The following is a 69,915-nucleotide window of genomic DNA, read 5'->3' on the forward strand; positions in this document are numbered from 1 at the left end:
GCTCTGCCTGACTGGGTGCACATGTGTACTCCTGCATCCCAAAATGGAGTGTTGCAAGGTCAGAGTCTTGGACTATAAGAAGATGGCAGCAGGGATCATGCTTTTTGTTACTCTCTGCAAAAAGCATTGTGTGATGGCTTGGCACAATAATGAATGGAAGCCTGGTGGTTTATAGGCACAAGACAATGAATTTGCCATTTGCTAAGATTTCAAAGTAGTATAAAGATCGTGCTGTAGTTGTAAAGGCCGTTGCTTCTGTACTTAAATCATGTACTTGGAGACTAACCATGAGAATTATTGCTGAAAGCTGGGCACTTATCTCCTAGAAGCAACAGAGAAGGAGAGAGACTTGTGTGTATTGCTTGATCACAGGATCGCTCTGAGATTTCACTCTGATGCAGCTGGCAACAAGGCTAACCCAGTCATGGGATACTCGGGTGAGGTATTTCCAGTAGAGAGCGGGAAGTGCTAGTACCATTATACAAGGCACTGGTGAGACCTCATCTGGAATACTGTGTGCAATTTTGGTCTCCCATGTGTAAGATGAATTCAAACTGGACCAGATATGGAGAAGGGCTACTAGTATATCCAGAGAAATGGATAACCTCACTTAGGAGAGGAGACTGAAATACTTTCATTTAGCCTAACCAAAAGAAGGCTGAGGAGAGATAGATGACTGCTCTCTCTAAATGCATCAAAGGGATTACTGTCAGAGAGGAATTAACATAAACACCAACGTGGACACAAGAACAAATGGATATAAACTGGCTATAAGCAAGTCTAGGCTTTAGATTAGACAAAAGTTTCTCTATCAGAGTTGTGAGATTCTGGAGCAACCTTTGAAAGGGAGTGGGGGGGCGGTAAAAAGCGTAACTGGCGTCAAGACTGAGCTTAATAAGTTTATGGAGGGGAGGGGAGGATGAGACTGCCTACAATGGCACACGAGCGCTCTGTGACTGCGAGCTGCAAAGATCTGCAAGGGCTGGTTTAAAGGACACCAGATGGGGAGGGCTCTGAGTTACTATAGAAAATTCTTTCCCCAAGGTATCTAGCTGGTGGGTCTTGCCCACATGTTCAGGGTCTCACTGATCACCATTTTGGGGATTGGGAAGGAATTTCCCCCATGTCAGAGACCCTGTCGGTGGGGGTTTGCCGTCCTCTCCAGCACCGGTCACGGGTCACTTGCAGGTTTAAACTAATGTAAATGTGGGGATTCTGTTTAGTTTTGTCTTTATATCATTATTTGAGGACATCGCTAACTCAGACAGAGGTCATGGGTCTATTGCAGGAGTGGGTGGGTGAGGTTCTGTAGCCTGTAATGTGCAGGGGCTCAGACTACTCAGGAGCTCAGGTCCCTTCTGGCCTTAAAGTCTGTGACAGAAGAGAGGGGGTTCCCTGAAAGCTCAATAGTGGCAGCAGACAGCCAACTATAAGCAGTAACGCAACACTGGAGATACAAGTTGCATGCAGCTGGATGGGTGCCTGTGACTTTCCTTCTACCAGCTAAATGATGTGACAATGCAGTCAGCATAGACAATCCTGCACATGAAAGACTTGGTATCATCTTGGCACAGAAGTAAGACATATAATTGCCTTAGGGTACCAGAAACAATCCAAAGGGAGTGGTGCAAGCTACAATGTTTGAATGAGGATTGCCAGCACTGATCTGTGCCAGGATAGAACAATAGCAATAAGCTGTTTCCTCCAACAACTCAATGGTGTATTTAAATGATGCAAAACTGGGGGTCAATACTGGCTGATGGGCAGTTATGGGGGGGGGGGGCAGCAGTGTGCTTTCCAGGACTACAGTGATGGAAGGGGAAGGCTTAGCTAACCAAACTACCCTGGAGCCAATACAATAGGGTGGCAGCAGAAGAACAAGTTTCAGACACACGGGTGTAAGTTCTGTATTTCTGCTACTGCTCCCTATTAAAATCTTTAAACGGAAAAACCTGGCCATCCCTAATTCTAAAGGCAGGGTGAAGAAGAAGGGAGGCCTCAGTAGACTACTGAAAGGCCAGTTCTGAAGATGTATAAAATGTCATTGCGTGGGGTTTCTTCCAGACACTGAAGGTGAGGGATGATTTTCCCGTGACAGAAAAGGTCTGCTTCAAAGTCCATGGGAATCCTTCCATTGACTTCTGGAGCAGAGACACCAGACAGGAGAGAGTTGGAGGAGAGGATGAAACTTCTCCACTTAGGGGAAAAGTGCTGAGTATGATAGAAAAATGGCCAAATGTTTCTCCTGCTGAAGTAGGGAGACTTGGGCCTGGTCTACAGTACGCAGTTATTTCCGAATTAGGCGAGTTACCTCGAAATAAAACTGGTTCCATCCACACGACCAAACCAGTTTTTTCAATTTAAAGGGCTCTTTACTCCGATTTCTGTACTCCACCTTGGCAAGTGGAGTAACACTAAAACTGAGATCGCAGTTCCGGGTTAGAGGTACTGTGGACGCAATTTGACAATATTAGCCTCCAGGAGCTATCCCAGAATGCTCCCTTGTGACCGCTCCGGACAACTCTCTGAACTCCGATGTACGAGCCAGGTAGACAGTAAAAGCCCCTGGAACTTTTGAATTTCCTGTTTGGTCACCATCAGCACAGTCCACCAGCACAGGAGACCGTGCAGAGTCCACCATCTCAAGAGACCACGCAGTCCCGGATTCGCAGACAAGCTCCAGCTTGGTCTGAACGGGAGGTACTGGATCTCATTGCATGTTGGGGAGACGAATCTCTTCTGGCACAACTATGTTCCAAAAAAAGGAACGCAAATACGTACATTAAACTCTCCACTGCCATGACGAAAAGAGGCTACTCCAGGGACACAGAACAGTGTCGTACAAAAAAAATCAAGGAGCTGCAAGCTGAATTCTGTTGCCCGGCCGCATGTGATGGCTTACTCACACCAAAGTGGCAGGCACTTCAGTCTGAGAGGCAAAATGAGACCTTGTACAGAAAGAACACGTGCTGTGTATTATGAATTGCCTGTTTCACTGAGAAACAGCGTCCCCTTTGTTCTCTAAACTGTATCTTTTAAAATACTACCCTCCCTTTTTCTTCTCCTGCAGCAGGCGCAAATGTTTCAATACAGCCCCTATCTACTCCGTCCCAGAGGCTGGTCCAGATTAGAAGGTGGAAAAATGAACTCGGGACAACGATTGCTGAGCTCTTGCAGTCCTCCCGCATTGATAGGGCCCAGTTGAGTGTATGGAGGCAAACAATTGCAGAGTCGTGTAAAGCGTTACATGAATATGAAGAGAGGAAGGACGTGGGCGATGAGAGCAGGCAGGATGCTATGGTCAAGCTCATGGGGGAGCAAACTGATATGCTCCGCTGTATGGTGGATCTAATGCGGGAAAGGCAGCAAGACCATAGACTGCCACTGCAGCCCCTGGATAACCACCCTCCCTCCTCCCCAAGTTCGATAGCCTCCTCACCCAGATGCCCAAGAACATGGCGGGGGGGAGGCTGTGGGGACCAACACAGTCAACCCCAGAGGATTGCACAAGCAGCAGAAAGCTGGCATATCCTAAATTTTGATTTGGTTTCTGGACTAGTCCTTCCCTCCTCCTCGTCCACCCCCCTAACCCAATACCCCCCTCTAGCTTCTGATTTCTCTCAATGTTTTGTGCAACAACTAATACAGAACGGTTTTTAAACAATTGTGACTTTATTTCCTTTCATATATATAAAGGGGGGGGGGGGCAGGTAACTTTAAGAGAAACAACAACGTCTCTCACAGCGTACCCTGGCCAGTCATGAAACTGGCTTTCAAAGCTTCTCTGATCTGCAGCGCGCCCTGCTGCGCTCTTCTAATCGCCCTGTTGTCTGGCTGTGTGAAACTTGTCGCCAGGCAAGTTGCCTCAACCTCCCACCCCGCCATAAATGTCTCCCCCTTACTCTCACAGATATTGTGGAGCACACAACAAGCAGCAATTACAATTGGAATATTGGTTGTGCTGAGATCTAACCGAGTCAGTAAACTACACCAGCGTGCTTTCAAACGTCCAAATGCACATTCTGCCACCTTTCTGCACTTGCTCAGCCTAGAATTGAACTGCTCCTTACTACTGTCCAGGGTGCCTATGTACGGCTTCATGAGCCATGGCATTTAGGGGTAGTCTGGGTCCCCCAAGATAACTATAGGCATTTCAACATCCCCAACAGTAATTTTCGGTCTGGGAAGTAAGTTCCTTCCTGCAGCTGTTCAAACAGACCAAAGTTCCTGAAGATGCGAGCGTCATGCACCTTTCCAGGTCATCCCACACTGATGTCGGTGAAACTTTCCTTGTGATCCACCAGTGCTTGCAGCACCATGGAAAAGTACCCCTTGCGGTTTATGTACTGGCTGCCCTGATGTTCCAGGGCGAAGATGGGGATATGTGTTCCGTCTATTGCCCGCCGCACTTAGGGAATCCCAGCGCATTAAAGCCATCCACAATGGTCTGCACGTTTCCCAAAGTCACTCGCCTTGATAGCAGCTGGTCATTGATTGCATTGGCTACTTGCAGCACAGCAGCCCCCACAGTAGATTTCCCCACTCCAAACTGATTCCCGACTGACCGGTACCTGTTGGGCATTGCAAGCTTCCACAGGGCTATGGCCACTTGCTTCTCAACTGTGAGGACTGCTCTCATTTTGGTGTCTTTCCGCTTCAGGGCAGGGGACAGCAAGTCACAAAGTTCCATGAAAGTGGCCTTACGCATATGAAAGTTTCGCAGCCACTGGGAATCATCCCATATCTGCAATACTATGCGGTCCCACCAGTCTGTGCTTGTTTCCTGGGCCCAGAATCGGCATTCCACCGCATGAACCTGCCCCATTAGCACCATGATCTCCCAATCGCCACATGCCGTGCCATCTGTGTCCGTGTCCTCATCAGTATAGTAATCGTGCTGTCATCACTTCCTTGACCAGTCTTGCAGGTACTGCACATACTGCTGGATAATGCATGAGGTATTTACAATGGTCAAAATGCAGCAGAGATCTGATCGGGCTCCATGGCTATGGCGCTTGCATGGGTAATCCTGGAAAAGGGGTGCGAAACGCAGGAGAGCAGAGTGGCAGCGGAAGCTGTGCTGTTTGGGTCACGGTAGCCGAACAAAGACTGACAATGGTTGTCTTCTGTGGCTTTCACAGAGGTGGGAGCCCAGGACAGACAACATGGAGAAGCTTGCAAGCGTGGCAATAGCGGGAGAGCAGAGTTGGCGGCAGAAGCTGTGTTGCTCGATTCACAATGGCCGAGCAGAGTTGAGTTGGAGAGGTGGATTCATCGTAGCAGGAGAGCAGCGGTGCACCGTCTGCTGAAAGCAGTATGGCGTCTGCATGCCAAAAAGGGGCGAAACGATTGTCTGCCGTAGCTTTCTGGTGACACACACCCAGAAACACCCGCCAGAATGTTTTTGCCCCATCATGCTTAACTGGGAGCTTAACAGAGAATTCCAATGGGCGGCAGGGACTGTGGGAACTGCGGGATAGCTACCCACAGTGCACCGCTCTGACATTTGATGCCAGCCTTGGTACTGTGGACGCAATCTGCCAAATTCACCCGCTTTAGTAGGGACACAGAAGACCGAACGTATAAAATAGCTTCCGAAAATTCGAATAGAATAATTTTGAAATAATTTTGTACTGTAAACGTACTGAGGGGTAGCAGTGCCATGAGAAAAAGACAGACGGAGCCTAGGAAAACCACCAGGCAAGAGAAGCTCAAGAGGCCTAAGCCTATTGAGGTGTCCTTGCAGCGCATCCTCAGGTTTCACACAGCTCAGGCTGAGGCCTGCCTCGGTCTGTGGAGCTCCATACTTGGCCAGGTTAGGTTTCTTCAAGGCCTGGTATGAGGCCTCCCTAATTTATGACTAGTTTCACCCCTAACTTGCACTCTGCACAGGCCACTAGGGCTAACCCCCTTAATCTTATTTTAAAAGAGCTATAAAATCATTAACAATCATGGGCCTCAGTTCCACACCTCATCAGAACAATGGCACCTCCATCAGCCCCTGGCACCACGCCAGAGCCCTGTTCCAACACTGACTCAGACAGAACGCAGTGACTCCTAGTGAATTAACACCACTGTTTTCTGGACCTCCAGGGTTTTGCCCACAGATCCCCCTACTCAGCACTGAGGAGGCCTGATCCTTCCAAAGGTATGACATGTAATGTTAGGTCTCAGCAGCTGTCCCTTATGGGGTTGGTGATGGGATAAAGCACCAGGGTGACTAGGGGCCAGGACTACACCTGTACGGAGATGACGATGTCACCCGCATGAGGGGAGCTTGGGGATCTGTTGCTCTCTAGGGGCTGGTTCACATGGATGTTAATGAGTGTGCTACAGCCACTCCCTAGAGATGGTTAGTCCTTTTCGTTCAGAATCGCCTGGTTTTTGCTCTGAAGATCATGGAGTTTAAATCTCAGTGTGGGCCCAAGCAGGAGCAGTTAAAATTGCAAGCCAGAGATTGACATACAGGGCAAGGGGGTGCAGAGCAGTGGGACAGAAGACCAGACTAGCAGCATGTGTGTAGGTCAGAGTTAAGAGTACAAGCAGAGCTGTGGGGGAGGCGTGTTTGGCATCTGTTAGCATCAGGCTCAGGGGCCCGTTCTCCATCCCCCAGTCACAGGAGCAGTTTCTCTACACACCTTGCTTGCCCTGCCACAAAGATAAAGCATCTTTGAGTGAGTTTTACATTCCTCCCCCGATGCCCCCCCGCCCCAGTGTTCACAACACAACAGGGAAGTAGGGAAGAAGCAGAGACGGAGTTACCAACTCTCATCATGTTATTGTGAGTGATGCAATACTTTGTGCTTTTCTTAAAGCTCCAGCTCCTGGAGTCAGGTGAACATACCAGAACATCAGCTTTCCTTTTAAAAAAAGGGTTTCAAGCCTCATCTTTTTGTTTTATGTTTGTATGGCGCCTGGCCCAATGGGGTCCTGCTCCATGACCGGAGCTCTTAAGCACTGCAGGAATACAAATACATAATAACTGTAGAGACAGAGAAGCTTCAAAGCATGACCTCCGCAGATTCAAAAGCCAGAAAAGCATTTTAAAATAGCCACAAATTTGTTATTTTTAAAATCTCATGATTTTTAAGGGAAGCTCAGGAGTTTGGGGGGACTCATGATTTTTGAGCGCTCAGGGTTGGCGATATTCTCAGCAGTGAGAAGGGCAGAAAGAGTAAGGGAGATGAGACGGGGAGCCCCAACCCCAAAGAGCCAAAAATCAAGAGATTGCTGCAAAAATCATGAGATTTTTCACACAAAAAATACACTTGAGCGATTTTTTTCATAGGTTCATGGATTTTCAGGCCAGAAGGGACCCTTAGATCAACCAATCTGACCTCCAGCAGAGCACAGACCAGAGAATGTCACCCTGTTACCTCTGCATGGAGCCCGATAACTTGTGTCTAAGTAAAGCGTCTTCCAGACAGGCCGCCTGTGGGCTGGTCTACACTAGAAAGTTAGGTTGACCCAGGTGTGTCCCTCAGGGCTGTGAAAAATTCACCCTCCTGAGAGACGTAGTTAATCCAACCTCTCTCCCAGGGTAGATGCCATGAGCTCACTGGAAGAACTCTGCCATCGTCCTACCTCTCGGAGCGGTGGATTTACGACAGCGTTGCTGCAGTATGTTTCAGCACTACAGGGCAGCACTGCAGCTGTGTAGACATAGCCTGATTGAGACTCCATCACTTCCAGTGGTCGTCTGTTCCAAGGGTTAGTCACCCTTCAAAATGTGTGCCTTACGTCTACCTTAGATTTGGCCATGGACGGTGGGTGAACCACAGGCTTGGGGAGGCTAGCCCCTGGCCCGGCCCACCCTTCAGCCTGAGGCCCCACCCCAAAGCCCAGAATCCCTCCCTTCCACGGCTACCAGACCCCCCTTCCAATCCCGGGTTGCCCAAGCACCACCAGCCCCAAAGCGCCAGGGCACACACACCCACCCAGAGCACCAGACAGGCTGCCCCATCAGCCCCGCAGCACTGGGTGGGTGGGCTGCTCCCCAGCACCAGACCACTGGGTGGGCGTCGGGCAGCCCTCCTTTTCCCCCCAGCCCTGGAGAACTGGGTGGTGCGGCCCCAGCCACCCCAAGTCCTAGCCGCCCTAGCCCCAGCCCCAGCCCAGCAGGCTTCCCGGAAGAGGAGCAGGCTGCTTGCCTGGGCTGGGGCCAACTACCAGCAGCAGAAGGAGGGGGCCTTGGGCGGAGCATGGGCAGGGCCACGCGGGGCTCTTTGCGGAGGTACAGCCTCCCCAGGCTATTGTACGCATCGTCCATGGATTTGGCTGGCTCCAACTTCCAACCGCTGGATCTTGTTCTACCCTTCTCCACTCGATTAAAGAGCCCTTTAATAGCCAGTCTTTTCGCCCTATGAATGTACTTGGGCACTGTACTTGAGCTATTCTTGATCTCCTTTTCGATAACCTAAACTGACTGAGCACTGAGAATCTCTTGCTAGCCGGCACTTCTTCCAGCCGGCAAATTGCATTTGTGACTCTTCTCTGTATCCACTCCAGGTTTTCAATAACCTAATCCCACAGAACAAGAAAGAAAAAGGCCTCATTCAATACCATGGCCACCTACACACTGACTCGACCTTGTGCCTGCCCGCCCGCTTCGAATCCTAGAATATCAGGCTTGGAAGGGACCTCAAGAGGTCATCTAGTCCAACCCCCTGCTCAGAGCAGGACCAATCCCCAACTAAATCATCCGATCCCAGAAGGATACACTGACTAGACCCCTCGATTCCAGGCAACTTGGCCTTCTGATTTTTGGGGCACTTGGGGTGTGCTTGAGCCCTGTTTTTAAGCTTTTCTCTGCAACTGTGCGGGCAAGAAACTTATTTTTCTTTTGAATGCACACTGAGGTTCTCAGCTAGTTCCTTGTTTCCAGGAGATGGGGCTTGAAATAAAACATCAGTTACCATGGGACTTGCAATAAAATCCTGAGAGCTGGCAACACTGAAAAGGTAGCGTAACAGGAGGCTTCAATGGGAGGGGGGTCTTAGGGCTGAAGGGTTCGATGGTTATGTTTCCCTTTCACCCTGAGCTTTGCACTTTTCATCCGGCCCCTCCCCACCACCAGGCAGCTCCCCAGGTGCTGCCTCTCTGCTCATCTGATTCACACCCCGCCCCCTCCCCACCACTCACTCACCCTACAAAGCCCCGCTCCCACAGCCTCTCCCCTTATGAGAAGTGGCTGCTAGACAGGGCTTCTTTCTTAGCATCTTCAGCCATGGGGCTGGCCTGTAGGTATTTTGTGGGCTTAGTGCTGCTCTGGTCCCTAAGGATAGCCCTTGGGCAGGGGGACTTCCACAGGATCAGTTTCTCTGTCTTGCAACATGAGTATGACTGTGGAGACTATGGGATGCAGCTGCTGGTCTTTCCCAGCCAGGGCCGCACCGTCCGCTTCAAAGTTGTGGGTAAGTAGCTGCCTGGCTGCTTCATGAGAAAGCTAAGAAGCCTCCTGCTCGTCTGCCCTCTTAGACATGCAGGAGGGTTTTATGGGTCTCTTGTGGAAACCTCTTACTTCTACAGTATGTAATGAGAGCTTTAGGAAGGGAACAAGAAGGTCCTACTCTAGTGCTTTTTGGTGGCCTGGCTCTTGCCCTCAAATCTTGAGTACCCTGGTCTCCTGAAGTGAGAGTCTGTGGCTTCTGTCCCCTGGAGATAGCCCTGACCGTTGAATCCAGGTAGCAAAGTCTTTCCTCACAACAGCCTGCTGACCGTGACCCACAAAATAGCAGAGGGTAAAGAGGGAACCCTGCTGGGGGGAGACTGTAAAAGGACATACCAAAATGTGGCTGGGTATCCCAAGCTCTGGTGTAACTCGGCCCTTTGAGCTCCAGACGCCTGGATCCTGCGCCCTCTGTCGGCGATCACCTCCCTGTTGTCATGCCCAAGCATGGGATGGGATGGGATGGCCTGGCCTGGCTCGGCCACTCTCAGCCCTCCTTGTTAGGGGGCTTATTCCTTCACCCACTTAGTGCCCTGGTCCTTCTCGCATGAACAGAGAGCAACAATACCCGAAGTCCAAAGATGCAAACAATTCAAAGTTTATTGGGGGGAACTTCCAGCAAGCATGATTGCGTTTCCTTCCTTAGTGTCCTCCTTCCCAGCTCTGACACCACAGAGCCTTACACCTGTGTCCCTGTTCCCATTCCTGCCCATAGCCAAACATGATTCCAATTTCCGCACCCCTGTTCCCATCCCCTCCCACCCACGCCCACTCACTTCCTTATTGACTACAGATTATATAGTCAAACTTGAGTTCTGCTTAGCTATACCTTAACCAATCATTTTCCTGAAATGTAACTAACCAATCCTAACATATTGGTACATGATTATGTGCCCAATTATATCCCACCACCTTAATGAGTTTACACCCAGCAAAATTAATTATACAGCAGACAGAAACCATCACAGAACCAGACAGAGATTATACAGACAGACAAACAATAGGAAAGTGGGAACTATAAATGACAAAACAATACAGAAGTGAGGATTTCACATCCCAGCTATTGATGAGTGAGTGCTTGCCAGACAGGATGCTATCAAACTAAGTTTCCTTTTACATTTTCTAGGCACTTCCCTTTCTCTGGAGGTGATAGGAATACAATCCTGTCCTGATAGTGCCTAACAGCACAATAGCACCTTATTTCAATGTGACTAGTTTGGAATGTGAGGATGTGACCGTTCGCTTCCCAGCTTATGGCTGCCTCTGTTGCTTAGCCAAAGGCCTTAGCCTAAGAACAGGGCCTCAGACTGTCACAGTAAGAGAAGGCCCTTACACCAGCAGACAGTGATTTTGATTCTTTCTCTTATACCTCTAGAACTAGCCAAGTGATAAGAATACACCTAAATTCTGAGAGTATAGGCCTTTACAGACAGGCCTGAACATCTATATCCTAACACTCCTGGCTCTAGGTCAGACTTGGTAAATGACGGCCGTCCTGTATCTTTGGAGCTGCTTCCCACCATGCTAAACTCCACTAAACTGAAGGATGTGACAAACCACAGTCGCTGTTCCAAACATGGCTACTTGGCTAAGCTTCATCAAGGGCTTTAACTCTTCCTTACCCACGACCTGTATGACTCTCCACAGATGAGTTTGGGACACCCTTCGAAGTTACCAACTGCTCCATTTGTCTCCATTGGGTCACATCTGGCGAGCAAGGAGCGATGATCTTCTCAGCTGGCTACAATGGCCGTCATGTGCAGAAGAAGGTGAGGGGGGTTGGCACACCTCACCCCAGTGTACCTGAGCAACAACAGAAGCTGGAGATGGGTCCATACCTGCAGTCACAGCAGCCTGTGCAGCTGGGGGGCGCTGCGCTTAGCGCCTACAGAGTCTGTTAGGCCACAATACTGACTGATTGGTGTCTCTTCATTGCAGGATGGGCGTAACCACCTGCAAGTCCGAGTGGAGGAACTGCTGAGCGCCAGGGCCGTCGCTGCCACCTATGATGTGAACATGACCTGCCCCAAGCCCACTGAACGTGACTTAACCCCAGAGGAGACCATGCGCTACGTGCCCCAGCCGCAGCCGGGCCTGGTGCGCCCGGTGCCCCAGCCGCAGCCGGGCCTGGTGCGCCCGGTGCCCCAGCCGCAGCCGGGCCTGGTGCGCCCGGTGCCCCAGCCGCAGCCGGGCCTGGTGCGCCCGGTGCCCCAGCCGCAGCCGGGCCTGGTGCGCCCGGTGCCCCAGCCGCAGCCGGGCCTGGTGCGCCCGGTGCCCCAGCCGCAGCCGGGCCTGGTGCGCCCGGTGCCCCAGCCGCAGCCGGGCCTGGTGCGCCCGGTGCCCCAGCCGCAGCCGGGCCTGGTGCGCCCGGTGCCCCAGCCGCAGCCGGGCCTGGTGCGCCCGGTGCCCCAGCCGCAGCCGGGCCTGGTGCCCCAAATATATCCTCCACCAAGCAACATAGGTGTGTGGGGGTGTCTGTGACCTCTAACTGGTTTGAGTGCATGTGGGTCCCCTCTAATGGAAGGTTTCATGCTCCACTCCTGACTCCTGTGGTGGCCTTCAGAGGAGCTGAAACTAGTCTCTTGCTTGTGGCAAGAAGGGGAAGGGGTGGCTATTTGCCTTCTGGTTTTTCAAAGTTTAGGGGGAAGGCACTTGCTTCCAAAGTCTGTGAGCTTCTTTGGCTCAAAATCCAGTCACACATGCACCAATGTGTCCTTGCCATTGGCTGCTCAGAGGGGCTTCCCCTGTTCCTCCAGTATCCCAGGGTTTGGGATCTGATGTTGTATCCCTTCATATCTCACCCCCACATCTGCTTGCAATCTGTCTCCTTCACCCCCCCATGTGTCTCACACAGGCTCTTCACAGCTCTTAGTCCCTCCCTCTCCTAGAGTCCTGTCTAGGCCTCCCCCTAAACCAGAGTGGCATCCACTTTGCCTGTAGGTACAGCTTCAGTCTCATGAAAGAAATTCGCAGCCATGTTTATGAGGGACACTTTCCTCTGATCGGCTATGGGGAAATGGTGGCCAACCTGCTAGCTTCTGCCCCATCGTCCGTAAAGGGAGATGGTGACTTCAATAAAGGAAAAATTCATAGAGCAGGCGTCTGCTCACTATTTCATGAGATGGCTCGAGAAACCCACCTCAGAACTGCTAAGTGATAAATTACAGTTGACCACACTGCTGGCTGTGTTGAGGGGGCTGTAGGGTGCAGGTGGGGGCTCTCCTCTGACACAGCAGCAGATCAGGAGCCTGAATTTCAAAGTGACATGTTAAGCCTGCTATCAGAGAAGGGCAACATGCTACATCTGGAGGACAGGGATGGGGATCTGAGCACAATGCTGTCTGAGGTGGTATGTGGTTTGAGGTTATGGTTGTGGGGGGCAGGGTGAGCTGGGATGGAGGACCACTGTGGGAGCTCTTGCAGCCCTTTGGGGAAGGGGAGGAGGGTTGGACTGGTGTTGAGGTCAGCCACTTGTCCAGAGGTCACTACAGATCTTAAAAAGTCTCTGGGGAAGGGTCTCTTGTGATCTTTTTAGAGGCTCTCTAGCTCTCCTTAATCCACACCCTGCTGTTCTAGGGGCGCATCTCACAGAGGAGCAGTGCCGTGTGGTGGCTGGGAAGATGCCCTGTGCGGATGCCCCAGGCCAAGCTGCTTGCTTCCAGGCTGGCTGCTGTTATGATGAGACTGACCTCACCACTCCCTGCTACTTTGGCAACACAGGTGGGAGACCTGCCCTCATGTCAGGTTATGGAGCCTTTTGTCATCTCTGTCCTGGGAAGCTTGGTGACACACCGTACGTCTCAGATGAGTTTGGTCACCACCTACTAGCATGGTGAACTAGACTTGGATGCAATGTCTTTGTAACTCTCACCCTAGGCTGCAGCTGGCATCAGTTGTGTGCAAAGGGGTTCCTTCCTACATCACGGTCTCTCCTCAGTTGCCTAATGCCTGGCAGATCTTGAGAGCCAACACCAAATGTGTGGTGGCAGAGGAAGACCCATCAGACGGTACAGGCTGGTGCTCCATCATCAGATCGATGGATAACTCTGCTGGCTTGTGTCTCGTTCCTGCACAACATGAGCTGCAATCATGCTGTCTCAGACAAACCCACTTACCCCCATGGGGCTTCATTTGATAGATTCCAAAGCCAGAAGGGACCATTGTGATCACTAGTCTGATTTCCTGTATAACACAAGCTATAGGATTTCCCTGAAATAATTCCTCCAGCAGATCTCTTGGCAGACATCCAGTCTTGCCTTGTCAGTGATGGAGAATCCACCATGACCCTGGACAAACCATTCCAAGAGTTAACTACCCTCGCTCTCAGATCTACACCTTATTTAAATACTTAGACTGTAATCAAGTCAACCCTTAACCTTCTCTCTGTCTAAAGAGACAGAATTTGGTCACTACAAGGCCTGTTTTCTAATATTTCTCATGGCTCTTCTCCAATCTATCATCCTGAGTGTGGCATGGAACTCTTGCCCAATTCCTCTACCAGGAACATCTATACTTAATCCTGCTCCTTTGTGTTGCAGTCACTGTTCAGTGCCTCCTGGATGGTCACTTTGTTCTGGTGGTCTCCAGGGACATGTCTGATCACCCCATCATCCTGGAGAGTGTCCGGCTAGCCTATGCCCAGGCAGGGTGTGACCCCATCAGGATGACTGAGGCTTTTGTGATCTTCCGCTTCCCCCTCATGCAGTGCGGCACCACAGTCCAGGTGAGGGGACACCCACGGGAAGCCAGGGTGAGTGCTCTGCTCAGGGGTTTGGGGGTCTAACCTGCCCCATGTCTCCACTCTTCCAGGTGATCCATGACAAACTGATCTATGAGAACCAGCTGATCTCTGGCATCGACATCCGGACTGGGCCGGACGGCTCCATCACCCGGGACAGCACCTTCATGTAAGTTGGCCTGCTCTGTTGACTAGCAAGGAAGTGATGGTGAGCAGTCTTCTGGCCTCACGCTTCCACTGTGGAAGGGCTGATCCTTTCCCCTGGCAAAGATCTGATCCATCAATTTTCCAGCAGCCTCTCCTGACCACCAAAGGACTTAGGGGATGTTCTACAGGTATGGATTCCCTGCAGTCACAGACATCCCCTTTTCTGAGTGGGGCAATGCACCTGATCCCTAATGGGGCATGGGGCAAAATCTTGCTTTGTGAAGGGAAGGACACTCTGTGCAGCTGACTGTCCAAGAGTCAGGGTTTTACGTTGTCTGATCAAATGCCAACATTGGTCAGCCTCACCTCAGTCCCTGGAAAAATCCTGCAGCAGGTTGTCAAGGAATCCATTCTGAAGCACTCGGAGGAGAGGAAGGTGATCAGGACCAGCCAAAATGGATTCACCAAGGGCAAGTCGTGCCTGACCAACCTGATTGCTTTTTATGATGAGAACTGGCTCTGCGCATGTGGGGAAAGCGGTGGACATGATATACCTTGACTCTAACAAAGTTTGTTACAGTCTCCCACAGTGTTCTTGACAGCAAGTTAAAGAAGTAGGGGCTGGATGAATGAATTAAAGGTGGCTCGAAAGCTGGCTAGATCATCAAGGTCAACGGGTAGCAATCAACAGCTCTGTCTAGTTGGCAGCTGGTATCAAGCGGCATGCCCCAGGCGTCTGTCCTGGGGTTGGTTTTGTTCATTATCATTAATGATCTGGATGATGGGATGGCTTGCTGAGGGTGTAAGTTAATGGATAACACTAAGTTGGGGGGAGAGATGTAGAAAAATTGAAAATTGGGCTAAAAGAAATCTGAGCTTCAATAAGGACGAGTGCAGAGTCCTGCACTTAGGAGGGAAGAATCCCATTCACTGGTACAGGCTGGGGACCGACTGGCTAAGCAGCAGTTCTACAGACAAGGACCTGGGGATTACAGTGTACGAGCAGCTGGCTACGAATGAATAGTGGGCCCTTCTTGCCAAGAAAGCTACTGGTATATTGGGGTGCATTAGTAGGAGCATTGCCAGCAGATGGAGGGAAGTGACGATTCCCCTCTCACCAGCAGTGGTGAAGCCCATCTGGAGTACTGTGTCCAGTTTTGGGCCCTCACCAACAGAAAGGATGTGGAAAAATTGGGAGATTGCCCAGCAGAGGGCAACAAAAATGATTAGGGGGTTGGGGCACATAACTTACGAGGAGAGGCTGAGGGACCTGGGCTTATTTAGTCTGCAGAAGAGACAAGTGAGGGGGGATTTGATAGCAGCCTTCCCCTACCTGAAGGGGTTCCAAGGAGGATGGAGCTTGGCTGTTCTCGGTGATGGCGGATGACCGAACAAGGAGCAATGGTCTCAAGCTGCAGTGGTGGAAGTCTAGGATGGCTATTGGGGACGGGACTATCCCTCTAGGAGGGTGGTGAAGCACTGGAATGGGTTACCTAGGGAAGTGGCAGAATCTCCATCCTTAGAGGTTCTGAATACCTGGCTTGACCAAGCCCTGGCTGGGATGATTTAGTTGGGGTTGGTCCCGCTTTGAGCAGCAGGTTGGACTAGCTGACCACCTGAGGGCTCTTCCAATCCTAATCTTATGATTGTAAATGCCACTTGCTGTGCGATCTCCAATGACAAGTAGGCACAGCCAGCCTGACCCGAGAAGGGCTCCATGGGGCCACCCTGAGGGACTAATAACTCCCTACAGGGTTGGTAGAAAGAAAGCTTGATGTAGGGACTGTTGCCCCCTTACTAACATTCAGTGAGGTGTACTGGTTGGCTAGCTCCCAGTACTAAAAGGGGAAGGATCTCTGGGAAATCAGGACCCTGAGAGTGACAGTCCCCAGGAACAATGGGGAGAGGCCAGTGCTCCAGGTCAGCCTGACTGACAGGGTGGGCAGGCTAATCAGAGTCAGGAGGCCAGGGAGGTCCTGTCCTCCGTGTGAGCTGGATTTGCCTGGGTCACACAGTCAGGTCATGTGTTTCCTTTAACCTTTCCCATGTTTCCTTCTTTCTAAAATAGTTGATTAGATAACTTGCATTTGCTTTACCTTGTATGTAATGGTCATGGGTCAGAAGTGCCCAGTGCAGAGAGAGTACCCCGGAGTGGGGACACCCTAGCCCCAGTCCTAGGTGACCACAGCAGGGTTGGGGGTCGAGCCCCCCCCCCCCAAATCCTGGGCCTAGCCTTGTTGGGGTTATGAGGACTCTGCCAGACAGGAGAGTGGAGGGGAGCCCTGAAGGGCAGGGAGGCCACTGGATAAAGGAAGTGGGAGCGAGGACTCTGATCCTTTCGCTAGCCCACTTCACCGGGGTAGTGCAGAAGCCAGGAAAGTTCCCCACAAGAGCAGGACTATTCCCCTGCTTACATTGAGAATGCTGCCAAAAGAGATGTGAGGACAAGTAAGCAGGTGCTTCTAGCCTGTCTGAGAAGGCCCCCATGTGGCCGTGCTCAGACACTCCTGCTGAGTCCCTGAGTTGGAGGGAAGAACATCTGAGTTGCTAAAAGGGTTGATCCACTTGCATCCTTGGATGTCTCCCATCCAAGTACTGATAGGGCCTGATCCTGCTTGTCTCGAGCACTAATAAGGTCACTGCCAGACACCACGTGGCCTCAAGCTGAAGTCACAGAGCATCAGCCCCTGTCTCCTCCCTCTGCTCTCTCCTGTGCAGCCTCCATGCTCGCTGCATCTACAATGCCAGTGACTTTCTGCCAGTCCAGGTCGAGGTCTTCTTGCCCCCCACACCTGCTCCAGTCACCCAGGCAGGACCCCTCCGGCTTGAGCTGCGCATCGCCACAGGTAGGTGACCCCTCACTCCAGCACGGAGATCCCATCCCCCTGAAGGACGACAGGTGTCTCAGCTCTGCTCTCCTCCTACCCTCTCCCCCACAGACCCGAGCTACAGATCCTATCTCTCGGAGAGAGACTAACCTGTGGTGAAGGTGCTCAGGGACCCTGTCTACATGGAGGTTCGCATCCTGCACAGAACAGACCCGTCCCTGGTTCTGGTTCTGCACCAGTGCTGGGCCACCCCAAGCGCTAACCCCCTGCAGCAGCCGCAGTGGCCCATCCTGGTGGACGGGTGAGTGGCTGGGATGGAGGGGGAGCATGGCTTGGGGAGGAGGAAGGCGGTTTCCTTGGTCCACCCTTCTCTTATGTCTTGCTCCCAGGTGCTCGTTCCTGGGAGACAACTACAGAACCCAGCTTGTGCCCGTGGGCCCTGCCTCATCTGAGCTACCCTTCCCGACTCACCACCAGCGCTTCGTCCTCTCCACTTTTGCCTTTGTGGACTCCGCCTCCCAGGTGGCACTTGAGGGAGAGGTGAGAAGGGGCCCACATATAAAGCGGGTGAGGAGGGGGAAGTCGGAGTGCAGGGGCAGGAGCTCCTATTTTAGTCAGGTCCTGACCTCCTCAGTCTCTGCTGAGGCGCTGCACATGCAGAACCAAACCGATAGCTGTGGATCTACTTCCTGCCTCCTACCAGCACGGGCCAGTCACTCACTAACTCCATTCTCACTTGTGTGGATTTTAGGTGTACATTTACTGTAGCGCCTCAGCTTGCTACCCCTCCCGGCTGGAGCCCTGCAGGACCCTGTGCCCATCAGGAGCTGCTACAAGTAAGTCGGAGTGGTCTGAAATCCATGTGGGTTTCTACAAGCTCCCATCCCAAATACCAGAGGACTCATAGTGAACAGAGATCTGCCTGTCCTGCTATATCAGAGGTGGGCAAACTACCACCCACAGGACCATCCTGCCCAGCCCCTGAGTTCCCGGCCGGGGAGGCAAGCCCCCAGCCCCTCCTGTGCTGTCCCTCTCCCTCGCAGCCTCAGCACGCCTCCAGCACTCTGCTCCGGTAGGAGCTGTGAGCTCCCACTGCTCTGAGCAGCATCATAAGGGGGTTGGGATTGGAGAAGGGGCAGAGGGTGTCAGGGGGCAGTCGGGACAGGGGCTGGTTGGATTGGGCAGAGGTTCGGGGGGGCAGTCAGGGGGCATTGGATAGTCATTGGAGTCCAGCAGGGGCTGTCAGGGAGCGGGGGGTTGGATAGGGGTGTGGTCCCATTGGGCAGTTAGGGGCAGGGGTCCTGGGAGGGGGCAGTCAGGAGACAAGGAGTTGGGGGGCAGAGGGGGTTTCTGAGGTGGGCAGTCGGGGGGCAGGAATTGGGAGGGAGCCAGGCTCTTTGGGGAGGCACAGCCTTCCCTACCTGGCCCTCCATATAGTTTTACAGTGCTAATGTGGCCCTCAGGCCAAAAAGTTTGCCCAGCCCTGTGCTATACACTGACTGCAAGGCGTTCAGCCCAGCTCGTTATGTACCTCTACCATGTCCTGTAGCGCTAGCTAGGGTATGATGGGCTAAGACGAAGAGGTAAATGGCCTAATCTCCTACAACTGCCCTATGTAGGAGACAATACTAGAAATTGCCTCTGGAGAGTGGAGTGTCTGCTGCTCCTGATGAAATGGCCTTTCTTCCCAACTTCTCCCACACTTCAAATAAGCAATTCAGGAAGATCTAATACCTGGTACCACAACCTGTCAGGAGGCCTGTAAGGACTCATGGTTGAGTCCATGGTGACGCTGCATTTCATCACGATGGGCCCTCTGGTTGTGAGTGCGCTGGACAGACAGCTCCCTAACTCTCCATTCCATCTGCCAGGAGGCCGCCGGTTCCTGGATATCAACAATGGGACAGGAGAGCCCCAGGACCTGGTGAGTTCTCCTGGCCCTGTGATCTTCCAGGAGAGCCCTGAGCCGTGGAGAGAGCACGTCTATGAGAACAAGGGTGAGGTTTCTGTTAAACCCTAGTAGGACAACTGGCATCTTGCACAGTAACCTGGAATACAGCAAGTCAATGCTGTCTAGGGGGTTCTAATATAAATGTTCATGGGGGGAGGAGGGCTACATGCAGAAGTCACTCCTTGATGATCCATATGTAAGCTAATGCTGGCTGACACCATACCTGTGAGTGCTTCCTATGAGTGGGCCAATGGTGGGTTATATCCTTATCCTATGGACATTCATAGGATGTCTCAAAAACCAGCAAACTTGGGGGAAGCGGGGGGGACACTATGGCACCTCAGTGGTGACTTGTATGCCCTGAGCCTCTGTGGCACTCAATGCACTGGGGCTAGCATTGCCTCAGCCCTCTATTGGATGGCTATCAATGGGATGGTGGTGCTGGCTCACAGTCTAAAAAGTGAGTTGACAATTCAAGTATCTTTCTGATGAAGGCTGGCCTAAGCGGTAGGGGGAGCACCACTGGGGCAGGGAAGTCTAGGTGTCATCTCCACACTTTAGACCCTACAGAAATCTGGATTGTCTTAACCTCTCCTCCTCCTCCTCCTTCAGACCCTGTCTCCAGACTAGACCTGACCCTGGTGCTTCTGGCCATGCTTTCATTGGTGGCTGTGGCTTCTCTCGTTACTGTGACACTACTCCATAGGAGAAGCAGCTGGATGACAAGGTCCCAAATCTTCCATGGCAGATGACTGTAAAATAAGGGAGAGGAGCAGAAATAAAATCTCTGGAGTGCACTAATGTCTTGTGGTAGCGTGTGTCCCTCTGGGGGAGGGAACAGCAGTTGTTGAGGCCAGGGGTCTGCTACTAGCCTTGTAGCTCTTCCCCATTCAGCAGCAGAACAGACCTCTCTGCAGGGATAGACACCAGAATAGGATGTGGCATAGAGGACAGGAAGAAGACTGCAAGCTAGCACTAGACAAGGTAAATCAAATGGCTTTCTCTCACTCCTGGGGTCCTATCTGGGGGGAGGGGAAGCCACTCAGCCGAACTAGAGACTTTTTGATTAACTTTACTGTGAATAGCTGGATTCTAACTCCCCTGGGCACGCAATAAGAACTACTGGCGCTTGCCAGTCTCACATGAAGTCCATGTGAGCCAGCTGGGGGACAAGCCTAAGTCTGGTAACTAGAAACCCTTGTGTCTTCTGTGGGGGCTCTGGCCAGCCCCTAGCTGGCAGGAGGTGGAGAAGATTTCCCTATTGTGTTAGTGACTGGGAAACCTGATGCTTCAAGACCTTAAGCATCCTCCCTGACAGCTGGGATCTGCCCCATAACTGGTATCTCCTGCTTCTTGACCCTTAAGCTATATCTCTGGGGCACTCCAAAGCATGGCTGTAGTGCGCACACACAGACCCAAGTGAGCTAGCTTTCATCAAGCTAGTTGAAATAACGGTAGTGGAAGCATGGCCTATACGAGACTAGCTGGGACTCTGGGTCGTACTCCAGTGGGTAGCCTGTGCTGCTGTTGCTCTACTGCTTGATCTGGCTAGGCCAAAGCTACCTCGGCTACATCTACGCACTCGCCTCTGTCTACACGGCAATCTACCCTTCTCCATTTGCATTAGTTTCCTTCTATCTCGCCTGGGGAAACTACAGCCCTCCAGCTCCTCTCCAAATCCCCTTCCAACAGCTAAAATCCTCTCTCCCACTGCTCCTACCACATCAACACCCTCCACCTACTGTAGAACCCACAGGGACTGTCACACTAACTTGGTGTAACTGTTCTAATGCCTCTAGGGTAGCCTACTGTGGGACCGGATCCTGCAGACACTTAATGTGCATGTGGTAATGACTTCATGGGGACTTCACGCATGCATGGAGTTAAGCACGTGCTGAGGGCTGGCCAAGCAACACAAACGGTTCATTAAATGTCAATGTTCATCCTGCAGTAGGCAAAACCAATGCCTCAAAACCCTTCATGGAAATGCATGGGCACTTGCCTGAGATCTAGGAGACATGGGTTTGAGTCCCTGCTCTGCCTGACTGGGTGCACCTGTGTACTCCTGCATCCCAAAATGGAGTGTTGCAAGGTCAGAGTCTTGGACTGTAAGAAGATGGCAGCAGGGATCATGCTTTTTGTTACTTTCTGCAAAAAGCATTGTGTGATGGCTTGGCACAATAATGAATGGAAGCCTGGTGGTTTATAGGCACAAGGCAATGAATTTGCCATTTGCTAAAATTTCAAAGTAGCATAAAGATCGTGCTGTAGTTGTAAAGGCCTTTGCTTCTGTGCTTAAATCATGTACTTGAGGACTAACCATGAGAAGAGAATTATTGCTGAAAGCTGGGCACTATCTCCTAGAAGCAACAGAGAAGGCGAAAGACTTGGGTTTATTGCTTGATCACAGGATGACTCTGAGATTTCACTCTGATGCAGCTGGGAACAAGGCTCACCCAGTCATGGGATACTCGGGTGAGGTATTTCCAGTAGAGACCGGGAAGTGCTAGTACCATTATACAAGGCACTGGTGAGACCTCATCTGGAATACTGTGTGCGGTTCTGGTCTCCCATGTGTAAGATGAATTCAAACTGGACCAGATATGGAGAAGGGCTACTAGGATGTCCAGAGAAATGGATAACCCTGTTAGGATATAGATATTCAGGCCTGTCTGCAAAGGCCTGTACTTTAAGAATTTAGGTGTATTCTTATCACTAAGCTAGTTAGAGTGATTTTGATGCTCTCTTTTATACCTCTGTCTGCCAGTGTAAGGTCCTTCTCTTACTGTGACAATCTGAGGCCCTGTTCTTAGGCCAAGGCCTCTGGCAAAGCAGCCATAAGCTGGGAAGCAACCAGTCACATCCTCACATTCCAAACTAGTCACCTTGAAATAAGGTGCTATTGGGCCTAGCAAATGTAAAAGGAAACTTAGTTTGATAGCATCCTGCCTGGCAAGAACTATTGTTTGTCTGTATAATCTCTGTCTGGTTCTGTGATTGTTTCTGTCTGCTGTATAATTAATTTTGCTGGGGGTCAACTACTTAAGGTGGTGGGATATAATTGGTTGGCTAATCATGTACCAATATGTTAGGATTGGGTAGTTAAATTTAAGTAAAATGATTGGTTAAGGTATAGCTAAGCAGAACTCAAGTTTGACTATATAGTCTGCAGTCAGGCGGGGGGAATGGGAGTAAGGAAATTGGAATCATGTTTGGCTAAGGGCAGGAACGGGACACAGGTGTAAGGCTCTGTGGTGTCAGAGCTGGGAAGGAGGATACTAAGGAAGGGAACTGGAATCATGCTTACTGGAAGTTCCCCCCAATAAACATCCAATTGTTTGCACCTTTGGACTTTGGGTATTGTTGCTCGCTGTTCATGCGAGAAGGACCAGGGAAGTAAGTGGGTGAAGGAATAAGCCCCCTAACAAACCTCACTTAGGAGAGGAGACTGAAATACTTTCATTTAGCCTAACCAAAAGAAGGCTGAGGAGAGAGAGAGAGATGACTGCTCTCTCTAACTGCATCAGAGGGATACAGAGGAATTAACAAAAGCGGCAATGTAGACACAAGAACAAATGGATATAAACTGGCCATAAACAAGTTTAGGCTTTAGATTTGACAAAAGGTCCTCTTCATCAGAGGAGTGAGGTTCTGGAGCAACCTTTGAAAGGGAGTAGTTGGGGAGGGGGGGTAAAAAGCATAACTGGCCTCAAGACTGAGCTTCATCAGTTTATGAAGGGGATGGTAGGATGAGACTGCCTACAATGGCACACGGCTGATCTGTGACTGCTAGCTGCAAATCTCTCCAATGGCTGGTTACAGGACACTAGATGGGGAGGGATCTGAGTTACTCTAGAGAATTCTTTCCCCAAGGTATCTAGCTGGTGGGTCTTGCCCCCATGTTCAGGGTCTCACTGATCACCATTTTGGGGATTGGGAAGGAATTTCCCCCATGTCAGAGACCCTGTGGGTGGGAGTTTGCCGTCCTCTCCAGCACAGGTTACGGGTCACTTGCAGGTTTAAGCTAATGTAAACGTGGGGGTTCTTTTTAGTTTTGTCTTTATATCATTATTTGAGGACATCACTAACTCAGACAGAGGTCATGGGTGTATTGCAGGAGTGGGTGGGTGAGGTTCTGTAGCCTGTAATGCGCAGGAGGTCAGACTAGATGACCATGATGGTCCCTTCTGGCCTTAAAGTCTGTGACAGAAAAGAGGGGGTTCACTGAAAGCTCAACAATGGCAGCGGACAGCCAACTATAAGCAATAACGCAACACTGGAGCTACAAGTTGCATGCAACTGGATGTGTGCCTGTGTGCACATGAAAGACTTGGTATCATCTTGGCACAGAAGTAAGACACATGATTGCCTTAGGGTACCAGAAACAATCCACAGGGAGTGGTGTAAGCTACAATTTTTGCATTAGGATTGCCAGCACTGATCTGTACCAGGATAGAACAATAGTAATAAGCTATTTCCTCCAACAACCCAATGGTGTATTTAAATGATGCAAAACTGGGGGTCAGTACTGGCTGATGGGCAGTGATGGTTGGGGGCAGTGTGCTTTCCAGGACTGCAGTTAGCTAAGCCTTCCCTCTCCAACTTTTAAATTTCCTGTTTGGTCACCATCAGCACAGTCCACCATCTCAAGAGACCACGCAGTCCCGGATTCGCAGACGAGCTCCAGCTTGATCCGAACAGGAGGTACTGGATCTCATTGCATGTTAGGGAGACGAATCTCTTCTGGCACAACTATGTTCCAAAAAAAGGAACGCAAATACGTACATTAAACTCTCCACTGCCATGACGGAAAGAGGCTACTCCAGGGCCACAGAACAGTGTCGTACAAAAAAAATCAAGGAGCTGCAAGCTGAATTCTGCTGCCCGGCCGCATGTGATGGCTTACTCACACCAAAGTGGCAGGCACTTCAGTCTGAGAGGCAAAATGAGACCTTGTACAGAAAGAACACGTGCTGTGTATTATGAATTGCCTGTTTCACTGAGAAACAGCATCCCCTTTGTTCTCTAAACTGTATCTTTTAAAATACTACCCTCCCTTTTTCTTCTCCTGGAGCAGGTGCAAATGTTTCAATGCAGCCCCTATCTACTCCGTCCCAGAGGCTGGTCCAGATTAGAAGGTGGAAAAAATGAACTCGGGACAACAATTGCTGAGCTCTTGCAGTCCTCCCGCATTGATAGGGCCCAGTTGAATGTATGGAGGCAAACAAATGCAGAGTCGTGTAAAGCGTTACATGAATATGAAGAGAGGAAGGACGTGGGCGATGACCATAGCATCCTGTCTGCTCTCAAGCTCATGGGGGAGCAAACTGACATGCTCCGCTGTATAGTGGATCCAATGCGGGAAAGGCAGCAAGACCACAGCCTGCCGCTGCAGCCCCTGAATAACCGCCCTCCCTCCTCCCCAAGTTCGATAGCCTCCTCACCTAAACACCCAAGTACATGGCCAGGGGGAGGCTGCGAGGACCAACACAGTCAACCCCAGAGGATTGCACAAGCAGCAGAAAGCTGGCATATCCTAAATTTTGATTTGGTTTCTGGACTAGTCCTTCCCTCCTCCTCGTCCACCCCCCTAACCCAATACCCCCCTCTAGCTTCTGATTTCTCTCAATGTTTTGTGCAACACCTAATAAAGAACGGTTTTTAAACAATTGTGATTTTATTTCCTTTCATATATATATATATGGGGGGGGGGGGGTAGGTAACTTTAAGAGAAACAACAACTCCTCTCACAGTGTACCCGGGCCACTCATGAAACTGGCTTTCAAAGCTTCTCTGATCTGCAGCGGGCCCTGCTGCACTCTTCTAATCGCCCTGGTGTCTGGCTGTGTGAAACTGGCTGCCAGGCAAGTTGCCGCAACCTCCCACACCGCCATAAATGTCTCCCCCTTACTCTCACAGATATTGTGGAGCACACATCAAGCAGCAATTACAATTGGAATATTGGTTGTGCTGAGATCTAACCGAGTCACTAAACTGCACCAGCGTGCTTTCAAACGTCCAAATGCACATTCTACCACCTTTCTGCATTTGCTCAGCCTAGAGTTGAACTGCTCCTTACTATTGTTCAGGGTGCCTATGTACGGCTTCATGAGCCATGGCATTTAGGGGTAGTCTGGGTCCCCCAGGATAACTATAGGCATTTCAACATCCCCAATTAGTAATTTTCTGGTCTGGGAAGTAAGTTCCTTCCTGCAGCTGTTCAAACAGACCAGAGTTCCTCAAGATGTGAGCGTCATGCACCTTTCCAGGTCATCCCACATTGATGTCGGTGAAATGCAGCACCATGGAAAAGTACCCTTTGCAGTTTATGTACTGGCTGCCCCGGTGTTCCAGGGCCAAGATGGGGATATGTGTTCCATCTATTGCCCGCCGCAATTAGGGAATCCCAGTGCATTAAAGCCATCCACAATGGTCTGCACGTTTCCCAAAGTCACTCCCCTTGATGAGTGGGAGTGGCAGCTGGTCAATGATTGCGTTGGCTACTTGCAGTACAGCAGCCCCAACAGTAGATTTCCCCACTCCAAACTGATTCCCGACTGACCGGTAGCGGTTGGGCATTGCAAGCTTCCACAGGGCTATGTCCACTCGCTTGTCAACTGTGAGGGCTGCTCTCATTTTGGTGTCTTTCCGCTTCAGGGCAGGGGACAGCAAGTCACAAAGTACCATGAAAGTGGCCTTACGGATACGAAAGTTTCGCACCCACTGGGAATCTTTCCCATACCTGAAAGACTATGCGGTCCTACCAGTCTGTGCTTGTTTCCTGGGCCCAGAATCGGCATTCCACCGCATGAACCTGGCCCAACAGCACCATGATCTCCCAATCACCACATGCCGTACCGTCTGTGTCCATGTTCTCATCAGTATAGTAATTGCGCTGTCATCACTTCCTTGCCCAGTCTTGCAGGTACTGCACATACTGCTGCATAATGCATGAGGTATTTACAATGGTCAAAATGCAGCAGAGATCTGATCGGGCTCCATGGCTATGGCGCTTGCACGGGTAATCCTGGAAAAGGGGTGCGAAACGCAGGAGAGCAGAGTGGCAGCGGAAGCTGTGCTGTTTGGGTCACGGTAGCCGAACAAAGACTGACAATGGTTGTCTTCTGTGGCTTTCACAGAGGTGGGAGCCCAGGACAGACAACATGGAGAAGCTCCATGTCGTACAAAAAAAATCAAGGAGCTGCAAGCTGAATTCTGCTGCCCGGCCGCATGTGATGGCTTACTCACACCAAAGTGGCAGGCACTTCAGTCTGAGAGGCAAAATGAGACCTTGTACAGAAAGAACACGTGCTGTGTATTATGAATTGCCTGTTTCACTGAGAAACAGCATCCCCTTTGTTCTCTAAACTGTATCTTTTAAAATACTACCCTCCCTTTTTCTTCTCCTGCAGCAGGCGCAAATGTTTCAATGCAGCCCCTATCTACTCCGTCCCAGATTAGAAGGTGGAAAAATGAACTCGGGACAACGATTGCTGAGCTCTTGCAGTCCTCCCGCATTGATAGGGCCCAGTTGAGTGTATGGAGGCAAACAATTGCAGAGTCGTGTAAAGCGTTACATGAATATGAAGAGAGGAAGGACGTGGGCGATGAGAGCAGGCAGGATGCTATGGTCAAGCTCATGGGGGAGCAAACTGATATGCTCCGCTGTATGGTGGATCTAATGCGGGAAAGGCAGCAAGACCATAGACTGCCACTGCAGCCCCTGGATAACCGCCCTCCCTCCTCCCCAAGTTCGATAGCCTCCTCACCCAGATGCCCAAGAACATGGCGGGGGGGAGGGGGGGAGGCTGCGGGGACCAACACAATCAACCCTAGAGGATTGCACAAGCAGCAGAAAGCTGGCATATCCTAAATTTTGATTTGGTTTCTGGACTAGTCCTTCCCTCCTCCTCGTCCACCCCCCTAACCCAATACCCCCCTCTAGCTTCTGATTTCTCTCAATGTTTTGTGCAACAACTAATACAGAACGGTTTTTAAACAATTGTGACTTTATTTCCTTTCATATATATATATGGGGGGGGCAGGTAACTTTAAGAGAAACAACAACTCCTCTCACAGCGTACCCTGGCCAGTCATGAAACTGGCTTTCAAAGCTTCTCTGATCTGCAGCGCGCCCTGCTTCGCTCTTCTAATCGCCCTGTTGTCTGGCTGTGTGAAACTTGTCGCCAGGCAAGTTGCCTCAACCTCCCACCCCGCCATAAATGTCTCCCCCTTACTCTCACAGATATTGTGGAGCACACAACAAGCAGCAATTACAATTGGAATATTGGTTGTGCTGAGATCTAACCGAGTCAGTAAACTACACCAGCGTGCTTTCAAACGTCCAAATGCACATTCTGCCACCTTTCTGCACTTGCTCAGCCTAGAGTTGAACTGCTCCTTACTACTGTCCAGGGTGCCTATGTACGGCTTCATGAGCCATGGCATTTAGGGGTAGTCTGGGTCCCCCAAGATAACTATAGGCATTTCAACATCCCCAACAGTAATTTTCGGTCTGGGAAGTAAGTTCCTTCCTGCAGCTGTTCAAACAGACCAGAGTTCCTGAAGATGCGAGTGTCATGCACCTTTCCAGGTCATCCCACATTGATGTCAGTGAAACGTTCCTTGTGATCTACCACTGCTTGCAGCACCATGAAAAAGTACCCCTTGCGGTTTATGTACTGGCTGCCCTGATGTTCCAGGGCGAAGATGGGGATATGTGTTCCACCTATTGCCCGCCGCACTTAGGGAATCCCAGCGCATTAAAGCCATCCACAATGGTCTGCACGTTTCCCAAAGTCACTCGCCTTGATAGCAGCTGGTCATTGATTGCATTGGCTACTTGCAGCACAGCAGCCCCCACAGTAGATTTCCCCACTCCAAACTGATTCCCGACTGACCGGTACCTGTTGGGCATTGCAAGCTTCCACAGGGCTATGGCCACTTGCTTCTCAACTGTGAGGGCTGCTCTCATTTTGGTGTCTTTCCGCTTCAGGGCAGGGGACAGCAAGTCACAAAGTTCCATGAAAGTGGCCTTACGCATATGAAAGTTTCGCAGCCACTGGGAATCATCCCATACCTGCAACACTATGCGGTCCCACCAGTCTGTGCTTGTTTCCTGGGCCCAGAATCGGCGTTCCACCGCATGAACCTGCCCCATTAGCACCATGATCTCCCAATCGCCACATGCCATGCCATCTGTGTCCGTGTCCTCATCAGTATAGTAATCGTGCTGTCATCACTTCCTTGACCAGTCTTGCAGGTACTGCACATACTGCTGGATAATGCATGAGGTATTTACAATGGTCAAAATGCAGCAGAGATCTGATCGGGCTCCATGGCTATGGTGCTCGCATGGGTAATCCTGGAAAAGGGGTGCGAAACGCAGGAGAGCAGAGTGGCAGCGGAAGCTGTGCTGTTTGGGTCACGGTAGCCGAACAAAGACTGACAATGGTTGTCTTCTGTGGCTTTCACAGAGGTGGGAGCCCAGGACAGACAACATGGAGAAGCTTGCAAGCGTGGCAATAGCGGGAGAGCAGAGTTGGCGGCAGAAGCTGTGTTGCTCGATTCACAATGGCCGAGCAGAGTTGAGTTGGAGAGGTGGATTCATTGTAGCAGGAGAGCAGCGGTGCACCGTCTGCTGAAAGCAGTATGGCGTCTGCATGCCAGAAAGGGGCGAAACGATTGTCTGCTGTAGCTTTCTGGTGACACACACCCAGAAACACCCGCCAGAATGTTTTTACCCCATCATGCTTAACTGGGAGCTTAACAGAGAATTCCAATGGGCGGCAGGGACTGTGGGAACTGCGGGATAGCTACCCAGAGTGCACCGCTCTGACATTTGATGCCAGCCTTGGTACTGTGGACGCAATCTGCCAAATTCACCCGCTTTAGTAGGGACACAGAAGACCGAATGTATAAAATAGCTTCCGAAAATTCGAATAGAATAATTTTGAAATAATTTTGTACTGTAAACGTACTGAGGGGTAGCAGTGCCATGAGAAAAAGACAGACGGAGCCTAGGAAAACCACCAGGCAAGAGAAGCTCAAGAGGCCTAAGCCTATTGAGGTGTCCTTGCAGCGCATCCTCAGGTTTCACACAGCTCAGGCTGAGGCCTGCCTCGGTCTGTGGAGCTCCATACTTGGCCAGGTTAGGTTTCTTCAAGGCCTGGTATGAGGCCTCCCTAATTTATGACTAGTTTCACCCCTAACTTGCACTCTGCACCGGCCACTAGGGCTAACCCCCTTAATCTTATTTTAAAAGAGCTGTAAAATCATTAACAATCATGGGCCTCAGTTCCACACCTCATCAGAACAATGGCACCTCCATCAGCCCCTGGCACCACGCCAGAGCCCTGTTCCAACACCGACTCAGACAGAACGCAGTGACTCCTAGTGAATTAACACCACTGTTTTCTGGACCTCCAGGGTTTTGCCCACAGATCCCCCTACTCAGCACTGAGGAGGCCTGATCCTTCCAAAGGTATGACATGTAATGTTAGGTCTCAGCAGCTGTCCCTTATGGGGTTGGTGATGGGATAAAGCACCAGGGTGACTAGGGGCCAGGACTACACCTGTACGGAGATGACGATGTCACCCGCATGAGGGGAGCTTGGGGATCTGTTGCTCTCTAGGGGCTGGTTCACATGGATGTTAATGAGTGTGCTACAGCCACTCCCTAGAGATGGTTAGTCCTTTTCGTTCAGAATCGCCTGGTTTTTGCTCTGAAGATCATGGAGTTTAAATCTCAGTGTGGGCCCAAGCAGGAGCAGTTAAAATTGCAAGCCAGAGATTGACATACAGGGCAAGGGGGTGCAGAGCAGTGGGACAGAAGACCAGACTAGCAGCATGTGTGTAGGTCAGAGTTAAGAGTACAAGCAGAGCTGTGGGGGAGGCGTGTTTGGCAGCTGTTAGCATCAGGCTCAGGGGCCCGTTCTCCATTCCCCAGTCACGGGAGCAGTTTCTCTACACACCTTGCTTGCCCTGCCGCAAAGATAAAGCATCTTTGAGTGAGTTTTACATTCCTCCCCCGATGCCCCCCCGCCCCAGTGTTCACAACACAACAGGGAAGTAGGGAAGAAGCAGAGACGGAGTTACCAACTCTCATCATGTTATTGTGAGTGATGCAATACTTTGTGCTTTTCTTAAAGCTCCAGCTCCTGGAGTCAGGTGAACATACCAGAACATCAGCTTTCCTTTTAAAAAAAGGGTTTCAAGCCTCATCTTTTTGTTTTATGTTTGTATGGTGCCTGGCCCAATGGGGTCCTGCTCCATGACAGGAGCTCTTAAGCACTGCAGGAATACAAATACATAATAACTGTAGAGACAGAGAAGCTTCAAAGCATGACCTCCGCAGATTCAAAAGCCAGAAAAGCATTTTAAAATAGCCACAAATTTGTTATTTTTAAAATCTCATGATTTTTAAGGGAAGCTCAGGAGTTTGGGGGGACTCATGATTTTTGAGCGCTCAGGGTTGGCGATATTCTCAGCAGTGAGAAGGGCAGAAAGAGCGAGGGAGATGAGACGGGGAGCCCCAACCCCAAAGAGCCAAAAATCAAGAGATTGCTGCAAAAATCATGAGATTTTTCACACAAAAAATACACTTGAGCGATTTTTTTCATAGGTTCATGGATTTTCAGGCCAGAAGGGACCCTTAGATCAACCAATCTGACCTCCAGCAGAGCACAGACCAGAGAATGTCACCCTGTTACCTCTGCATGGAGCCCGATAACTTGTGTCTAAGTAAAGCGTCTTCCAGACAGGCCGCCTGTGGGCTGGTCTACACTAGAAAGTTAGGTTGACCCAGGTGTGTCCCTCAGGGCTGTGAAAAATTCACCCTCCTGAGAGACGTAGTTAATCCAACCTCTCTCCCAGGGTAGATGCCATGAGCTCACTGGAAGAACTCTGCCATCGTCCTACCTCTCGGAGCAGTGGATTTACGACAGCGTTGCTGCAGTATGTCTCAGCACTACAGGGCAGCACTGCAGCTGTGTAGACATAGCCTGATTGAGACTCCATCACTTCCAGTGGTCGTCTGTTCCAAGGGTTAGTCACCCTTCAAAATGTGTGCCTTACGTCTACCTTAGATTTGGCCATGGACGGTGGGTGAACCACAGGCTTGGGGAGGCTAGCCCCTGGCCCGGCCCACCCTTCAGCCTGAGGCCCCACCCCAAAGCCCAGAATCCCTCCCTTCCACGGCTACCAGACCCCCCTTCCAATCCCGGGTTGCCCAAGCACCACCAGCCCCAAAGCGCCAGGGCACACACACCCACCCAGAGCACCAGACAGGCTGCCCCATCAGCCCCGCAGCACTGGGTGGGTGGGCTGCTCCCCAGCACCAGACCACTGGGTGGGCGTCGGGCAGCCCTCCTTTTCCCCCCAGCCCTGGAGAACTGGGTGGTGCGGCCCCAGCCACCCCAAGTCCTAGCCGCCCTAGCCCCAGCCCCAGCCCAGCAGGCTTCCCGGAAGAGGAGCAGGCTGCTTGCCTGGGCTGGGGCCAACTACCAGCAGCAGAAGGAGGGGGCCTTGGGCGGAGCATGGGCAGGGCCACGCGGGGCTCTTTGCGGAGGTACAGCCTCCCCAGGCTATTGTACGCATCGTCCATGGATTTGGCTGGCTCCAACTTCCAACCGCTGGATCTTGTTCTACCCTTCTCCACTCGATTAAAGAGCCCTTTAATAGCCAGTCTTTTCGCCCTATGAATGTACTTGGGCACTGTACTTGAGCTACTTCTTGATCTCCTTTTCGATAACCTAAACTGACTGAGCACTGAGAATCTCTTGCTAGCCGGCACTTCTTTCAGCCGGCAAATTGCATTTGTGACTCTTCTCTGTATCCACTCCAGTTTTTCAATATCCTAATCCCACAGAACAAGAAAGAAAAAGGCCTCATTCAATACCATGGCCACCTACACACTGACTCGACCTTGTGCCTGCCCGCCCGCTTCGAATCCTAGAATATCAGGCTTGGAAGGGACCTCAAGAGGTCATCTAGTCCAACCCCCTGCTCAGAGCAGGACCAATCCCCAACTAAATCATCCGATCCCAGAAGGATACACTGACTAGACCCCTCGATTCCAGGCAACTTGGCCTTCTGATTTTTGGGGCACTTGGGGTGTGCTTGAGCCCTGTTTTTAAGCTTTTCTCTGCAACTGTGCGGGCAAGAAACTTATTTTTCTTTTGAATGCACACTGAGGTTCTCAGCTAGTTCCTTGTTTCCAGGAGATGGGGCTTGAAATAAAACATCAGTTACCATGGGACTTGCAATAAAATCCTGAGAGCTGGCAACACTGAAAAGGTAGCGTAACAGGAGGCTTCAATGGGAGGGGGGTCTTAGGGCTGAAGGGTTCGATGGTTATGTTTCCCTTTCACCCTGAGCTTTGCACTTTTCATCCGGCCCCTCCCCACCACCAGGCAGCTCCCCAGGTGCTGCCTCTCTGCTCATCTGATTCACACCCCGCCCCCTCCCCACCACTCACTCACCCTACAAAGCCCCGCTCCCACAGCCTCTCCCCTTATGAGAAGTGGCTGCTAGACAGGGCTTCTTTCTTAGCATCTTCAGCCATGGGGCTGGCCTGTAGGTATTTTGTGGGCTTAGTGCTGCTCTGGTCCCTAAGGATAGCCCTTGGGCAGGGGGACTTCCACAGGATCAGTTTCTCTGTCTTGCAACATGAGTATGACTGTGGAGACTATGGGATGCAGCTGCTGGTCTTTCCCAGCCAGGGCCGCACTGTCCGCTTCAAAGTTGTGGGTAAGTAGCTGCCTGGCTGCTTCATAAGAAAGCTAAGAAGCCTCCTGCTCGTCTGCCCTCTTAGACATGCAGGCGGGTTTTATGGGTCTCTTGTGGAAACCTCTTACTTCTACAGTATGTAATGAGAGCTTCAGGAAGGGAACAAGAAGGTCCTACTCTAGTGCTTTTTGGTGGCCTGGCTGTTGCCCTCAAATCTTGAGTACCCTGGTCTCCTGAAGTGAGAGTCTGTGGCTTCTGTCCCCTGGAGAAAAGACTGGAGATAGCCCTAACCGTTGAATCCAGGTAGCAAAGTCTTTCCTCACAACAGCCTGCTGACCGTGACCCACAAAATAGCAGAGGGTAAAGAGGGAACCCTGCTGGGGGGAGACTGTAAAAGGACATACCAAAATGTGGCTGGGTATCCCAAGCTCTGGTGTAACTCGGCCCTTTGAGCTCCAGACGCCTGGATCCTGCGCCCTCTGTGGGCGATCACCTCCCTGTTGTCATGCCCAAGCATGGGATGGGATGGCCTGGCCTGGCTCGGCCACTCTCAGCCCTCCTTGTTAGGGGGTTTATTCCTTCACCCACTTACTTCACTGGTCCTTCTCGCATGAACAGAGAGCAACAATACCCGAAGTCCAAAGATGCAAACAATTCGAAGTTTATTGGGGGGAACTTCCAGCAAGCATGATTGCAGTTTCCTTCCTTAGTGTCCTCCTTCCCAGCTCTGACACCACAGAGCCTTACACCTGTGTCCCTGTTCCCATTCCAGCCCATAGCCAGACATTATTCCAATTTCCTTACCCCCATTCCCTGTTCCCATTTCCCCCTTTAACAAAACATGATTCCAATTTCCGCACCCCTGTTCCCATCCCCTCCCACCCACGCCCACTCACTTCCTTATTGACTACAGATTATATAGTCAAACTTGAGTTCTGTTTAGCTATACCTTAACCAATCATTTTCCTGAAATGTAACTAACCAATCCTAACATATTGGTACATGAATATGTGCCCAATTATATCCCACCACCTTAATGAGTTTACACCCAGCAAAATTAATTATACAGCAGACAGAAACAATCACAGAATCAGACAGAGATTATACAGACAGACAAACAATAGGAAAGTGGGAACTATAAATGACAAAAACAATACAGGAATGAGGATTTCACATCCCAGCTATTGATGAGTGAGTGCTTGCCAGACAGGATGCTATCAAACTAAGTTTCCTTTTACATTTTCTAGGCACTTCCCTTTCTCTGGAGGTGATAGGAATACAATCCTGTCCTGATAGTGCCTAACAGCCCAATAGCACCTTATTTCAATGTGACTAGTTTGGAACGTGAGGATGTGACCCTTCGCTTCCCAGCTTATGGCTGCCTCTGTTGCTTAGCCAAAGGCCTTAGCCTAAGAACAGGGCCTCAGACTGTCACAGTAAGAGAAGGCCCTTACACCAGCAGACAGTGATTTTGATTCTTTCTCTTATACCTCTAGAACTAGCCAAGTGATAAGAATACACCTAAATTCTGAGAGTATAGGCCTTGACAGACAGGCCTGAATATCTATATCCTAACACTCCTGGCTCTAGGTCAGACTTGGTAAATGACGGCCGTCCTGTATCTTTGGAGCTGCTTCCCACCATGCTAAACTCCACTAAACTGAAGGATGTGACAAACCACAGTCGCTGTTCCAAACATGGCTACTTGGCTAAGCTTCATCAAGGGCTTTAACTCTTCCTTACCCACGACCTGTATGACTCTCTCCACAGATGAGTTTGGGACACCCTTCGAAGTTACCAACTGCTCCATTTGTCTCCATTGGGTCACATCTGGCGAGCAAGGAGCGATGATCTTCTCAGCTGGCTACAATGGCTGTCATGTGCAGAAGAAGGTGAGGGGGGTTGGCACGCCTCACCCCAGTGTACCTGAGCAACAACAGAAGCTGGAGATGGGTCCATACCTGCAGTCACAGCAGCCTGTGCAGCTGGGGGGCGCTGCGCTTAGCGCCTACAGAGTCTGTTAGGCCACAATACTGACTGATTGGTGTCTCTTCATTGCAGGATGGGCGTAACCACCTGCAAGTCCGAGTGGAGGAACTGCTGAGCGCCACGGCCGTCGCTGCCACCTATGATGTGAACATGACCTGCCCCAAGCCCACTGAACGTGACTTAACCCCAGAGGAGACCATGCGCTACGTGCCCCAGCCGCAGCCGGGCCTGGTGCGCCCGGTGCCCCAGCCGCAGCCGGGCCTGGTGCGCCCGGTGCCCCAGCCGCAGCCGGGCCTGGTGCGCCCGGTGCCCCAGCCGCAGCCGGGCCTGGTGCGCCCGGTGCCCCAGCCGCAGCCGGGCCTGGTGCGCCCGGTGCCCCAGCCGCAGCCGGGCCTGGTGCGCCCGGTGCCCCAGCCGCAGCCGGGCCTGGTGCGCCCGGTGCCCCAGCCGCAGCCGGGCCTGGTGCCCCAAATATATCCTCCACCAAGCAACATAGGTGTGTGGGGGTGTCTGTGACCTCTAACTGGTTTGAGTGCATGTGGGTCCCCTCTAATGGAAGGTTTCATGCTCCACTCCTGACTCCTGTGGTGGCCTTCAGAGGAGCTGAAACTAGTCTCTTGCTTGTGGCAAGAAGGGGAAGGGGTGGCTATTTGCCTTCTGGTTTTTCAAAGTTTAGGGGGAAGGCACTTGCTTCCAAAGTCTGTGAGCTTCTTTGGCTCAAAATCCAGTCACACATGCACCAATGTGTCCTTGCCATTGGCTGCTCAGAGGGGCTTCCCCTGTTCCTCCAGTATCCCAGGGTTTGGGATCTGATGTTGTATCCCTTCATATCTCACCCCCACATCTGCTTGCAATCTGTCTCCTTCACCCCCCCATGTGTCTCACACAGGCTCTTCACAGCTCTTAGTCCCTCCCTCTCCTAGAGTCCTGTCTAGGCCTCCCCCTAAACCAGAGTGGCATCCACTTTGCCTGTAGGTACAGCTTCAGTCTCATGAAAGAAATTCGCAGCCATGTTTATGAGGGACACTTTCCTCTGATCGGCTATGGGGAAATGGTGGCCAACCTGCTAGCTTCTGCCCCATCGTCCGTAAAGGGAGATGGTGACTTCAATAAAGGAAAAATTCATAGAGCAGGCGTCTGCTCACTATTTCATGAGATGGCTCGAGAAACCCACCTCAGAACTGCTAAGTGATAAATTACAGTTGACCACACTGCTGGCTGTGTTGAGGGGGCTGTAGGGTGCAGGTGGGGGCTCTCCTCTGACACAGCAGCAGATCAGGAGCCTGAATTTCAAAGTGACATGTTAAGCCTGCTATCAGAGAAGGGCAACATGCTACATCTGGAGGACAGGGATGGGGATCTGAGCACAATGCTGTCTGAGGTGGTATGTGGTTTGAGGTTATGGTTGTGGGGGGCAGGGTGAGCTGGGATGGAGGACCACTGTGGGAGCTCTTGCAGCCCTTTGGGGAAGGGGAGGAGGGTTGGACTGGTGTTGAGGTCAGCCACTTGTCCAGAGGTCACTACAGATCTTAAAAAGTCTCTGGGGAAGGGTCTCTTGTGATCTTTTTAGAGGCTCTCTAGCTCTCCTTAATCCACACCCTGCTGTTCTAGGGGCGCATCTCACAGAGGAGCAGTGCCGTGTGGTGGCTGGGAAGATGCCCTGTGCGGATGCCCCAGGCCAAGCTGCTTGCTTCCAGGCTGGCTGCTGTTATGATGAGACTGACCTCACCACTCCCTGCTACTTTGGCAACACAGGTGGGAGACCTGCCCTCATGTCAGGTTATGGAGCCTTTTGTCATCTCTGTCCTGGGAAGCTTGGTGACACACCGTACGTCTCAGATGAGTTTAGTCACCACCTACTAGCATGGTGAACTAGACTTGGATGCAATGTCTTTGTAACTCTCACCCTAGGCTGCAGCTGGCATCAGTTGTGTGCAAAGGGGTTCCTTCCTACATCACGGTCTCTCCTCAGTTGCCTAATGCCTGGCAGATCTTGAGAGCCAACACCAAATGTGTGGTGGCAGAGGAAGACCCATCAGACGGTACAGGCTGGTGCTCCATCATCAGATCGATGGATAACTCTGCCGGCTTGTGTCTCGTTCCTGCACAACATGAGCTGCAATCATGCTGTCTCAGACAAACCCACTTACCCCCATGGGGCTTCATTTGATAGATTCCAAAGCCAGAAGGGACCATTGTGATCACTAGTCTGATTTCCTGTATAACACAAGCTATAGGATTTCCCTGAAATAATTCCTCCAGCAGATCTCTTGGCAGACATCCAGTCTTGCCTTGTCAGTGATGGAGAATCCACCATGACCCTGGACAAACCATTCCAAGAGTTAACTACCCTCGCTCTCAGATCTACACCTTATTTAAATACTTAGACTGTAATCAAGTCACCCCTTAACCTTCTCTCTGTCTAAAGAGACAGAATTTGGTCACTACAAGGCCTGTTTTCTAATATTTCTCATGGCTCTTCTCCAATCTATCATCCTGAGTGTGGCATGGAACTCTTGCCCAATTCCTCTACCAGGAACATCTATACTTAATCCTGCTCCTTTGTGTTGCAGTCACTGTTCAGTGCCTCCTGGATGGTCACTTTGTTCTGGTGGTCTCCAGGGACATGTCTGATCACCCCATCATCCTGGAGAGTGTCCGGCTAGCCTATGCCCAGGCAGGGTGTGACCCCATCAGGATGACTGAGGCTTTTGTGATCTTCCGCTTCCCCCTCATGCAGTGCGGCACCACAGTCCAGGTGAGGGGACACCCACGGGAAGCCAGGGTGAGTGCTCTGCTCAGGGGTTTGGGGGTCTAACCTGCCCCATGTCTCCACTCTTCCAGGTGATCCATGACAAACTGATCTATGAGAACCAGCTGATCTCTGGCATCGACATCCGGACTGGGCCGGACGGCTCCATCACCCGGGACAGCACCTTCATGTAAGTTGGCCTGCTCTGTTGACTAGCAAGGAAGTGATGGTGAGCAGTCTTCTGGCCTCACGCTTCCACTGTGGAAGGGCTGATCCTTTCCCCTGGCAAAGATCTGATCCATCAATTTTCCAGCAGCCTCTCCTGACCACCAAAGGACTTAGGGGATGTTCTACAGGTATGGATTCCCTGCAGTCACAGACATCCCCTTTTCTGAGTGGGGCAATGCACCTGATCCCTAATGGGGCATGGGGCAAAATCTTGCTTTGTGAAGGGAAGGACACTCTGTGCAGCTGACTGTCCAAGAGTCAGGGTTTTACGTTGTCTGATCAAATGCCAACATTGGTCAGCCTCACCTCAGTCCCTGGAAAAATCCTGCAGCAGGTTGTCAAGGAATCCATTCTGAAGCACTCGGAGGAGAGGAAGGTGATCAGGACCAGCCAAAATGGATTCACCAAGGGCAAGTCGTGCCTGACCAACCTGATTGCTTTTTATGATGAGAACTGGCTCTGCGCATGTGGGGAAAGCGGTGGACATGATATACCTTGACTCTAACAAAGTTTGTTACAGTCTCCCACAGTGTTCTTGACAGCAAGTTAAAGAAGTAGGGGCTGGATGAATGAATTAAAGGTGGCTCGAAAGCTGGCTAGATCATCAAGGTCAACGGGTAGCAATCAACAGCTCTGTCTAGTTGGCAGCTGGTATCAAGCGGCATGCCCCAGGCGTCTGTCCTGGGGTTGGTTTTGTTCATTATCATTAATGATCTGGATGATGGGATGGCTTGCTGAGGGTGTAAGTTAATGGATAACACTAAGTTGGGGGGAGAGATGTAGAAAAATTGAAAATTGGGCTAAAAGAAATCTGAGCTTCAATAAGGACGAGTGCAGAGTCCTGCACTTAGGAGGGAAGAATCCCATTCACTGGTACAGGCTGGGGACCGACTGGCTAAGCAGCAGTTCTACAGACAAGGACCTGGGGATTACAGTGTACGAGCAGCTGGCTACGAATGAATAGTGGGCCCTTCTTGCCAAGAAAGCTACTGGTATATTGGGGTGCATTAGTAGGAGCATTGCCAGCAGATGGAGGGAAGTGACGATTCCCCTCTCACCAGCAGTGGTGAAGCCCATCTGGAGTACTGTGTCCAGTTTTGGGCCCTCACCAACAGAAAGGATGTGGAAAAATTGGGAGATTGCCCAGCAGAGGGCAACAAAAATGATTAGGGGGTTGGGGCACATAACTTACGAGGAGAGGCTGAGGGACCTGGGCTTATTTAGTCTGCAGAAGAGACAAGTGAGGGGGGATTTGATAGCAGCCTTCCCCTACCTGAAGGGGTTCCAAGGAGGATGGAGCTTGGCTGTTCTCGGTGATGGCGGATGACCGAACAAGGAGCAATGGTCTCAAGCTGCAGTGGTGGAAGTCTAGGATGGCTATTGGGGACGGGACTATCCCTCTAGGAGGGTGGTGAAGCACTGGAATGGGTTACCTAGGGAAGTGGCAGAATCTCCATCCTTAGAGGTTCTGAATACCTGGCTTGACCAAGCCCTGGCTGGGATGATTTAGTTGGGGTTGGTCCCGCTTTGAGCAGCAGGTTGGACTAGCTGACCACCTGAGGGCTCTTCCAATCCTAATCTTATGATTGTAAATGCCACTTGCTGTGCGATCTCCAATGACAAGTAGGCACAGCCAGCCTGACCCGAGAAGGGCTCCATGGGGCCACCCTGAGGGACTAATAACTCCCTACAGGGTTGGTAGAAAGAAAGCTTGATGTAGGGACTGTTGCCCCCTTACTAACATTCAGTGAGGTGTACTGGTTGGCTAGCTCCCAGTACTAAAAGGGGAAGGATCTCTGGGAAATCAGGACCCTGAGAGTGACAGTCCCCAGGAACAATGGGGAGAGGCCAGTGCTCCAGGTCAGCCTGACTGACAGGGTGGGCAGGCTAATCAGAGTCAGGAGGCCAGGGAGGTCCTGTCCTCCGTGTGAGCTGGATTTGCCTGGGTCACACAGTCAGGTCATGTGTTTCCTTTAACCTTTCCCATGTTTCCTTCTTTCTAAAATAGTTGATTAGATAACTTGCATTTGCTTTACCTTGTATGTAATGGTCATGGGTCAGAAGTGCCCAGTGCAGAGAGAGTACCCCGGAGTGGGGACACCCTAGCCCCAGTCCTAGGTGACCACAGCAGGGTTGGGGGTTGAGCCCCCCCCCCCAAATCCTGGGCCTAGCCTTGTTGGGGTTATGAGGACTCTGCCAGACAGGAGAGTGGAGGGGAGCCCTGAAGGGCAGGGAGGCCACTGGATAAAGGAAGTGGGAGCGAGGACTCTGATCCTTTCGCTAGCCCACTTCACCGGGGTAGTGCAGAAGCCAGGAAAGTTCCCCACAAGAGCAGGACTATTCCCCTGCTTACATTGAGAATGCTGCCAAAAGAGATGTGAGGACAAGTAAGCAGGTGCTTCTAGCCTGTCTGAGAAGGCCCCCATGTGGCCGTGCTCAGACACTCCTGCTGAGTCCCTGAGTTGGAGGGAAGAACATCTGAGTTGCTAAAAGGGTTGATCCACTTGCATCCTTGGATGTCTCCCATCCAAGTACTGATAGGGCCTGATCCTGCTTGTCTCGAGCACTAATAAGGTCACTGCCAGACACCACGTGGCCTCAAGCTGAAGTCACAGAGCATCAGCCCCTGTCTCCTCCCTCTGCTCTCTCCTGTGCAGCCTCCATGCTCGCTGCATCTACAATGCCAGTGACTTTCTGCCAGTCCAGGTCGAGGTCTTCTTGCCCCCCACACCTGCTCCAGTCACCCAGGCAGGACCCCTCCGGCTTGAGCTGCGCATCGCCACAGGTAGGTGACCCCTCACTCCAGCACGGAGATCCCATCCCCCTGAAGGACGACAGGTGTCTCAGCTCTGCTCTCCTCCTACCCTCTCCCCCACAGACCCGAGCTACAGATCCTATCTCTCGGAGAGAGACTACCCTGTGGTGAAGGTGCTCAGGGACCCTGTCTACATGGAGGTTCGCATCCTGCACAGAACAGACCCGTCCCTGGTTCTGGTTCTGCACCAGTGCTGGGCCACCCCAAGCGCTAACCCCCTGCAGCAGCCGCAGTGGCCCATCCTGGTGGACGGGTGAGTGGCTGGGATGGAGGGGGAGCATGGCTTGGGGAGGAGGAAGGCGGTTTCCTTGGTCCACCCTTCTCTTATGTCTTGCTCCCAGGTGCCCGTTCCTGGGAGACAACTACAGAACCCAGCTTGTGCCCGTGGGCCCTGCCTCATCTGAGCTACCCTTCCCGACTCACCACCAGCGCTTCGTCCTCTCCACTTTTGCCTTTGTGGACTCCGCCTCCCAGGTGGCACTTGAGGGAGAGGTGAGAAGGGGCCCACATATAAAGCGGGTGAGGAGGGGGAAGTCGGAGTGCAGGGGCAGGAGCTCCTATTTTAGTCAGGTCCTGACCTCCTCAGTCTCTGCTGAGGCGCTGCACATGCAGAACCAAACCGATAGCTGTGGATCTACTTCCTGCCTCCTACCAGCACGGGCCAGTCACTCACTAACTCCATTCTCACTTGTGTGGATTTTAGGTGTACATTTACTGTAGCGCCTCAGCTTGCTACCCCTCCCGGCTGGAGCCCTGCAGGACCCTGTGCCCATCAGGAGCTGCTACAAGTAAGTCGGAGTGGTCTGAAATCCATGTGGGTTTCTACAAGCTCCCATCCCAAATACCAGAGGACTCATAGTGAACAGAGATCTGCCTGTCCTGCTATATCAGAGGTGGGCAAACTACCACCCACAGGACCATCCTGCCCAGCCCCTGAGTTCCCGGCCGGGGAGGCAAGCCCCCAGCCCCTCCTGTGCTGTCCCTCTCCCTCGCAGCCTCAGCACGCCTCCAGCACTCTGCTCCGGTAGGAGCTGTGAGCTCCCACTGCTCTGAGCAGCATCATAAGGGGGTTGGGATTGGAGAAGGGGCAGAGGGTGTCAGGGGGCAGTCGGGACAGGGGCTGGTTGGATTGGGCAGAGGTTCGGGGGGGCAGTCAGGGGGCATTGGATAGTCATTGGAGTCCAGCAGGGGCTGTCAGGGAGCGGGGGGTTGGATAGGGGTGTGGTCCCATTGGGCAGTTAGGGGCAGGGGTCCTGGGAGGGGGCAGTCAGGAGACAAGGAGTTGGGGGGCAGAGGGGGTTTCTGAGGTGGGCAGTCGGGGGGCAGGAATTGGGAGGGAGCCAGGCTCTTTGGGGAGGCACAGCCTTCCCTACCTGGCCCTCCATATAGTTTTACAGTGCTAATGTGGCCCTCAGGCCAAAAAGTTTGCCCAGCCCTGTGCTATACACTGACTGCAAGGCGTTCAGCCCAGCTCGTTATGTACCTCTACCATGTCCTGTAGCGCTAGCTAGGGTATGATGGGCTAAGACGAAGAGGTAAATGGCCTAATCTCCTACAACTGCCCTATGTAGGAGACAATACTAGAAATTGCCTCTGGAGAGTGGAGTGTCTGCTGCTCCTGATGAAATGGCCTTTCTTCCCAACTTCTCCCACACTTCAAATAAGCAATTCAGGAAGATCTAATACCTGGTACCACAACCTGTCAGGAGGCCTGTAAGGACTCATGGTTGAGTCCATGGTGACGCTGCATTTCATCACGATGGGCCCTCTGGTTGTGAGTGCGCTGGACAGACAGCTCCCTAACTCTCCATTCCATCTGCCAGGAGGCCGCCGGTTCCTGGATATCAACAATGGGACAGGAGAGCCCCAGGACCTGGTGAGTTCTCCTGGCCCTGTGATCTTCCAGGAGAGCCCTGAGCCGTGGAGAGAGCACGTCTATGAGAACAAGGGTGAGGTTTCTGTTAAACCCTAGTAGGACAACTGGCATCTTGCACAGTAACCTGGAATACAGCAAGTCAATGCTGTCTAGGGGGTTCTAATATAAATGTTCATGGGGGGAGGAGGGCTACATGCAGAAGTCACTCCTTGATGATCCATATGTAAGCTAATGCTGGCTGACACCATACCTGTGAGTGCTTCCTATGAGTGGGCCAATGTTGGGTTATATCCTTATCCTATGGACATTCATAGGATGTCTCAAAAACCAGCAAACTTGGGGGAAGCGGGGGGGACACTATGGCACCTCAGTGGTGACTTGTATGCCCTGAGCCTCTGTGGCACTCAATGCACTGGGGCTAGCATTGCCTCTGCCCTCTATTGGATGGCTATCAATGGGATGGTGGTGCTGGCTCACAGTCTAAAAAGTGAGTTGACAATTCAAGTATCTTTCTGATGAAGGCTGGCCTAAGCGGTAGGGGGAGCACCACTGGGGCAGGGAAGTCTAGGTGTCATCTCCACACTTTAGACCCTACAGAAATCTGGATTGTCTTAACCTCTCCTCCTCCTCCTCCTTCAGACCCTGTCTCCAGACTAGACCTGACCCTGGTGCTTCTGGCCATGCTTTCATTGGTGGCTGTGGCTTCTCTCGTTACTGTGACACTACTCCATAGGAGAAGCAGCTGGATGACAAGGTCCCAAATCTTCCATGGCAGATGACTGTAAAATAAGGGAGAGGAGCAGAAATAAAATCTCTGGAGTGCACTAATGTCTTGTGGTAGCGTGTGTCCCTCTGGGGGAGGGAACAGCAGTTGTTGAGGCCAGGGGTCTGCTACTAGCCTTGTAGCTCTTCCCCATTCAGCAGCAGAACAGACCTCTCTGCAGGGATAGACACCAGAATAGGATGTGGCATAGAGGACAGGAAGAAGACTGCAAGCTAGCACTAGACAAGGTAAATCAAATGGCTTTCTCTCACTCCTGGGGTCCTATCTGGGGGGAGGGGAAGCCACTCAGCCGAACTAGAGACTTTTTGATTAACTTTACTGTGAATAGCTGGATTCTAACTCCCCTGGGCACGCAATAAGAACTACTGGCGCTTGCCAGTCTCACATGAAGTCCATGTGAGCCAGCTGGGGGACAAGCCTAAGTCTGGTAACTAGAAACCCTTGTGTCTTCTGTGGGGGCTCTGGCCAGCCCCTAGCTGGCAGGAGGTGGAGAAGATTTCCCTATTGTGTTAGTGACTGGGAAACCTGATGCTTCAAGACCTTAAGCATCCTCCCTGACAGCTGGGATCTGCCCCATAACTGGTATCTCCTGCTTCTTGACCCTTAAGCTATATCTCTGGGGCACTCCAAAGCATGGCTGTAGTGCGCACACACAGACCCAAGTGAGCTAGCTTTCATCAAGCTAGTTGAAATAACGGTAGTGGAAGCATGGCCTATACGAGACTAGCTGGGACTCTGGGTCGTACTCCAGTGGGTAGCCTGTGCTGCTGTTGCTCTACTGCTTGATCTGGCTAGGCCAAAGCTACCTCGGCTACATCTACGCACTCGCCTCTGTCTACACGGCAATCTACCCTTCTCCATTTGCATTAGTTTCCTTCTATCTCGCCTGGGGAAACTACAGCCCTCCAGCTCCTCTCCAAATCCCCTTCCAACAGCTAAAATCCTCTCTCCCACTGCTCCTACCACATCAACACCCTCCACCTACTGTAGAACCCACAGGGACTGTCACACTAACTTGGTGTAACTGTTCTAATGCCTCTAGGGTAGCCTACTGTGGGACCGGATCCTGCAGACACTTAATGTGCATGTGGTAATGACTTCATGGGGACTTCACGCATGCATGGAGTTAAGCACGTGCTGAGGGCTGGCCAAGCAACACAAACGGTTCATTAAATGTCAATGTTCATCCTGCAGTAGGCAAAACCAATGCCTCAAAACCCTTCATGGAAATGCATGGGCACTTGCCTGAGATCTAGGAGACATGGGTTTGAGTCCCTGCTCTGCCTGACTGGGTGCACCTGTGTACTCCTGCATCCCAAAATGGAGTGTTGCAAGGTCAGAGTCTTGGACTGTAAGAAGATGGCAGCAGGGATCATGCTTTTTGTTACTTTCTGCAAAAAGCATTGTGTGATGGCTTGGCACAATAATGAATGGAAGCCTGGTGGTTTATAGGCACAAGGCAATGAATTTGCCATTTGCTAAAATTTCAAAGTAGCATAAAGATCGTGCTGTAGTTGTAAAGGCCTTTGCTTCTGTGCTTAAATCATGTACTTGAGGACTAACCATGAGAAGAGAATTATTGCTGAAAGCTGGGCACTATCTCCTAGAAGCAACAGAGAAGGCGAAAGACTTGGGTTTATTGCTTGATCACAGGATGACTCTGAGATTTCACTCTGATGCAGCTGGGAACAAGGCTCACCCAGTCATGGGATACTCGGGTGAGGTATTTCCAGTAGAGACCGGGAAGTGCTAGTACCATTATACAAGGCACTGGTGAGACCTCATCTGGAATACTGTGTGCGGTTCTGGTCTCCCATGTGTAAGATGAATTCAAACTGGACCAGATATGGAGAAGGGCTACTAGGATGTCCAGAGAAATGGATAACCCTGTTAGGATATAGATATTCAGGCCTGTCTGCAAAGGCCTGTACTTTAAGAATTTAGGTGTATTCTTATCACTAAGCTAGTTAGAGTGATTTTGATGCTCTCTTTTATACCTCTGTCTGCCAGTGTAAGGTCCTTCTCTTACTGTGACAATCTGAGGCCCTGTTCTTAGGCCAAGGCCTCTGGCAAAGCAGCCATAAGCTGGGAAGCAACCAGTCACATCCTCACATTCCAAACTAGTCACCTTGAAATAAGGTGCTATTGGGCCTAGCAAATGTAAAAGGAAACTTAGTTTGATAGCATCCTGCCTGGCAAGAACTATTGTTTGTCTGTATAATCTCTGTCTGGTTCTGTGATTGTTTCTGTCTGCTGTATAATTAATTTTGCTGGGGGTCAACTACTTAAGGTGGTGGGATATAATTGGTTGGCTAATCATGTACCAATATGTTAGGATTGGGTAGTTAAATTTAAGTAAAATGATTGGTTAAGGTATAGCTAAGCAGAACTCAAGTTTGACTATATAGTCTGCAGTCAGGCGGGGGGAATGGGAGTAAGGAAATTGGAATCATGTTTGGCTAAGGGCAGGAACGGGACACAGGTGTAAGGCTCTGTGGTGTCAGAGCTGGGAAGGAGGATACTAAGGAAGGGAACTGGAATCATGCTTACTGGAAGTTCCCCCCAATAAACATCCAATTGTTTGCACCTTTGGACTTTGGGTATTGTTGCTCGCTGTTCATGCGAGAAGGACCAGGGAAGTAAGTGGGTGAAGGAATAAGCCCCCTAACAAACCTCACTTAGGAGAGGAGACTGAAATACTTTCATTTAGCCTAACCAAAAGAAGGCTGAGGAGAGAGAGAGAGATGACTGCTCTCTCTAACTGCATCAGAGGGATACAGAGGAATTAACAAAAGCGGCAATGTAGACACAAGAACAAATGGATATAAACTGGCCATAAACAAGTTTAGGCTTTAGATTTGACAAAAGGTCCTCTTCATCAGAGGAGTGAGGTTCTGGAGCAACCTTTGAAAGGGAGTAGTTGGGGAGGGGGGGTAAAAAGCATAACTGGCCTCAAGACTGAGCTTCATCAGTTTATGAAGGGGATGGTAGGATGAGACTGCCTACAATGGCACACGGCTGATCTGTGACTGCTAGCTGCAAATCTCTCCAATGGCTGGTTACAGGACACTAGATGGGGAGGGATCTGAGTTACTCTAGAGAATTCTTTCCCCAAGGTATCTAGCTGGTGGGTCTTGCCCCCATGTTCAGGGTCTCACTGATCACCATTTTGGGGATTGGGAAGGAATTTCCCCCATGTCAGAGACCCTGTGGGTGGGAGTTTGCCGTCCTCTCCAGCACAGGTTACGGGTCACTTGCAGGTTTAAGCTAATGTAAACGTGGGGGTTCTTTTTAGTTTTGTCTTTATATCATTATTTGAGGACATCACTAACTCAGACAGAGGTCATGGGTGTATTGCAGGAGTGGGTGGGTGAGGTTCTGTAGCCTGTAATGCGCAGGAGGTCAGACTAGATGACCATGATGGTCCCTTCTGGCCTTAAAGTCTGTGACAGAAAAGAGGGGGTTCACTGAAAGCTCAACAATGGCAGCGGACAGCCAACTATAAGCAATAACGCAACACTGGAGCTACAAGTTGCATGCAACTGGATGTGTGCCTGTGTGCACATGAAAGACTTGGTATCATCTTGGCACAGAAGTAAGACACATGATTGCCTTAGGGTACCAGAAACAATCCACAGGGAGTGGTGTAAGCTACAATTTTTGCATTAGGATTGCCAGCACTGATCTGTACCAGGATAGAACAATAGTAATAAGCTATTTCCTCCAACAACCCAATGGTGTATTTAAATGATGCAAAACTGGGGGTCAGTACTGGCTGATGGGCAGTGATGGTTGGGGGCAGTGTGCTTTCCAGGACTGCAGTTAGCTAAGCCTTCCCTCTCCAACTTTTAAATTTCCTGTTTGGTCACCATCAGCACAGTCCACCATCTCAAGAGACCACGCAGTCCCGGATTCGCAGACGAGCTCCAGCTTGATCCGAACAGGAGGTACTGGATCTCATTGCATGTTAGGGAGACGAATCTCTTCTGGCACAACTATGTTCCAAAAAAAGGAACGCAAATACGTACATTAAACTCTCCACTGCCATGACGGAAAGAGGCTACTCCAGGGCCACAGAACAGTGTCGTACAAAAAAAATCAAGGAGCTGCAAGCTGAATTCTGCTGCCCGGCCGCATGTGATGGCTTACTCACACCAAAGTGGCAGGCACTTCAGTCTGAGAGGCAAAATGAGACCTTGTACAGAAAGAACACGTGCTGTGTATTATGAATTGCCTGTTTCACTGAGAAACAGCATCCCCTTTGTTCTCTAAACTGTATCTTTTAAAATACTACCCTCCCTTTTTCTTCTCCTGGAGCAGGTGCAAATGTTTCAATGCAGCCCCTATCTACTCCGTCCCAGAGGCTGGTCCAGATTAGAAGGTGGAAAAAATGAACTCGGGACAACAATTGCTGAGCTCTTGCAGTCCTCCCGCATTGATAGGGCCCAGTTGAATGTATGGAGGCAAACAAATGCAGAGTCGTGTAAAGCGTTACATGAATATGAAGAGAGGAAGGACGTGGGCGATGACCATAGCATCCTGTCTGCTCTCAAGCTCATGGGGGAGCAAACTGACATGCTCCGCTGTATAGTGGATCCAATGCGGGAAAGGCAGCAAGACCACAGCCTGCCGCTGCAGCCCCTGAATAACCGCCCTCCCTCCTCCCCAAGTTCGATAGCCTCCTCACCTAAACACCCAAGTACATGGCCAGGGGGAGGCTGCGAGGACCAACACAGTCAACCCCAGAGGATTGCACAAGCAGCAGAAAGCTGGCATATCCTAAATTTTGATTTGGTTTCTGGACTAGTCCTTCCCTCCTCCTCGTCCACCCCCCTAACCCAATACCCCCCTCTAGCTTCTGATTTCTCTCAATGTTTTGTGCAACACCTAATAAAGAACGGTTTTTAAACAATTGTGATTTTATTTCCTTTCATATATATATATATGGGGGGGGGGGGGTAGGTAACTTTAAGAGAAACAACAACTCCTCTCACAGTGTACCCGGGCCACTCATGAAACTGGCTTTCAAAGCTTCTCTGATCTGCAGCGGGCCCTGCTGCACTCTTCTAATCGCCCTGGTGTCTGGCTGTGTGAAACTGGCTGCCAGGCAAGTTGCCGCAACCTCCCACACCGCCATAAATGTCTCCCCCTTACTCTCACAGATATTGTGGAGCACACATCAAGCAGCAATTACAATTGGAATATTGGTTGTGCTGAGATCTAACCGAGTCACTAAACTGCACCAGCGTGCTTTCAAACGTCCAAATGCACATTCTACCACCTTTCTGCATTTGCTCAGCCTAGAGTTGAACTGCTCCTTACTATTGTTCAGGGTGCCTATGTACGGCTTCATGAGCCATGGCATTTAGGGGTAGTCTGGGTCCCCCAGGATAACTATAGGCATTTCAACATCCCCAATTAGTAATTTTCTGGTCTGGGAAGTAAGTTCCTTCCTGCAGCTGTTCAAACAGACCAGAGTTCCTCAAGATGTGAGCGTCATGCACCTTTCCAGGTCGTCCCACATTGATGTCGGTGAAATGCAGCACCATGGAAAAGTACCCTTTGCAGTTTATGTACTGGCTGCCCCGGTGTTCCAGGGCCAAGATGGGGATATGTGTTCCATCTATTGCCCGCCGCAATTAGGGAATCCCAGTGCATTAAAGCCATCCACAATGGTCTGCACGTTTCCCAAAGTCACTCCCCTTGATGAGTGGGAGTGGCAGCTGGTCAATGATTGCGTTGGCTACTTGCAGTACAGCAGCCCCAACAGTAGATTTCCCCACTCCAAACTGATTCCCGACTGACCGGTAGCGGTTGGGCATTGCAAGCTTCCACAGGGCTATGTCCACTCGCTTGTCAACTGTGAGGGCTGCTCTCATTTTGGTGTCTTTCCGCTTCAGGGCAGGGGACAGCAAGTCACAAAGTACCATGAAAGTGGCCTTACGGATACGAAAGTTTCGCACCCACTGGGAATCTTTCCCATACCTGAAAGACTATGCGGTCCTACCAGTCTGTGCTTGTTTCCTGGGCCCAGAATCGGCATTCCACCGCATGAACCTGGCCCAACAGCACCATGATCTCCCAATCACCACATGCCGTACCGTCTGTGTCCATGTTCTCATCAGTATAGTAATTGCGCTGTCATCACTTCCTTGCCCAGTCTTGCAGGTACTGCACATACTGCTGCATAATGCATGAGGTATTTACAATGGTCAAAATGCAGCAGAGATCTGATCGGGCTCCATGGCTATGGCGCTTGCACGGGTAATCCTGGAAAAGGGGTGCGAAACGCAGGAGAGCAGAGTGGCAGCGGAAGCTGTGCTGTTTGGGTCACGGTAGCCGAACAAAGACTGACAATGGTTGTCTTCTGTGGCTTTCACAGAGGTGGGAGCCCAGGACAGACAACATGGAGAAGCTCGCAAGCGTGGTAATAGCGGGAGAGCAGAGTTGGCGGCAGAAGCTGTGTTGCTCGATTCACAATGGCCGAGCAGAGTTCAGTTGGAGAGGTGGATTCATCGTAGCAGGAGAGCAGCGGTGCACCGTCTGCTGAAAGCAGTATGGCGTCTGCGTGCCAAAAAGGGGCGAAACGATTGTCTGCCGTAGCTTTCTGGTGACACACACCCAGAAACACCCGCCAGAATGTTTTTGCCCCATCATGCTTAACTGGGAGCTTAACAGAGAATTCCAATGGGCGGCAGGGATTGTGGGAACTGTGGGATAGCTACCCACAGTGCACCGCTCTGACATTTGATGCCAGCCTTGGTACTGTGGACGCAATCTGCCAAATTCACCCGCTTTAGTAGGGACACAGAAGACCGAACGTATAAAATAGCTTCCGAAAATTCGAATAGAATAATTTTGAAATAATTTTGTACTGTAAACGTACTGAGGGGTAGCAGTGCCATGAGAAAAAGACAGACGGAGCCTAGGAAAACCACCAGCCAAGAGAAGCTCAAGAGGCCTAAGCCTATTGAGGTGTCCTTACATCTCATCCTCAGGTTTCACATAGCTCAGGCTGAGGCCTGCCTCGGTCTGTGGAGCTCCATACTTGGCCAGGTTAAGTTTCTTCAAGGCCTGGTATGAGGCCTCCCTGCTTTTTCACTAGTTTCACCCCTAACTTGGACTCTGCACAGGCCACTAGGGCTAACCCCCTTAATCTTATTTTAAAAGAGCTATAAAATCATTAACAATCATGGGCCTCAGTTCCACACCTCATCAGAACAATGGCACCTCCATCAGCCCCTGGCACCACGCCAGAGCCCTGTTCCAACACTGACTCAGACAGAACGCAGTGACTCCTAGTGAATTAACACCACTGTTTTCGGACCTCTGGGGTTTTGCCCACAGATCCCCCTACTCAGGCCTGATCCTTCCAAAGGTATGACATGTAATGTTAGGTCTCAGCAGCTGTCCCTTATGGGATTGGTGAAGGGATAAAGCACCAGGGTGACTAGGGGCCAGGACTACACCTGTACGGAGATGACGATGTCACCCGCATGAGGGGAGCTTGGGGATCTGTTGCTCTCTAGGGGCTGGTTCACATGGATGTTAATGAGTGTGCTACAGCCACTCCCTAGAGATGGTTAGTCCTTTTCGTTCAGAATCGCCTGGTTTTTGCTCTGAAGATCATGGAGTTTAAATCTCAGTGTGGGCCCAAGCAGGAGCAGTTAAAATTGCAAGCCAGAGATTGACATACAGGGCAAGGGGGTGCAGAGCAGTGGGACAGAAGACCAGACTAGCAGCATGTGTGTAGGTCAGAGTTAAGAGTACTAGCAGAGCTGTGGGGGAGGCGTGTTTGGCAGCTGTTAACATCAGGCTCAGGGGCCCGTTCTCCATTCCCCAGTCACAGGAGCAGTTTCTCTACACACCTTGCCTGCCACAAAGATAAAGCATCTTTGAATGAGTTTTACATTCCTCCCCCCATGGCCCCCCACCCCAGTGTTCACAACACAACAGGGAAGTGGGGAAGAAGCAGAGACGGAGTTACCAACTCTCATCATGCTATTGTGAGTGACGCAATACTTTGTGCTTTTCTTGAAGCTCCAGAGCACCAGGCAGGCTGCCCCCCCAGCCCCGCAGCACTGGGTGGGTGGGCTGCTCCCCAGCACCAGACCACGGGTGGGCGTCGGGCAGCCCTCCCTTTCCCCCCAGCCCTGGAGAACTGGGTGGTGCGGCCCCAGCCACCCCAAGTCCTAGCCGCCCTAGCCCCAGCCCCAGCCCAGCAGGCTTCCCGGAAGAGGAGCAGGCTGCTTGCCTGGGCTGGGGCCAACTACCAGCAGCAGAAGGAGGGGGCCTTGGGCAGAGCGGGGCTCTTTGCGGAGGTACAGCCTCCCCAGGCTATTGTACGCACCGTCCATGGATTTGTCTGGCTCCTACTTCCAACCGCTGGATCTTGTTCTACCTTCTCTACTCGATTAAAGAGCCCTTTAATAGCCAGTCTTTTTTCCCTATGAATGTACTTGGGCACTGTACTTGAGCCACTTCTTGATCTCCTTTTCGATAAGCTAAACTGACTGAGTTCTGTAAGTCTCTTGCTAGCCGGCACTTCTTCCAGACGGCAAATTGCATTTGTGACTCTTCGCTGTATCTACTTCCGTTTTTCAATAACCTAATCACACAGAACAAGAAAGAAAAAGGCCTCATTCATACCATGGCCACCTGCACACTGACTCGACCTTGTGCCTGCCCGCCCACTTCGAATCATAGAATATCAGGCTTGGAAGGGACCTCAGGAGGTCATCAAGGCCAACCCCCTGCTCAGAGCAGGACCAATCCCCAACTAAATCATCCGATCCCAGAAGGATACACTGAGTAGACCCCTCGATTCCAGGACTGATACTCTCCCAGGTGATCTATTCACGTGCCTGGGACATCCATCCCCTCAATGGGGGAGTCTCAGACCTATCCCCTGAGAACAAATGTCTCTGTTTCACCAGCTGTTATCCAGGCAACTTGGCCTTCTGATTTTTGGGGCACTTGGGTTGTGCTTGAGCCCTGTTTTCAAGCTTTTCTCTGCAACTGTGAGGGCAAGAAACTTACTTTTCTTTTGAATGCACACTGAGGTTCTCAGCTAGTTCCTTGTTTCCAGGAGATGGGGCTTGAAATAAAACATCAGTTACCATGGGACTTTTCACCCTAAGCTTCGCACTTTTCACCCGGCCCCTCCCAAGCAGCAGGCAGCTCCCCAACTGCAATCCCTTCAGAGGATCTCCAGCTCTCCTTAATCCACACCCTGCTGTTCTAGGGGCTCATCTCACACAGGAGTAGTGCCATGTGGTGGCTGGGAAGATTCCTTGTGCAGATGCCCCAGGCCAAGCTGCTTGCTTCCAGGCTGGCTGCTGTTATGATGAGACTGACCTCACTACCCCCTGCTACTATGGCAACACAGGTAGGAGGCCTGGCCTTGTGTTGACTCATGGAAACCTTCTCTGTCCTGAGAAGCCTAGCAATACACTCTCAGATTTGATTGGTCACCACCTATTAATGTGGTGAACTAGGCTCGGATTTAGCTGCTGCTCTAGGACTGCTGTCCCAAGTGGAAACTACTGTCATGTACCTCTTACTGAGGGTTGCAGTGAGTGCCAGTCACATGCAGAATGAGTTACTTCCCAGATCATGGTCTCGCTTATCTGCTCTTCAGATCTGTCTTGAGTAAAGCAAGACTAACACCACCAAATGTGTGTGGCAGAAGAGAGCAGCCAGGGAGCACAGCCTGGCATCCACAGAGTTGAGGCTGAGAAATAGCCAGTGTGTATATAGATCCTACGCAACACACATTCTGCTGCTACCTTACTAGCAGAGGAACCCCATTTTCTAGCTCCATGCATTGTGAGTTAGTATGGCCTGGAACCTGTTTCGAGAGCTCTGCTGATTCTTGACAGATACAAGCTGCTGCCCTACAAGGAATATGAAATACTGATGCTTAACAACAATCACTATATAAACCAGGGTGGGATCCAGGACTCCTGCCCCATCGTGTTCCAAATCTATTTCTCTAAGGCCTCTGTACTTAACCTGCTCCCTTGTGTTAGTCACTGTTCAGTGCCTTGTGGATGGTCACTTCGTTCTGGTGGTCTCCAGGGACATGTCTGATCACCCCATCATCCTAGACAGTGTCCGGCTAGCCTATGCCCAGACGAGGTGTGATCCCATCAGGATGACAGAGGCTTTTGTGATCTTCCACTTCCCTCTCATGCTGTGTGGCACCACAGTCCCGGTGAGGACACTCTCTGTGGAAGCCAGGGTGAGTGCTCTGCTCAGGGTCTTCGGGGACTAACCCACCTTATGTTTCAACTCTGCCAGGTGACTGGGGACAAACTGATCTATGAGAACGAGCTGATCTCAGGCATTGACATTCAGACTGGGCCAGATGGCTCCATCATCTGGGACAGCCTCTTCGTGTAAGTTGTCCTGCTCCCTGCTTGAAGGGATGGTGTTGGAGAAATAACTCCAACCTTCCCATTTCCCAAGGGGAAGGGAATAGGCTGCCTCACTGACTAGTGAGATACTGTGATCCCACCATTCCCCACTTCAACAGCTTCTCCTATCCAGAAGGTTTCCCAAGCATCTTGCAGTCGAAGCCATCTTCTGAAGTGAGCTAACCCTTTTCTGAGATGCAGTGCACCACCTACCTAACAGCATATAGAAACAACTGCTGTAATGGGCTCATCTAGGGAGGCAGACCAGAAGTACCCTCTGTTCATGGCACTCGGTATGCCAGGAATGAGATTTGACTACAGGTGAGCAGGTGCTTCTAGCCTGTCTGAGAAGGCCCCCATGTGGTCGTGCTCAGACACTCCTGCTGAGCCCCTGAGTTGTAAGGAAGAACATACGAGTTGCTGGAAGGGTTGATGTGCTGGCATCCTTGGATGTCTCCCATCCAAGTACTGATAGGGCCTGACCCTGCTTGTCTCAAGCACTAATAAGGTCACTGCCAGAAGCAGTATTAGCTCAATCTGACTTCATTGAGCACGCCCCCCACCACCTCCCCCCGGTCTCTTCCCTCTGCTCTCTCCTGTGCAGCCTCCATGCTCGCTGCATCTACAATGCCAGTGACTTCCTGCCAGTCCAGGTCGAGGTCTTCTTGCCCCCCACACCTGCTCCAGTCACCCAGGCAGGACCCCTCCGGCTTGAGCTGCGCATCGCCACAGGTAGGCAGCCCCTTTGACTCCAGCACAGAGATCCCATCCCCCTGAAGGGCCACAGGCATCTCAGCTCTGCTCTCCTCCTGCTCTCTCCCCCACAGACCTGAGCTACAGATCCTATCTCACAGAGAGAGACTACCCTGGGTGAAGGTGCTCAGGGACCCTGTCTACATGGAGGTTCGCATCCTGCAGAGAACAGACCTGTCCCTGGTTCTGGTTCTGCACCAGTGCTGGGCCACCCAAGTGCTAACCCCCTGCAGCAGCCACAGTGGCCCATCCTGGTGGACGCGTGAGTGAGGTACAGGCATCCTAGTGGCTATTAGTGGAGGAAAGAATAGTACTTAGTCAAAACTGAACAGTGTCCCTTTTGCTCTCAGGTGTCCATTCTTGGGAGACAACTACAGAGCCCAGCTTGTGTCCGTGGGCTCTGAGCTGCCCTTCCCAACTCACCACCAGCGCTTTGTCCTCTCCACCTTTGCCTTTGTGGACTCAGCCTCCCAGATAGCACTTGATGGAGAGGTAAGGACGGCCTGAATCCACTCAGGGGTGGAAAGGGTCCTTTCTTGGTCAGGCAGGGACCTGTGCCCTCTGCGCTCCTCTCACAAAGAGCAAAGAGCAATGTCCCCACCTTTTGTGAAGCTTGCCTCTAGATGAGGCCATAGCCAAGTGGGAAGGTGTGCCTTTAAAAAAACCTCTTCTCTCCCTCCTCCTCGCACCCCCCCCAAGCTGGAGGAATTGGTTCCCTTGATCTCACTGGCCTATAGGGTGACCAGACAGCAAGTGTCAAAAATCAGGACGGGGGGGGGGGGGGGAAGTAATGGAAGCCCATATAAGAAAAAGACCCCAAAATCAGGACTGTCCCTATAAAATTGGGACATCTGGTCACCCTACTGGCCTATGATGCTCCTAAATTAACACCTTGCTTGAGTCTGGCACTTACAGCCATTACTCCCAAAATGATAGCTGCTTTAGAGACACAGTCCCTTGAATTACATGTGATCCAGGTTGTATAAGAACAGTGACCAGCTGGGAGTCTCTGCATCTCTGCTGTTTAATATCCTAACTCCAGCTGGCTAGTGGATAATGCTCCCCAGGATTTCTCTTGCGTTGGAGAGAATATTCACTTACCAACATCAGGTGTCAACAGCCTCCATGGCATTGCTACACCTCAAGACACACCTCATGTACACAGTGAAGGTACCAAACCAGAGTTCTCATGGGGCTTAGTCCAACAGAACTTCCTTGTTGTGTAATGCACTGGGGCTGGTACTGCCCCCTGCTGGATAGACTCTGTTCAGGTAAGCATCTTTCCAATGACCAGAGTCCAGCAAAGAAGAAAGCCCTACTGCAGCTAAATGGGTCCTCCATTTAGGCCATGTGATAGCAGCTAGTTGTTCTGGAGCTGAAGGGACCAAATTCCCTCCCTTGGTGCTGTCTAAGTGCAGGGAAGCTGGTCACAATAGAATTGCTACCTGCTGGGTCAGAGCTACTCATTAACTCCATTTCCATTTGTGTGGATTTCAGGTGTACCTCTTCTGTAGTACCTTTGCCTGCTGTCCCTCCCAGCTGGAGCTCTGCAGGACCATGTGCCCATCAGGGGCTGCTATAGGTAAGTCTCCATAGCTTCCACTGTGTACCAGTGGCAAGGTCTGCCATCCATGTGGGTTTGAGAGCACCCAGCCCCACTGCTTCAAACAAATATATGAGGATATCCTGGGGCATAACAGCTAGAGCTCTAATAGTCCCATTATGTAGTCACTGCAATATGAACTCAGCCAGATCTCCTACATGTGACCTGCCAAACTAGCTAGGTGTATTGTGGATTTGGAGGCAAGTACCCGGGCTGGATGGTACTATGGTCTACTCTGTAACTACACCCTTAGTATGTAGGAACTGTAATGGGCCACTGGGATCCCCAGAGCAGATTTCTAATGTGGGCTGCTACTGCTAAAATTGCCTCTTCCCACCTGATCCAAACCCCCAATGACCAACTCAGGAGGAGCTCTTTGGGCATACTGAGCAGAAGCCACTTATCTGGGCAGATGGGTCTACAGTGGCCTCTGCCTCATCAAATACTGCACTCTCCACCTAACCTTGGACAGCATTAGGGAGTTGTCTCCAGAGAGCTCTCCAACTCTCCCCTTTCCATCTTCCAGGAGGCCGCCGGTTTCTGTATATTGGAAATGGGACAGGAGAGCCCCAGGACCTAGTGAGTTCTCGCGGACCTGTGATCTTCCAGGAGAGTCCTGGGCCACACAGAGAGCAAGTCTATGAGAACACAGGTGAGTTGTCCTGCCATTATGGTTAACTGGTGTCTCGCATAATAGCCTGAGACCTGCAAGTCAATGCTGCCTCTAATGTGGGTACTACTCCATGTGTCCTAAACGTTCCTGGGGCCACACATGGATGAGCAAGAAGTGATCATCTTAATATCTAAGCTTATGTTGATTGCTATAGTATGACTCCCAGGAGTAGAAGAACACTACCTCCCTGCTGTGGTGAGGGACAACCAACCCATCATTCAAAGCAAGGCAGACCTCAGTGGGGCGTGAATAACCCCTTGATGGTGACTTGCAAGCCAGGGAGACTGTGCCTACAATGCACTGGGCTGGTATCAGCACTGACCTCTGCTGGATGGAATTTATCCCCATGAACTTTCTTTATTGACTGACTGGAGCCTGCAAAGAATCAGTCTCCCCTGCTAGGAAGAGATGGGTGATGACTTAATGCAGATGCTTGCCTGGTACACTGAGTTGATCAGGTGTAACCTCAAATGGATGTGGTGAAGGCCAACCCACTGTTAATGGGTAGCAACAGCATCAGACGGGCAGGGGTGTTAGTCTTAGTGTGCAAATGCAGGTCACACACCCAATATTGCCTTAACACCCTCTTCCTCCTCCTCTGGACCCTGTCTCCAGACTGGACCTCACTCCTGTGCTTCTGGCTGTACTGTCTCTGGTGGCTGTGGCCTCCCTCATTGTTGTGACCCTGCTCTGCAGGAGAAAGAGCTGGATGACAAGATCCCAAAGGCTCTCTAGTGGCTCACTGTCAAACAAGGGTGGAAAATAAAAACTGCTGAACTGCACCAGCGGCTTGTGGTGCACGTTGTGTCTGGAGGGAGGCTGGAGCCAGCAGCTGCTTTGTGGACTCTGCCTCCCAGGTGGCACTTGATGGACTGGTAAGGGAGGGGCTGGAAATCTAACTAAAGGAGTCATTCCTACCATGCTCCAGGCTGGGATTGACTTCCTGAGCAGCCCTGGCTCTAGGCACTATCTACTCTGCTGGAACTTGTTTGTGGGGTGGTGATGGGATAGAACCCCTTCCTCCTCTATCAGGGGGAAGACCCCTGGTTTCCCTGCAGGAGGGGAAGGTAAACTAGCTACCTGAGACAATGAGACATTTCTTCCCCCACACTCCTGCTGCATGCTCTAGTGCGGCACCTAGCTGTTGGATGCCCAGCAAATAGCTAACCTGAGACATAGCTGGTAACCTGAGTAAGGGTCTCCTTGTGCCCTCTCACTGCAGCATGGCTCTTCTGTCACCACTGAGGCTGGTTCCTCTGAACAGAAACATTGTGGGTAACTCTCAAACCTCTCTGGCCTCTAGTGGAGTAGATCTGATGTCCACTAGCATATTTGTTCCATCCTACAGTGGCTGGAGGTCCATGGGAAGGATCTCCTAAACACTGATCACCACAGTAATGGAAACTCCTCAAACTCAGTGCTAGGGGCCTGTCTAACCTAGGACCATTATCTGCAGGGTAAACTCTCCTTATCTCCTTCCCCAACCATGCTACACATGAGGCTTCCCCTAGGAAGTAGGACCTCACAGCACCTGGCTCAGTGCATTAGGCAGCCCTGGCCAGATCTAACTAGCTCCTACCTTGTGGCTTTCAGGTGTACATTTCCTGTAGTGCATCTGCCTGTTACCCCTCTCAGCTGGAGGCCTGCAGGACCAGCTGGAGGCCTGCTACAAGCAAATCTGATCTATTTTATCTGTAGAGAAGGCAGGATGTGAGGCACTGTTTTACCAGCACCAGATCACTCTCTCTAAGGACCTAAATACCAGAAGCGAGCACATTCTAGATACCAACTGAAGATCTAACACAAGCACAGCCTGACTTCTCCTCAGCAGAAGGCTTGCAGTTCAGCCATTTCAGTATAACCTTCAAAATACAGTGCACCTGGTTACATGCATTGTGAGCAACCAATCAGGAAATGCTCACAACAGACCCTCCTTGGAGAGGGGGAAGGAAGTGTCAAGAAGCCAATGGAGGGGCTGGGCCTGCTGCCTTTCCTGCGCTGGAGAAGGCTGAAGGCAGCAACAGGATAAGCTGGCTCACTCAGAGCCAGACAGGGCTCAAGGCTGGGCATGAGGTGTGATGAGACACAAGAGCTGTCCTGGAGAGTCTAGCACTATACTTGGTGTGTTGCAGATACAATTTGGACTGTGCTGGGGGAATTTTGGCTTCCTGGGGTGGTTTCTTGTAATAAATTAACCCTGCAAGGGTTATGCACATTTGGAAAGTCTTTAAGGACTATTTCTGGGGAAATCTGAAGGGGAAACTGAGGCAGGCATACTAGTCCTGGCCTCCAAGCAGGGCCACCCTTTGACAAATCCCTTTCAAACCCCACTAAAATGACCCATTTCATCTTTAGTGGTTCAAACTGCAACAAAACTAAATTCTGTGGATCTGTGAATTGCTGTGGGAGGCCTGATCTGGTGGTTAGACCAAGGACTAGGGCTTCAGGCCTGCAGTCTGGTATTCCCAGCCCTGCTATGTGATCTCTGCCACGTTCAATGCCCTTGCTGTAACATGGGATTGTGATACGTTCCATACCTACTTTGCAGAGGACTGGGGAGGATTCATATCCTTAAAGGGTTTGGAGATCACTAGCTGAGGGGCACAGGAGAAACAGCAAGTGCCTGTTTGTTCAACAAACGACAGCAAGTCCAGTGCTGTCCCACAAACTCAAAGGAGGTGGATAATTTTACAACTCACCCAGGTACCAGGACTTTACTCATCAGCTGAGAACTGCAAGGAGATGGGGCCAGGGCATACTGACCTTATGCAGGCCCCAACCTCTCTTCCTGTCATCACTACACAAACAGCACTGGGAGCACTTAGAAGGGACTCAGATGACGTGGATAGTATCTCTTACCCTTAGATCCCCTTGCCCAAGGCCTAGGGGCTCTTTTCCCTCCATGCTCTACCCCACAGCTCATCTGGGAAAAGGTACATGCAACTCAAACAGCCTGAGAGGGTTCAACATTCTTTATTTTTTTTTTAATGAAAGTAGATAGCTGCTTACCAAAAAAAAAAAAAAAAAATGCACATTTCCCCATCCCCCCTTCTCTCCCATTCCTATACCACCCGCTTCTTTCCCCCATCCAGCCTCTCATTCACAGCTGTCTGTCAGTGGATGGGTTTGGTTCTATTTTGTTTGTTACAATCACAGAACAGAATTAAGCCGGAAAGACAAACACAAAACTGGAAAAACAAAGCCTTTGAGCACAGGGGAGGGAGCGCGCTAGGTTGGCCTGCCCCTGATACCTCAAAGTAAAGCAATGATAACCCCACCCACGTTACCTCCCTCCAATAACCCCGACACTACAGTGAAGGACACAGCCCATCCCCCCAGATCCTAGGAAAAGAGGCTACAGACTGTAGAACTTCAGGCTCCTGTCCATGCCTGTGGAAGCGATGAATTTAGCATGGTGGCCAAAGGCCACACCCGTAGTCAGGCCACTGTGCTCTGTGGGGAGAGACACCACATGGTTAATTTGGAACTCATACTACTAGACCTTGCCCTCCACCCCAAGGCCACCTCACATAGCGCACTCCACGGGAATGGGATCTCAGGAACACAGGGAGAGGAGCAGCTTGCTCATCCACTCGATGAGTCCAGCACAGGCACATGACTCTCCCAGCTGAGCACCTCACCTGTGAAGTGGAGGATTTCCGTCCACTGCTTGCAGATGTAGATCTGGACGTCCGTGCCACCCAGGGCCAAGTAGGTACCACTCTGGTCAAATATGAGGGACTTCACCTACAGAGAAGAGAGATATCTGAGCCCCAGGCACAACTCTGAGCCAGACCTGGAGCGGGGGGAGGGGGGAAGCTGTTCCAGGCTGCCAGGTACTCCCACACACACATATACTGGGCAACCCCCTCCCCCACACACTCACCTACTGCTACCATACACCTGGCTCCCAGAGGGACACCTCTCCCCATATACCCACCCTGGGTACCTGGGGAGAGAGAGGACCCCCACCACACACGCACGCACAGACCCCATACTAGGCACTGGCTCCCTGATGCAGGGAGAAGCCCAGTCAAACTAGGATGCACAAGGACGTAGAGGAAAAGCCCCCAGGTCACACCGCTCAGCTGGCTCATCATATCAGGGAGAGGGTGGGAGAGCAGGGACAGGGCTCGACAGAGCAGGAGGGTCGCACGCACCTCAAAGTTATTGTCCAGCTGCAGCGTCTTGAAGTTCTTGAGCTTGCGCAGATCCCAGAGTTTCACGGAGGAGTCATCAGCGGCCGTGGCCAGGTAGTAGCCATTCTCTGAGAACGCGATGCTGGTGATGGGACCGGAGTGCCCTGGGAAGTTCGCCACATTGGTGCGTTCCTGAGACAGACAGACAGTTAGTCGCCCGTCGCTGAAAGGCAGGCGCTGAGTCAAGCCTGGGCCAGCTGGGAAAAGATGGGGGCAGCAGGTAGGCTGGATCTTCTCTTCCCACAAAGAGAGCTTGGTCCAGGGGACAGGAGCCTTCTCCGCACCCCTTACATTGCAGAGCTAACATCACTGAGCTCATCAGAACAATGGCACCTCCATCAGCCTCTCTTTTCCTGCATGCTTCAAACAGCGCTGAACACAGTCATTGTTAATGTACAGCATTGTTACATTGCAGAGCTAACATCACTGAGCTGAATGGAGCACTTCGCCCCCACTGTTTCAGGCTGTCTGCAAACTCAGGAAGCCACTGCTGCCTCACTCACACACCAGTCACGTGGAGAATGGTTGTGACAACAAGGTAAGAGCTAGAAACATCTTTCTTTAAATGAAAGCAGAGATCCTAGTATGCCAGGGAGGAGGCCATAGCTGGCCTGATGGCCCCATGCTCTAGAAAGTATATAGAGACCAGGCCTTAGTCTGAATGCACTCCTAGCCATGAGGCTGGAGGTGCCAAAATGCCAGCATCCTCCAGCACCAGGCTCCGCAGCCATCGGGCACACCCAGTCAGCCAGCCCTACCTTCAAGTCCCAGATCTTGATTTGCGAGTCCATAGTCCCCGTCCCAAAAATGAGCCCATCAGGGTGGAACTGAGCACAGGTGAGAGCTGCAGAGACAGAGAAAGACAGAAAGATTCAGGGACGCTGCCAGAGGGGACGTCTCACTTGGATAACGAAAGGACACAGCAGAAAGCAAGGCCCTCTCCCAGCCTTCCCCATGACAGGGTTCTGAAGGACTCGCGTGACACATAATACAGCCCTTTCTGCAGCCTCTTCCCCAGCAAGAGTATGGAAAAATTATCTAGGAGAAAATATTTTTTTAACATATAAAATAGCTTCTTTAAAAGGTCCTGCTAAAAATGTTACAGAAAGCAACTTTATCTGATTTTGATGTTGGACTCCACTTAAACTGTACACTAGATTAACATGCAAGAAGTGAGAACATGTAATCCAAGGTTAATAGTGACCATGTTCTACAGTCTATTTCTGAAACAGATGTTCTTAACAAGCTCCTCATCTTATGCTCTAGAAAATCATCCAGCTAAAATAAAATGGAGCACAATGACCCTGCGAGCCAGGGGTCCTCAATACCCAATCCTTACCGCAGCCAGAGGTCTCATCTGTGACCTTGGTGAGCACACGGCCTGTCTGGATATCAGAGAAAGCCCAGTACTGAAAGAGAGGAACAAGGCGTGAGTGCATCCCACGGTTGCCAGCCCTCCGCTGCCTCCTGCCCACACCTGCTGATCGACACCTTCCCCACACATGCTGATCGACATGGGGGGAAGGAGGGGCCGGGGCGACCTGAGTCTCACCTGGTCATCAGAGGAGCTCAGGAGATAGTCGCCCGTGGCATGCAAACTCAGCCCCGTCACGGCGCTCTCATGGGCCCGGACAACCTGCACACAAGTGGCACTTGGGACCGACCAGATCCGGATAGTGGCATCGGGAGAAGCAGAGAACACCAGCTCCTAGATGTGTGGGGAGAGAACATTCCTGGGGGTTAGAGCACCAGTGTTGGGAGGGGCGAGAAGGGGTTAATACCAAGGCACATTGTAGGAGGGGACCAGACTGCGATATGGGCCTGGAGACCCCCAAGAGGTGGCCCCACAATCCCTCCCCTGGCATGGCATGGCCATAACGGAGATGGGGAGTTGGCCCTGGCCCTTACCTGGGATGGATGGAACACTACGCTGGTGACCTTCTTGGCGTGCCCTTTGAGAGTCGCCAGGATCTGCTCCGAGCTCTTGTCAAAGACAATGACGTTTTTATCCGCCCCGCCTGGAACACAAACAGAGGGGATGGGGCCCAGAGCTGTGCAGATCTGACTCCCCTCAACATCCACCACCTTGGAACTGAACGAGACCCACAATCCCCGGCAGCTGTGAGTAGAGAGGTCCTTACTGCCCTCTACCTCATCCCCACCAGCCCGCAGCCGGAAGAGGGGTGTCCCCAGGAAGCAGGGAGACTTTTAACCCATATCCCCGCCCTCTGGCGAACATCAGCAGTAGGTCCCAGAGGCCACAATCCCCGGCAGCCCGGTGGGAGAAGCTGGGGCCAAGGCTGTTGCCTTACCTGTGAGGATCTTGTTGGTGTCGGAAGGACAAAGGTCCAGAGCGAGGATCCCTGGGATGCTGGCGCTGTGCAAGCCCTGTACAAAGAGAAGGGGGATCAGACAGAACCACTGCCAAGCAGGAAGAGCCCCTCAAGACAGGGAGGGACCCTAACAAAGAGCTCTGGAAACAGATTCCATAATCAGGGCTCTTTGTTCCCACCCAGATCTGTTCCGCACCCTGCTATATCCCCCCTGCAGTGCTTGCGAGCCAGCACCTGCTCGGCTCCGATCATTAGCAGCAGTGTTAATGGCCAACAATGATGGGAGAAGCAAGCAGGAGACAGCTCAGGGTCCAGGTGCCAAGAGATGCACCAGGGCTAACGGCCCACCTACTGAGAGGAGACTCCAGAGCCTCAGTGGACCAAGAGGGAGAAGCAGCGACCATCCCCTAGCAGCACAGCGCCCCCTGCTGCCATGTCAGGGTGGTGATAAAGCGTGCCCAGGTTCTGAAGGGGGACAGCCCAGCCCAGTGTAGTTGCATAAGGGACTGTGCCATCCAGGGAAGGCATTCGCTGCCAGCAGTAAGGTTTGAGACCCCAAGTTAACCTTCAACCCTCTGCATCAGCGAACTCACCACATGTGAGGCCACCTGTCGATATTTGCTGAGCTCCTCCGGCTTCACCAACTCCTCTGGAACCGTCTTGCCTCTCTGCAGAAGGAAGAGCACCCAAAGAGAAATGACTATGCTTCTGGGAGAGCACCCAGCACCCTGCCTTTCCCCCACCCAGGGAGCGGAGAGATCCTCCTCCTTACAGGACAGATTCCCTCCATAGAGACCTCCAAAACCACTGAGCTCACCTCCCTGCTTCTTTACCCCTGCTCCAATGGAGAGTCCCCTCCCAACTCAGGCCCCCCCAGATCCTGCCCCCCATCACAGGGAAGGAAGGGGATTCAGGGAGCAGGCTCTCACCTTCTTACGCTCCGTGGTCAGCACCGTGGCTTTGTCTTGAAGCTGGAAAACAGGAAAGTGAACTCAGGAAATGTGACGCTAATAGTCGAAAGGCTAGCACAGGAGGGCAGCTATCTGACTGCCTACGCCATGCAAGCACCAGGGCACAACAGATGGGTCAGGGAGATGGAAAAGGAGTGACCTCATGGGAAGCAGGAATGAGAGTCACTCCTGCAGCAGAGCAAAGGGTGAAACTGGGACGGATGACTCCTTACCTTCTGGATGATCTCGGGGGTCATGCCTGCCAACTCTCCCAGATCCATCGGCTCGCCAGCACCCTGGATCAGGGAAAGAAGAGGCCCGTGAGTCCAGGAGGAGGAGAGAGAGCACAGTCAGGAGACACACAGAGAGAGCTGTGCAGGGAGGACTCACCGTGATGTTGGGCTGGGAAGATGGCATGGCCTGGGGGACTATGAGGCCAGCCTGGGGTTTCAGAGTCGCCAACGCTGCGGAGACACAAACAGCAGCTCGATGGGTTAAAATGGGAGCCAACTGCAGGCTCACAAGAGTGCCACAGAGGTTTTGTTACAGCTACCTTTTTCCATCAGTACTGACCCCTGCCTGCTCCAGAGGCGCAAGCTGCTCCTCCCCCTCCTGCTCCCAGGGCATTAGAGTCAGAATCCCTCCCTGGACTGACTGTCCCCATGGTGCTGCAGCCTTTTCCTCAGTCAGACCCCCTGCCCCCACCGATTTACCTTCTCTGGCAGCAGTGACCTCTTTGGTGAGACGGGCGATGACGCGGCAGGCAGCGTCATGCTGGTACAGTGCGTGCGACAGCTCCTGGCGGGTGGTCTGCAGCTGCTGGCGGAGTGTGAAGCTGTGCAGCATGACAGCATCCTATGGAAGGACACACAATGTGAGGGAGACAGCCAGGGTTCAATGCTCTGCCCACCCCAGCTCAGCAAGCTCCGCCCACCTGGGTACGTAGAGTGAATGGCTCCACCCAACCTCAGCAACAAAAGAGGGCGGGTCCCCCCACCCAATCAGAGCAGAACCCTGTTCTTTCCGCTGCCCCGGCATCCATCCCATCAGCTGCCCACTTCAATGGCCCCCAACACTGTCCCCATGACAGCCCTTACCCACTCATCCTGAAGGGCTTTCAGAATGGCCGGGATGCTGGTGGCCGAGGGTGGCTTGGGCCGGATCGGGTGGGCAACTGTGAATGAGACACATGGGGGTATTAGCCTCAGCAGCGAGGATTAATCCCTTTCCCTGTCTCCTGCATCCCTACTTCTCCATCCCCACTGCCCACCCTCAAACACACCCGCTCACTCACCCCTTTATCCAGATCCATTTGCACCCTCACTTCATTCTCTACTTTATGCCTACATCAGTTGTTGGTGGAAGAATCCCATTGCAAAATGAGGCTGTTAACATATCTCTGCAGTCATCATACTGGGTCACAGCAGCTAAGCTGGTGTCTCAACTACTACCACACCAGACCAGGCTAGTAGCCCAGCTAGCCCAATAGTCTGCCTAGGATGGTGGCCAGTATCAGGTACAGCAGAGACCCCCCCCAAATCCCAGTGATGCAATTCTTGTGATACTGTGAACTGTCAATGGGATGGAGAGGAACAGAAATCCCCAAGCAGCTGACTCCAATTAACCAGTCCTCTCAGAGGCTGCTGGGAGTGGGAGGACTCTGGCCTATACAAGCCAAACCCAGCTCATTCCAACAGGGGAGAGGAAGAAGAGGCAGCATTCAAAAAGGCTGAAGGCATGTCAAGAGAAAAAACATCTCCAGAAAGGAGCCAGAGGAGAGCCAAACTCCTTGGGGGAAAGGTACAGAGTTTGGTGAGAGTGGGCCTGCCTCCCCAGGAAACTTTGGATTTGCCTGGCAAGTAAAAGGACTATGGGGAAATCCTAAAGATTTTGGGTGTCGGTGATGATAAAATGAATACTGATTCACCCCTTTTATAAGGGTTCCTAGATTCTCTTGGTGTCCTTCCTTCCCCAACCCTTTCTGTGATGGTCAGGCCCACCTGGCAATTGCTTGGTGAGCTGTGGGAGCTCAGGCAATCAGGGTAGCGATGGTCTGCCCAGCTCCCTGGAGCTGGTGAGAATCTACCAGGTCACACCTCTAGCTCTGCTCCCCTCTGCTTGATACCTTTGATGTCAATCAGTTGCTCTTCAGACAGCGGCTGGTTGTTCACTGGGTCAGTCCCATTTTCCGCAATGTATTTTTCAATCAGTCTTCGCTCATAGACGTGGTTTGAGACCGGAGACACGCACGGGTGCTCTGGCACTTCATTTGAGACTGCAAAGAGACAGAGACTGCAGGGGTGACAAGTGGACAAACAGAGCCTAAATCCCCACCCGTACCCCATACTTACCAGAGAAGCCCCAAGACACAGATCAATTTTTCCTACAGCCTCTACGTGTACAGCATTGTCACCAGGTTTTCTATGTACGCTACTGACACCACGGCCTAGTTTATTTTTAGCGACTTACACTTCTGTGCTCAGTCCTTCTCCCCAAGGTCTGCATTCTAATAATGCTGTTAGTTCCTTTGTGCTACACATTTTCCTTTCAGCCAGCAGCTCAGTCTTCCTCAGGGGCAGATCAGGCAGTTAATGATGAATCTAACATAACTACAAACACCATGGCTATTCTTCTGTGCTGTTACATGTAATCCATAGCATAGGCTGCAAAACCTTGACTTGCTTTTATATATCACAAGCTTTCAGAGGTGTACAGACCAATGCTACATGCAACATTTGTACAGGTATAAAATGTGAGAAATACTCAGAGGTTTAATTGTTATGGTGCACATGCATAAGGGGAAGGAGCTACCATGGAAAGCTCTCTGAGCTCATTTCCGCATGAACTGGTAGGAGCTTGGCACCATTGAAAACTGCACATGCAGATTTCCACCCAAACATCTAAAATGTTTCTACTGATATTTTAGCTCCACTGATTCTCCCCACATTTATTTATTTAGCAGCACAGTGGCCAAGGGGTTACGGTGCTCTACCACAATACTGAAGGTTGTGAGTTTGAGTCCCACTCGATCTCACTCTGGAAGGCCACCTTCAATTCACCCAAGCTGCAAAATTAGTACCTGATCCCTTGGGCAGGCAAAGGCGGGTGATGCCGGCCCCATCACTGTGTTGGCTATGAAATTCCCTTGCCCTAACACCTTGAGGTAGGGGGGCGGGAATCTGTTTGTCTGTCCTTGACCCTTCCCAACCCAGACACGGCTCCTTTCTCAAGAACCACACGGCGCCGGCGGGGGAGCGACTGGCCCCAGCGCGCCAGGCAGAAGCGGCCATGCAGAGGGATGGATGCAGGCGCAGACTCGGGTCCCTGCGGGGGGGAGGGGGTGGGGTCACGGGCTTTGCAGAGGAGCCGAGTTCGAGGCCCCCCCGAGCGGGCGGCACGTTGGGGGGGGGCAGCTTTTAGAGTTTCCTCGTGGGGCTCCTTGAGCTGGGGAGACACCAGGGCCGGCGGGTGGGGGGGGTACCAGCTCCACGGGGCGCGCGGCTCGGCCCGTAACTGGGGCCGGCTGGGGAAGTCCCCCCGCAAGCCCCCAGCCCGTCACTCACTCGAGCAGATGAGGGACATAGCGGCGTCTCCCCGACGGCTCCTGGTTCTGCTTCCAGGTCACGGGCTCCGCTTCCGGGGCAGGGTGTCCCCTCTCCGTGCCCCAACCGAGGGCAGCCCCGTTCCGCGTCCACTCGCTCACGCGGGGCCCCAGCGCGCGCGGGAGACCCTGAGTCCCGCCCTCACCGGAAACGGAACTTTACTCTTCCCGGCATGCCCCGGGCCGGCTCGCTGCATAGATCGGGATCTTCCGGCTACCGCTCGGGCGTTTCCGGAGGGGGGAACGAGCCTGGCTGGAACTGCCGCTCCCGGCATGCACCTCTTACTGGAGACTGCAATTCCCAGAATGCACTGGGCCGACGCCTCCCGGCCCGCCCCCAGCCCCTGGGACTACAGTTCCCAGCGGGCCCGGGCCCGGGCCCGGTGCCGGATTTGACTTTCACTCCCAGCAGCAGCCCCAGCCGGGCAGCCTCCGCTCGGGCCCGCCCTGCCAGGAGCCGGCCAGGCCCAGGCTGCCCCGCCCTCCGAGGGTGAGACGCGCGGCTGGGCCAGGGGCGTTTCCTGGGAGTCACGGGCCTGGCGCTGACGGGCGAAGCCTGCAGCCCCCACGACGCTCGTTGCTCCCGCCGGGGCGCCGCGCCCCCGTGTCACGCGCTGTGCTGGCTCCGCCGTCGCCCGGAGGGCAGCCAGCCCTGGGGCATCGCCGCGGCACCAGCTCCGGGCTGGCAGCTGACCTAATAGGGGACAGGAAGGGGGGAGCTCACAATGACACAGGGGAGCTTGGGCCACCTGCACGCCGTGATTGGAGCCAGCGAGCGGTGCTGCGCTGGTTCCCTCTTGTTGTGTGCCACGCTGCAGCTTTGCAACACGCTGCTACGTGGGGCCTTGGCGTCAGGTCAGGAGTGGTCCTGGACCTGGCCTAGATGATCCTTCCCAAAGAAAAGGAGGACTTGTGGCACCTTAGAGACTAACCAATTTATTTGAGCATGAGCTTTCGTGAGCTACACGATGAAGTGAGATGTAGCTCACGAAAGCTCATGCTCAAATAAATTGGTTAGTCTCTAAGGTGCCACAAGTACTCCTTTTCTTTTTGCGGATACAGACTAACACGGCTGCTACTCTGAAACCTCCCAAAGATGGCACCTCTGGCTGCTGAGTCATTGCTGGTCCCAGTGCAGAGAGAGCACCTCCTTTTGAGTCAGCCTGCCTGCAACACCCAGCTGTTCTTTCAATCTCTCCCATCCAAGTACTGAGCTACTGTGAACTTGCTCAGCAGGGGCTGTGTGATGCAGTCACTACCTAAGCTGGGTGCAGGTTTGACCTTTGACCTCATTCCCATGTGCTGTGAATGCTTGGGGTCCAGAGGGTGGTACTTGGGTGTCAAATGACTTTCTCTGACTGGCTTGGTGCCCTGCCAGTCTGCATCATCACAGCTCACAGGCTGAAACATGAGTCATCTTTTCCTTTTCCATGGGGCTATGCAGCTCAAAGGGAAATGGGGGGGGGACTGGGGAGAGGTCACAAAGCCTATAAGTGAGGACTGGTAAGTGGCTGATTCTCAACTAAAAGGAGAGATTGCAATTGCCCTGGGGTTGCTAGGATGTTATTTGCCTACTCGGCATTCCTGACATTGCAGTTCTGGCCTGGGGCCAGCAAAATTACATGGCTCCTATAACTTCATTATGATCTGTGCCTTTTGCTCTTTCTCTCGGCAGAGATTCCTGGGGCTGAGAGGAGAGCTGGAGAGATGACTGGGTGGGATCCTACGGTCTGGTGCTGCCGCCAAGCCCTGCTCCAACGTGCCGTGGCTATCCTGATGTCAGTCGCTTTCCTTCATGTAGCCATGGCGAGCACTCAGCACTATCACAGGGAAGCTTGGAGAGAGGCGGCTGTCCGGGCTGACTTCCTGTCCCAGCTGGCTCAGGGCATGAGGGAGACCCTGGAGGAGTGGATTGGCCGGGACACACTTCAGCTAGTGACAGAGGTAAGGCAGGTTTCAGAGTAGCAGCCGTGTTAGTCTGTATTCGCAAAAAGAAAAGGAGTACTTCTGGCACCTTAGAGACTAACAAATTTATTTGAGCATAAGCTTTCGTGAGCTACAGCTCACTTCATCGGATGCATTCAGTGGAAAATACAGAGGA

At 51.8% G+C, this 69,915-nt stretch overlaps 3 protein-coding genes and 1 pseudogene across 6 annotated transcripts in view; 3 read left to right on the forward strand and 1 right to left on the reverse strand.

Moving 5' to 3' along the window:
- Positions 1-9,179: 9,179 nt before the first annotated feature.
- On the forward strand, positions 9,180-19,899 carry LOC311521605 (zona pellucida sperm-binding protein 1-like; annotated as a pseudogene). The gene is made up of 12 exons: positions 9,180-9,413; positions 11,096-11,217; positions 11,387-11,909; positions 13,025-13,168; positions 13,987-14,171; positions 14,258-14,355; positions 17,052-17,179; positions 17,273-17,462; positions 17,551-17,701; positions 17,913-17,997; positions 19,033-19,158; positions 19,725-19,899. The product of its transcript is annotated as a zona pellucida sperm-binding protein 1-like (transcript).
- A 12,728-nt stretch (positions 19,900-32,627) lies between these two features.
- On the forward strand, positions 32,628-43,313 carry LOC311521775 (zona pellucida sperm-binding protein 1-like; the record flags this gene model as incomplete). Its single annotated transcript, XM_084630352.1, is given in 13 exon segments — positions 32,628-32,642; positions 32,645-32,861; positions 34,611-34,732; positions 34,902-35,325; positions 36,441-36,584; positions 37,403-37,587; positions 37,674-37,771; positions 40,467-40,594; positions 40,688-40,877; positions 40,966-41,116; positions 41,328-41,412; positions 42,448-42,573; positions 43,140-43,313. Coding segments are annotated over 13 exon segments (2,025 nt in total). The 3' UTR covers positions 43,280-43,313.
- Positions 43,314-59,688: 16,375 nt separating this feature from the next.
- PRPF19 (pre-mRNA processing factor 19) lies at positions 59,689-67,975 on the reverse strand. 2 transcript variants are annotated; one of them, XM_084632689.1, is made up of 16 exons: positions 67,777-67,975; positions 66,339-66,488; positions 65,311-65,387; positions 64,927-65,068; positions 64,604-64,677; positions 64,447-64,509; positions 64,193-64,234; positions 63,857-63,931; positions 63,243-63,318; positions 62,839-62,948; positions 62,483-62,638; positions 62,270-62,339; positions 61,689-61,774; positions 60,892-61,062; positions 60,373-60,478; positions 59,689-60,184 (listed from the first exon to the last, which is right to left on the reverse strand). In XM_084632689.1, the coding sequence occupies exons 1-16, from the start codon at positions 67,793-67,795 to the stop codon at positions 60,087-60,089; spliced, it is 1,515 nt and encodes a 504-aa protein (XP_084488815.1). In that variant the 5' UTR covers positions 67,796-67,975; the 3' UTR covers positions 59,689-60,086. The 2 variants fall into 2 exon arrangements, with proteins under 2 accessions (XP_084488815.1, XP_084488816.1); XM_084632690.1 differs by lacking the exon at positions 67,777-67,975 and adding an exon at positions 66,699-66,768.
- A 187-nt stretch (positions 67,976-68,162) lies between these two features.
- Positions 68,163-69,915, forward strand: part of TMEM109 (transmembrane protein 109) — an 8,258-nt gene continuing 6,505 nt past the window's right edge. The window contains exons 1-2 of one of the 2 annotated variants that reach the window (XM_084632692.1): positions 68,163-68,304; positions 69,490-69,758. In XM_084632692.1, the coding sequence (XP_084488818.1) occupies positions 69,522-69,758 (237 nt within the window). In that variant the 5' untranslated portion in view covers positions 68,163-68,304; positions 69,490-69,521. Of the gene's footprint in view, positions 68,305-69,207; positions 69,318-69,489; positions 69,759-69,915 lie in introns of those variants that run through there. The other variant, XM_084632691.1, reaches the window with a different exon arrangement.

Source organism: Lepidochelys olivacea, assembly GCF_965140295.1.
Source record: "Lepidochelys olivacea isolate rLepOli2 genome assembly, chromosome: 6".
Classification (NCBI taxonomy): Eukaryota; Metazoa; Chordata; order Testudines; family Cheloniidae; genus Lepidochelys; species Lepidochelys olivacea.

Bases quoted from the DNA above. Each gene is read 5' to 3' on its own strand.
- PRPF19 (XM_084632690.1), bottom strand. From the start codon at position 66,753: ATGTGTAGCACAAAGGAACTAACAGCATTATTAGAATGCAGACCTTGG. The intron at 65,069-65,310 runs GTAAGGGCTGTC...GTCCTTCCATAG, and splicing joins AAGCCCTTCAGGATGAGTGG to GATGCTGTCATGCTGCACAG. The intron at 63,319-63,856 runs GTGAGTTCGCTG...CTCTTTGTACAG, and splicing joins GACAGGTGGCCTCACATGTG to GGCTTGCACAGCGCCAGCAT.